Source organism: Acinonyx jubatus, chromosome B3 (genome assembly GCF_027475565.1).
Source record: "Acinonyx jubatus isolate Ajub_Pintada_27869175 chromosome B3, VMU_Ajub_asm_v1.0, whole genome shotgun sequence".
Taxonomy (NCBI): domain Eukaryota; kingdom Metazoa; phylum Chordata; class Mammalia; order Carnivora; family Felidae; genus Acinonyx; species Acinonyx jubatus.
In genome coordinates this window covers 69,807,237-69,879,325 of record NC_069386.1, presented here as the reverse complement: position 1 = coordinate 69,879,325, position 72,089 = coordinate 69,807,237, and the positions used below count along the sequence as shown (strand labels likewise).

The 72,089-nt window shown below is 37.5% G+C and overlaps 6 protein-coding genes across 6 annotated transcripts; 1 reads left to right on the top strand and 5 right to left on the bottom strand.

The window, feature by feature from the left end:
* Positions 1 to 11,759: 11,759 nt before the first annotated feature.
* LOC106967518 (olfactory receptor 11H4) lies at positions 11,760 to 12,740 on the bottom strand. Its single transcript, XM_015063733.2, has one exon. It carries the CDS (start codon positions 12,738 to 12,740, stop codon positions 11,760 to 11,762), a length of 981 nt encoding a protein of 326 aa, XP_014919219.2.
* A 9,361-nt stretch (positions 12,741 to 22,101) lies between these two features.
* On the top strand, positions 22,102 to 24,165 carry LOC106967519 (olfactory receptor 11H6-like). Its single transcript, XM_015063734.3, has one exon. The coding sequence runs from the start codon at positions 22,861 to 22,863 to the stop codon at positions 23,803 to 23,805; it is 945 nt and encodes a 314-aa protein (XP_014919220.3). The 5' UTR covers positions 22,102 to 22,860; the 3' UTR covers positions 23,806 to 24,165.
* An 18,591-nt stretch (positions 24,166 to 42,756) lies between these two features.
* LOC106967514 (olfactory receptor 11H7) lies at positions 42,757 to 43,713 on the bottom strand. Its single transcript, XM_015063728.2, has one exon. The coding sequence runs from the start codon at positions 43,699 to 43,701 to the stop codon at positions 42,757 to 42,759; it is 945 nt and encodes a 314-aa protein (XP_014919214.2). The 5' UTR covers positions 43,702 to 43,713.
* A 3,905-nt stretch (positions 43,714 to 47,618) lies between these two features.
* LOC106967512 (olfactory receptor 11H6) lies at positions 47,619 to 48,611 on the bottom strand. Its single transcript, XM_027066836.1, has one exon. It carries the CDS (start codon positions 48,609 to 48,611, stop codon positions 47,619 to 47,621), a length of 993 nt encoding a protein of 330 aa, XP_026922637.1.
* Positions 48,612 to 54,543: 5,932 nt separating this feature from the next.
* Positions 54,544 to 56,562, bottom strand: LOC106967511 (olfactory receptor 11H4-like). Its single transcript, XM_027066406.2, has 2 exons — positions 55,614 to 56,562; positions 54,544 to 54,632 (listed from the first exon to the last, which is right to left on the bottom strand). The coding sequence occupies exons 1-2, from the start codon at positions 56,560 to 56,562 to the stop codon at positions 54,544 to 54,546; spliced, it is 1,038 nt and encodes a 345-aa protein (XP_026922207.2).
* A 13,233-nt stretch (positions 56,563 to 69,795) lies between these two features.
* On the bottom strand, positions 69,796 to 70,746 carry LOC106967517 (olfactory receptor 11G2). The gene has a single exon (XM_015063732.3). It carries the CDS (start codon positions 70,729 to 70,731, stop codon positions 69,796 to 69,798), a length of 936 nt encoding a protein of 311 aa, XP_014919218.3. The 5' UTR covers positions 70,732 to 70,746.
* Positions 70,747 to 72,089: the final 1,343 nt, after the last annotated feature.

Genomic DNA, 72,089 nt, shown 5'->3' with positions numbered 1-72,089 from the left:
TTAAATAAATTTTTTTACGGTATATATTGATATCTTATTTTCCTAAGCTCTTGTGGCATTTAATGTTCAGTTCAAGGAAGGAAAATTAACACAATATTAATCTCACCACTCATATTGGTAAACAAATGAGAAAGAGTGATAAGATCCAGTGCTGGGGAGGCTATGGGAAAATGAGCATGTTCATGCAAGTTTTTTAGTGAGATGTACTTCTCATTGCATAAAATTCACCTTTTTAAAGTGTAGGTAGTTTTTAGTATATTCACAAAGTTGTACAACCATCTCCGTCAGCTGATTGTAGAATATCTTCATCACTCCCTCCAAAACTGGGTATCCATTACCAGTCATTCCCCATTTTCCCCGCTGCCTAGTCCTTTATAACTACTAATTTACTTTCTGTCTGTATGGATTTGCCTACTCTGGACATTTTTATGTAAATGACATCATACAATGTGTTACCTTTGCGTCTGGAATGTTTTATTTTACATAATGTTTCAAAGTTCATTCACGTTGTAGTAAGTATCATACTTAGCCCCATTTTATGATGGAATAATATTCCATTCTATGTATATACCACATTTCGTCCATTCATGAGATGATGGACTTTTAGGTTGTTTTATTGTTCGGCTATTATTAATAATGCTGCCCTGAGAACTTGTATACACATTTTGTGCACACATATGTTTTTCTCTTGGGTTTATACCTATGCATGAAAATTGTTGGATCATGTAACTCTATATTTATTTGAGAAATTGCTGAATTGTTTTCTAAAGGAGCTATACCATTTCATACTTCAGCCAACAATATGTGCGTGTTCTAGTTTTTCCACATCCTTGTCAATACTTGTATTGTCTGTCTTTTTGAAGCTAGCTGTGCTACATGGGTATGAAATGGTATCTCATTGTGGTTTTGATTTACCTTTCCCTAATGACTAATGATGTTGAGCATCTTTTTATGTGCTCACTGGCCATTTGCATATCTAATTTGGAGAAATTTCTGTTCATATCTTTGTGCATTTAAAAAGTTGAGTTATTTGGTTTAAATATAATTTATTGTCAAGTTAGCTAACATACAGTGTATACAGTGTGCTCTTGGCTTCGGGAGTATATTGCCATGATTCATCAATTACATACAACGCCCAGTGCTCATCCCAACAACTGCCCTCCTCAATGCCCAGCACCCATTTTCCCCTCCCCCTGAACCCCCCATTAACCCTCAGTTTGTTCTCTATATTTGAGTCTCTTATGGTTTGCGTCTTTCTCTGTTTGAAACTATTTTTTTTTCACCCCTTCCTTTCCCCTATGGTCTTCTGTTAAGTTTCTCAAATTCCACATATGAGTGAAAACATCTGATATCTGTCTTTCTCTGAATGACTTATTTCACTTACCATAATACCCTCCAGTTCCATCCATGTCATTGAAAAGACCAACATTTCATTCTTTCTCATTGTCAGGTAGTATTCCATTGTGTGTGTGTGTGTGTGTGTGTGTGTGTGTGTGTGTGTGTATATGTATGTATATATATATATATATATATATATATATATATATACATACACATATACACACACACACATCTTCTTTATCCATTCACCAGTTGATGGACATTTGGGCTCTTTCCATAACTTGGCTATTGTTGATAGTGTGTTAGCACTGCTATAAACATTGGGGGTACATGTGTCCCTATGAATCAGCACTGCTGTATCCTTTGGATAAATTCCTAGTAGTGCTATTGTTGGGTCATAGGGTAATACTATTTTTAATTTTTTTGAGGAACCTCCACACTGTTTTCCAGAGCGGCTGCACAAGTTTGCATTCCCAACAGTGCAAGAAGTTTCCCGTCTCTCCACATCCTCACCAACATCTGTTGTTTCCTGAGTTGTTCATTTTAGCCACTCTGACTGGTGTGAGGTGGTATCTCATTGCGGTTTTGGTTTGTATTTCCCTGATGATGAGCAATGTTGAGCATCTTTTCATGTGTCTGTTGGCCATCTGGATGTCTTCTTTGGAAAAGTGTCTATTTATGTCTTCTGCCCGTTTCTTCACTAGATTATTTGGTTTTTGGGTGTTGAGTTCTTTATAGATTTTGGATATTAACCCTTTATCTGATATGTCATTTGCAAATATCTTCTTCCATTCCATCAGTTGCCTTTTACTTTTGTTGATTGTTTCCTTTGCAGTGAAGAAGCTTTTCATCTTGATAAGATCCCAAAAGTTCATTTTTGCTTTTATTTCCCTTACCTTCAGAGACGTGTTGAGCAAGAAATTGCTGCAGCTGAGGTCAAAGAGGTTGTTGCCTGTTTTCTCCTCTAGGATTTTGATTGTTTCTGTCTCACACTTAGGTCTTTCATCCATTTAGAGTTTATTTTTGTGTAGGGTATAAGAGAGTGGTCTAGTTTCATTCTTCTGCATATTGCTGTCCAGTTTTCCCACCACCATTTGCTGAAGAGACTGCCTTTTTTCCATTGTATATGCTTTCCCGATTTGTCAAAGATTAGTTGGTCATACATTTGTGGGTCGAATTCTGGGTTCTCTATTCTATTCCATTGGTCTTTGTGTCTGTTTTTGTGCCAGTACCATACCATCTTGATGATTACAGCTTTGTAGTACAGGCTAAAGTTCGGGATTGTGATGCCTCCAGCTTTGGTTTTCTTTTTCAACATTACTTTGGCTATCCAGGGTCTTTTGTAGTTCCATACAAATCTTAACAGTTATTTGTTCTATTTCTGAGAAGAATGCTGGTACAATTTTGATTTTGATTGCATTGAATGTGTAGATTGCTTTGGGTAGTAACAACATTTTAGCAATATTTGTTCTTCCAATCCATGAGCATAGAATGCTTTTCCATTTCTTTGTGTCTCCTTAAGTTGTTTCATAAGTTCTGGTTTTTTCCTCAATATATGAAATTTATTGTCAAATTGGTTTCCATACAACACCCAGTGCTCATCCCAAAAGGTGCCCTCCTCAATACCCATCCCCCACCCTCCCCTCCCTCCCACCCCCCATCAACCCTCAGTTTGTTCTCAGTTTTTAAGAGTCTCTTATGCTTTGTTTCATAAGTTTTCTATAGTTTTCAGCATACAGATCTTTTACTTCTTTGGTTAGGTATTTTATGGTTCTTGGTGCAATTCTAAATGGGACCGATTCCTTGATTTCTCTTTCTGTGGCTTCATTATTAATGTACAGAAATGCAACCTATTTCCGTACAATGATTTTATATCCTGCGACTTTGCTGAATTCATGTATCAGTTCTAGCAGTTTTTTGGTGGAATCTTTCAGGTTTTCCATATAAAGTATCATGTCATCTGTGAAAAGTGAAAGTTTGACATCTTCTTTGCCAATTTGGATGCGTTTTATTTCATTTTGTTGTCTGATTGCTGAGGCAAGGACTTCCAACACTATGTTAAACAACTGTGGTGAGAGTAGACATCCCAGTCTCAGGGAAAGCTCTCAGTTTTTCCCCATTGAGGATGATATTAGCTGTGGGCCTTTCATATATGGCTTTTGTGATGTTAAGGTATGTTCCTTCTATCCCGACTTTCTTGAGGGTTTTTATTAAGAAAGGATGCTGCATTTTTTCAAATGTTTTTTCTGCATCTATTGATAGGATCATATGGTTCTTATCCTTTCTTCTATTGATGTGTTGAATCATACTGGTTGATTTGCAAATATTGAAGCAGCCCTGCAGCCCAGGAGTAAATCCCACTTGGTCATGGTGAATATTTTTTTTTATGTACTGTTAAATTCGATTTGCTAGTATCATGTTGAGAATTTTTGCATCAATGTTCATCTGGGATATTGGCCAGTAATTCTTGTTTTTAGTGGGATCTCTGTCTGGTTTGGGAATCAAGGTAATGCTGGCTTCATAGAATGAGTCTGGAAGCTTTCCTTCTGTTTCTATTTTTTGGAACAGCTTGATAAGGATAGGTATTAACTCTACTTTAAACGTCTGGTAGAATTCCCTGGGAAGCCATCTGGCTCAGAACTCTTATTTGTTGGGGAATTTTTGATAATTGATTAAATCTCTCGGTCTGTTCAAATTTTCTATTTCTACCCATTTGAGTTTTGGTAGTGTGTGATGTCTAGGAATTTGTCCATTTCTTCCAGATTGTCCAGTTTGTTGGCATATAATTTTTCATTATATTCTCTAATAATCGTTTGTATTTCTGTGGTGTTGGTTGTGATCTCTCCTCTTCCATTTGTGATTTTATCTATTTGGGTTCTCTCTTTTCTTTTTAAGAAGTCTGGTTAGGGGCTTATAAAATTTATTTATTCTTTAAAAAAAACTCAGCTCTTAGATTCATTGATCTGTTCTGTTTTTTTTTCTCTATATTGTTTATTTTTGCTCTAATCTTTATTATTTCTCATCTTCTGCTGGCCTTGGGGTTTCTTTGCTGTTTTGCTTCTGGTTCCTTTAGGTGTGCTGTTAGATTTTATATTGGGATTTTCCTTGTTTCTCGATATAGCCCTGGATTGTAATGTATTTTCCTCTTAGGACTGCCTTTACTGCATCATAAAATGTTTGGATGTCATATTTTCATTTTCATTTGTTTCATATATTTTTAAATTTCTTCTTTAATTTCCTGGTTGACCTATTCATTGCTTAGTAGGATGTTCTTTAACCTCCATGGATTTGGAGGCTTCCCAAATTGTTTTCTTGTGGTTAATTTCAAGTTTCATAACATTGTGATCCTGAAAATATGCATGGTATGATCTCATTCCTTTTATATTTATTGAGGGCTATTTTGTGACTCTGTATGTGACCTATTTTTGGAGAATGTTCCATATGCACTTGAAAAGAATGTGTATTATGTTACTGTTGGAGGAAAGTTCTGAATATATCTGTCAAGTCCATATGGTCCAGTGTATCATTTAAAGTCATTGTTTCTTTATTGATTTTATGCCTAGATGGTTGTTGTAAGTGGAGTATTAAAGTCACCTGCAATTACCATATTATTATCCTTAAGATTGCTTATATTTGTGATTAATTGATTTATATATTTGGATTCCCTCAAATTGGGGGCATAAACATTTACAACTGTTAGCTCTTCTTGATGGATGGACCCCTTAATTATGACACAATGCCCTCCTCATATCTTGTTACAGTCTTTAGTTTAAAATCTAGTTTGTCTTGGGGCGCCTAGGTGTCTCAGTCAGTTAAGTGTCCGGCTTTGGCTCAGGTCATGATCTCACAGTTTGTGAGTTCGAGCCCTGTGTCGGGCTCTGTGCTGACAGCTCAGAGCCTGGAGCCTGCTTCAGATTCTGTGTCTCCCTCTCTCTCTCTGCCTCTCCCCCGCTTATGCTCTGTCTCTCTCTCTCTCAAAAATAAATAAACATTAAAAAAAAATCTAGTTTGTCTTATATAAATATGGTTACTCAGCTTTCTTTTGACTTCCAATAGCATGATCAATGGTTCTCCATCTCCCAACTTTCAATCTGCAGGTGTCTTTAGGTCTAAATCTGCAGGTCTAAAAGGAATCTCCTAGAGGCAGCATATGATGGATCTTATTTATTTATTTACTTATTTATTTATTTAAATCCATTCTGATACACTATGTCCTTTGATTGGGGCATTTAGCCCATTTGCATTCAGAGTGTTTATTGAATGATATGGATTTAGTGTCATTGTGTTATCTGTAGGTTTCATGATTGTGGTGATGTCTCTAGTCCTTTGTAGCATTTCACTCACTGAGTCCCCATTAGGATCTTCTGCAGGGCTGGTTTAGTGGTCATGAACTCCTTCAGTTTTTGTTTGTCTGGGAAAGCCTTTATCTCTCTTATATTATGAATGACAGCCTTGCTGGATAAAGGATTTTTAGCTGCATATTTTTCCTATTCAGCACATTGAATATTTCCTGCCACTTGCTCTGGCCTGCCACATTTCAGTGGACCGGGCTTCTACTATCCTCATGTGTCTACACCTGGATTAAGGACCATTGTCCCTAACTGCTTTCAGAATTCTCTCTCTATCTTTGTATTTTGCCAGTTTCACTGTGATATGCCATGGTGATGACCTGTTCTTGTTGATTCTGAAGGGAGTTTTCTGTGCCTCTTGGACTTGGATGTATGCTTCCTTCCTCAGATTACGGAAGTTCTCAGCTATAATTTCCTCAAATAAACCTGCCCCTTTCTCTCTTTCTTCTTCTTCTGGACCTCCTATGATATGTATATTATTACATTTCATTGAATCGCTTAAGTCTCTAATTTTCCCCCTATGGTCTAGTATTTTACTATCTCTCTTTTTTTCCCAGCTTCATTATTTTCCATAATTTTATCTTTATTTCATTTACTTTCCCCTTTGCTTCCTCCATCGTTGCTGCCATTGCATATAGCTTATTTTGCATCTCATTTACAGCACTTCTTAATTTGCTTTGACTATTTCTTAGGTCCTTGATCTCTGTGGCAATAGATTCTATGCTGCCTTCTAGGCTTTTTTCAAGCCCAGTTATTAGTCTTGTGACTATTATACTAAATTCTTGTTCAAATATATTGTTTATATCTGTTTTCAGAAATTCTCTGGCTGTCATTTCTTCCTGAAATTTCTTTTGAGAACAATTCTTCTGTGTAATCATTTTGGCTAGTTGTCTGTCTTTTACATGATTTAGTAGCTTGTTATGTGTTGTGCACCTGAGAGTACTACTGTATTAAAAAGGGGTCATACACTCTCCAGGGCCTTGCCTTTAAGGAAGTATTTTTAGAGTGTGTTGCATGCTCTCTGCTGTTGTGACTCTGGTTGCCTTATCTCCCTACTCATAGTGGCAGTTTTGACCTTCCACCAGGTGTGCGTTGATTTGTTCACTGAAGTAACTCTGCAAAAAAATTGATAAAGGGAGGGGGTGGAAGCAACCTTATCCTATGCAAAGAGAAATGACAGGGGCAGGGAAAAAATTACCAGGCAGAGATTCAGAGAAACTATACAGCTTAATCCAGACACAGAGAGAGGAAAATAAAGAAGGCCATACAGAAGAGGTGTAAAAAGAATAGATTAAAAATACCTGCTTAAACAAACCAACAACCAGAATAGAGAAGGGAAAGAAGATAAGAAAAGAAAAAGAAACCCACAACAACTACATATATATGTGTATATATATATACATGTATATATATATATAAATACATATATATGTGTGTGTGTGTATACACACACACACACACACACACACACACACACACACACATATATATATATATGTATTGACCAAGAATCAAATCAGAAAATGAAAATCCCCTGGACCATTGTCTGATGATGCCTTGGAGCTGGTGGCTGTTCTGGTCTGGAGGAGGGGCCTTCTGGTTCAGTCAATGTCAATCTCTCTCCAGTAGACAGGCAGTTGCCAGGCACAGAGGGGCAGAGTTTGGTGTAAGAAGGTCCCATCTCCACTGGGGGTCTGCTGTCCTGTTTCCTGAAGCCCCACCATGTTGGTGACCTGGAGAAAAATGGCATACCCCAGGCTCTCCTCCCTAGACCAGGTGTTACAAACCACACTGTTCAGGCAGTCCTCATACTGCCCCGTGGGCACAAGCAGGCTGGTTTGTCCCACTCCACAGTCTCATGAGCTCCCAGGTGCTTGCTGAGATTCTTAAAGGATTCCATTCCTCCCACCCCAGTTCTGGAGTAGTGCCACTCCACCCAACTGACAAAGGGCCTCTGGCTGGCACCTCAAGGGTCTTTTGTCTTTGGAGTGGCTATCTACCTTCTTCTCACTCAAGGGGAGGGGACTGCTCTCTCCGACTGGGCCTCTGAGTTGACTACTGAGCCAGGGGCTGGCTCCCCCTGCCCCCTAGGGTGGCTGTGGTCCAGGAAAAGTGGAGCCAACCCTGGATCATCACTCCTAAGGCTGTTTGCACGTTAGAGACTGGCTCTCCATTTTTTTCCATACCCCAGTCCATGGTCTGGATAAGTTTTTCTCTTGTCCAAATACAATCCCGCACTTCCACAGCCTTTCTTTCTCTTACTTTTGTCTCTCCACCGAAGAGGTTCCCCTTTAGTCTGTGCCTATGCTGCCTGTTTTAGCTCTTTCAATTTTCAAGCATGCACCTCTGTCCTGCCAAGCTGTCTCCATGGGCCCCTGGAGATGTTTCTGCCACTCTGTAGCCTGGATTCTTGGAATTCCAAGTCTTCTGGCCTCAATACTGCTGTGTTTGAGGGATGAGGGAATTTCAGCCCCCCCCCCCGCCACTTCTCTATCATGTTGACTCCTCCCCCATTTGTGTTTTTATTGTTGAGTTGTAAGAGTTCTTGATATATTCTGGATAATAGACTCTTACCAGATACATGATCTACAAATATTTTTTCCCCATTTTGTGAATTTTTACTTTGATAGCATCGTTAAAAGCACAAAAATCTTAAAATTTTGATGAAGTCTAATTTATTTTTTTCTTTTATTGCTTGTATTTTTGGTATTATGTCTTAAAAATCACATAATCCAAGATCACAAAGATTTAAATGTATGTTTTCTTCCAGGAGTTTCATAGGTTTAGCCCTTACATTTAGGTCTTTGATTCATTTTGAATTAATTTTTTGCATGTGGGTTCAACTTCATTCTTTGCATGTGGATATCTAGTTGTCCCAGCACCATTTGTTGAAGAGCCATGCACTATTTGCAGATATCTTATTTAGAAGCATTTCTCAAAATTAAAAATAAACATTTCCTGTATTCCAGGAATCCTATCTCTAATTTCTGGAATACTGATGTGAATATATAAAGACATATATTCAAGGACATAAGTCACAGCATTGTTTTAATTATAAAATATTGGATGCAATAAAGTGTCTTAAGTGAGTAATTGATAAGCAAATTGTGATATGTTTGGTGGAACACACTGTGTCTTAAATAGAATGAGGTAAAATTATATGCACTGGCTTTAAAATATACTATTATATTTTAGAAGCACCTGGATGGCTCAGTCAGTTAAGGGTCCAACTCGTGATGTCGGCTCAGGTCACGATCTCATGGTTTGTGAATTCAAGCCCTGTGTTGGGTCTGCACTGACAGTCCGGAGCCTGGTTGGGACTCTCTCTCCCTCTTTCACTGCCCCTCCCCCCTTTCAAAATAAATCAATAAACTAAAAAAAATTTTAAAAAGATACTATTACATCTTATTGAGTTAAAAATATTTATTGAGTGATACTGTTTACCAGGCACAATGCAAAGTGCTTAAAAAGTATTGAATTAGTTTTTAAATAAAGTATTGACTCATAATACCCCTTTGAGATAGCTGTTATTACTATCGTATTTTACAAGTGAAGTAGCTGAAGTTGTGGCATTCAAGCAACTTGCCCAAAGTCATAGCTAGCAGACAAGGCAGTATATAAATGTCTGAATCTAGAGTTTGCACTTTAATGCATTAGTTACAAATTAATATGTATATGTATTATTTGGAAACAAAGGTTTTCATGAGCATAGTGACAGTCTGATGGAATAACCAGCAAATTATCCATGGTCAGATTGGAAAGATAGGAAGGAAAGGGGAACAAACATGTACTGAGAATCTATTATGTGTCTTTTGTTATGCTATGGTCCTTACATAAATTGTCTCATTTAATCCTTATGACCTTGTTTTCAAGATATAAGTTACATACCTATTTTACAAAATAAGACCCTAAGAATCTAAGTGTCCAGTTGCATAGCAGAAGGGAAAGTGAGGCTTTCCAGGTTTAAAGAGTAACCTAAGCAACAGTGTGGAGAGGGTAGAGAATGGAGTGGTTGAGTAGCCCGACTAGAGCTGAGGGTTCATTTGGGAAGAGAAGGAAAACAAAGTAGGATTAGTGGAGCCATACTATGAAGTGTGTTGAAGCCCAGACAGAGAACTGAGGAATGTTGACTTTGAAGAGGAGAGTGACAGATTGGTGAGGATGAGAATGCAGGCGGGAAATACATCATCTTTATACACTTCTTCACTGATTGACTTTGTTACAACTGCATATTATTTTCATAAGTAAAATTATTGAGATAAAAGTACTCAACGAGCATTTTGAGTTCTAACTAGGTATCAAAGTGTTGTTGATTCATGGTCATGCAAAGACCATCAAGAACATACTGTAGTCGAAGAAAAATAAGTTTATTAGCTTTTTGCAGCAAGGGAGGAAATATGCCTTGAGGAACATGGGGAATCCAATAGGAAGATGCTAGAAGGGATTTATTATATCATTTGGGTTTGTGTTAATTGACTTTGGGGAGAATGTAAAGAAATAGAGGTTTTCTCTGGATGCTGTCAGAAAGTGGAAGAAAATTCTATGATTAGGTATCTTTGTTTTTAAATTAAATTTTTAAAAGTTTAAATCTTTATTTTTGAGAGAGAGAGAGGGAGGGAGAGAGAGTATGAGTGTGGGAGGGTCAGAGAGAGAGAGGAAGACACAGAATCTGAAGCAGGCTCCAGGCTCTGAACTATCAGCACGGAACCCAATGTGGTGCTCAAACTCATGGACTGCAAGATCATGACATGAGCTGAAGTCAGACGCTTGACTGACTGAGCCAACCAGGTGCCCCTGTGATTAGGTATGTTAATTTTTATCTAGAAGGCAATTGGGCTGAAGCTTTACTGGGTAAAGAGGTGGCAGTCACTCATATTAGCCTAAAGAGGGGGATGTTTGGTCATTTTTTATAGTTGGGACTGTGTTCTTGATTTTGTCCGTGCTCAGACATAATTATGGAGTGGTCTTGTTTTGTCTTCATCTATCATGTTCACATAGTGACCTGGTTTGAGGTGGCATTCTGTGGAGTTGTTTATTTTCAACAGGTTTATACAGGCCAGTTCCCTGGTTCCAGGGGCTGCTTTCCTCTCTGTCACTGTGTGGTTGGGATCCACAAAGGAAAAAGGTAATTCCTGTCCTCAAGGAGCTTTCTTAGGAGTACACGTAAGTAAATAAATTATGCCACAGCATGGTACATGTAATAATAGAACTGTTAAAAGCAACTTCAACAAATTATATTTTAGCTTGTATCTAAGTTTTATTTCAAACATACCACAAAGGAACTATATCTCTAAGAAAATTTGTTGGAAGACTTCCTATTGGTCAAGAGAGTTTTGCCCCTCTCTTTTAATATAGAGAAACTGTGTTTAGATAAGCTTGTTGGACTAGGAATAAAAAATGAGTGTCTGTTGAAAATTATAGAAAGGTCTTGGGGAGCCTGGGTGGCTCATTCAGTTGGGCGTCCAACTTCAACTCAGGTCATGATCTCATGGTTCCTGAGTTAGAGTCCCATGTCAGACTCTGTGCAGACAGCTCAGAGTCTGGAGCCTACTTCGGATTCTGTGTCTTCCTCTCTCTTTGCTCCTCCCCTGACCATGCTGTCTCTCTCTCTCAAAAATAAATAAACATTAAAAAAATTATAGAAAGGTCTCATGGCTAGTTAAAAGCCACTGTACCTTTAATGTACATTAAACATGTGCAGTCTTTTTGTATATCAATTATACCTAAAAAAACTGAAAAAAATCACTGCACCTTTAATAATTTGGTAAAGGTCATTAGACTTGTCCTAAAACTGAAGGTGTATCTTTCAGGGAAGTCTAACTTCTCTCAGAAATTAATCCCATTTTATCACTCCAATTATGATAGGCTTTAGAAAAATTTCACTGCATATTGAATTACAGTGAATTTAGGTTTTAGTAGTCAGCATAGCTTTGTAAGCTGAGCACACTTCCAGTAGAAAAAGAAAGGCTTTTAATTACTGAGGGTAAGAACTAAAAGATTATTAAAAAAAAAACTTTCACATCTCCAACTTATTCTTTACTGGAATTTGGAAGTATGGACATTTTTGGCTTAAGAATTTTGACTAATTCTCATTCTAAACAGGATGTTTCTCAGGGCAACTTTCATGTCCTTATTACGAAGACTATAAATCAGAGGATTAAAGAGAGGAGTCATTATTGAATATGCCACTGTCAGGATCTTCTGCATCAAAGTTGGGATGCCATATGTAGGACTCACATACATTACCATGACTGTCCCATAAAAAAGAGACACCACAACTAAATGAGAACCACAGGTGGCAAAAGCCTTTCTCCGGCCAGCTGCAGAAGGGACCTGAAAAACAGCTCTGAGCAACAAGGTATAGGATCGAAGAATGTACATAATAGTAAAAAAGAGAACAAGGGAGCTCTGAGTATAGAAAACAAATTCAGTAATGGGGGCTGGAGCACAAGACAGAGACATCAGTGGATCCATATCACACAGGAAATGATCAATGATATTGGATCCACAGAAGGGGAGTTGGGAGATGAAGAAAATGGGGATTGGGTAGCCAAGGAATCCAGTAAGCCAGCAGAGAGACACCAGAATTCTACAGAGTTTCCCAGTCATGATGGTGGGGTAGTGCAGTGGGTGGCAGATGGCCAGGTACCGATCATAAGCCATTACTGCCAGGAAGAGACATTCAGTTGTGCCCAGGGAAAAGAAGAAGTAGAACTGGAAGAAGCAGGCAGAAAATGAAATGGTCTTGGTTTTGGAGAGAATGTTGGCTAACATGTTAGGAACTGTGGATGAAGCATACCAGATCTCAAGGAAGGCAAAATTTCCCAGCAGAAAGTACATTGGGGTATGCAGTCGTGGGTCCCATCTTATTGCGCAGATAATGGTTCCATTCCCCAGCAGCGTCAAGACATAAGCCACCAAAAAGAGTGAGAAGAGGAAAATCTGTATCTCCCAGCAACCAGGGAACCCCAGGAGAATAAACTCAGTCACAAGGTGAATGTGTGTTGCTGACCTGTTCATGGGTCTTAAACCTATGAAGAAGAAAAACATGAGGGTAACACAAGTTTCTTTGCTTCCTACATATCTCAAGAACTTAACTGAGAAGGGAACTTAAGCTCTACAGGAAAATATGAGATATTTTGAGACTAGATGGGAATAAATCTCACCTTATTTTGAATTGATTGTGGTTCTAAATCTTAGTTTTCTTTTGCTAGAAAGCAGTGCAGCAAGAATTTTCCACATTAGTGGTACAATGTGAAAATTTTCTTTCTTTTTTGATTTCTTTGATCCCTAAGAAGACCTTTTATGATTTTGGTTTGTTTTTCTAAAGCTGATTATGAATCTTCAATGAACAAACTCATCCATTTTCTCTTACTCAGCTTACCTTGTTAAAAAAAGATTTTGAGGACAGCTGGTGTGATATTGGGTTAAACCTTGGCAAAAGAACAAAATTAGTTGACTTACTCATGGAGATAAAACTTACTCCAGGACATTGGATTTTCAGGATAGTCTAATCAAGTGAATTAATTGTCACAGACATCACCTTAGTCAAGATTCAATTGAAGATTGAATATGCCACTGTCAGGGTCTTCTGCATCAAAGTTGGGATGCCATATGTAGGACTCACATACATTATCATGACTGTCCCATAAAAAAGAGACACCACAACTAAATGAGAACCACAGGTGGCAAAGGCCTTTCTCCGGCTGTTCTTAAATTTTCCTTTAAAGATTTTCTTTTAAATGTTTTTTTAAATTTATTTTTGAATATATATAGAGAGAGTGCAAGCAGGGCAGGGGCAAAGAGAGAGGGGGACAGAGGATCCAAAGTGGGCTGTGCGCTGATAGCAGTGAGCCGCATGTGGGGCTCAAACCCACAAACCATGAGATCATGACCTGAACTGAAGTCAGATGCTCAACTGTCTGAGCCACCCAGGTGCCCATAAAGATTTTCTTTTAAAGTATCACAACAGTTCAGTGAAACACCTAAAAAAAAATACAAAAGACCAACCATATCAAATATCTTTGCTCTAAAGAATAAGTAAGAATATTGTGAATTATTTCTATTTGCAAGTGTTTATTTTCATGTTTTTACACATACTATACAGAATGAACTGTCCTAGTTTTCATATTCACATCCTACCTAGTTAAAATAAAGAAAATTATGTTTTCAGTGCAAAGTTTTAGTTCATTTAATAAATAATTTTGGATGATAAAAACAAAGGGATCTTAGATTGAATGGCATTTTTATCTGCAATTTTATCTGGTATAGTTAATTATGTTTTCTGAAAGGGAGAAGGCAATTTCAAATATTTGGATAGGCATGTACTTTTCAATAGTATTTAAGAATTGAACAAAAAGGTACCAAGTTTTGTGTTTAAACAACAGAGTAATCTTGCAATTAATTAATATTAGAAAGCACTAAGAATCTTAAAAATGGTAGTTTCAATATTGAGTTTTCTTGTTAAACTTGTCAAACCACTTGCCTTGTCTAGTGGAGGTCACTAGATATAACTGTCAGGAATGGAAGATAAAGAAATTTGAAAAGAAAATAAGAACAGAGAAGATCTGGACTTTAGTATCACTAGTCCTCTGTTGGTGGTCTTTAAGGAAGCACAAAAAGGAGGCTTGTGCACCCAAGTTCTAAAGTTGGACAGTTTTCTAATCAATGTTGAACTTGAAATACATTTGTTAACCACCTTCACTGGATAAGGTGCTCAATGGACAATTCCCAGACTGTTATTTATGAAGCATAAATAAATCAATTTCCTGGTACAGGTCAGGAACTAAGTCCAGATTGACAGATTCAAACTAGGAATCAGAATCCTGAGATCTGTGCTTCCTATATTCTTTCTGAAACAATGGGCCATGCCATGCCTTCTTAATGTGAATAACATTTCAGGACACTCTCCATTATAATCAACAACTTCACACTTAATTTCATTTTTTTCTGCAACTGTACCCTGTAAAATTTATTAGCAGAAACACTATTTTTCCTGTAGCCTTTGGTGAAGGTGTTGGTCAGTATAATAGGATAATCAAAGGGTTGGGAATGTAATTGAAAAGCCAGGGTAATCAATTTTTATTTTAACCACTGATGAAATAAACTGCATAAAGTTCTGTATCACTCTACCCTCTAAAGCCTCCAAAAGTACTTGCTGGGAATAGGTAGGGCATTAGAATGGTGTATTTACCATTTTATACCATTAAAAAAATGCCATTTTCACGTTTTTGGCATTTATAAATCATTATATGAGCTACAATCCTAGCTTTTCCATACCTCCTTTCTAACACAAGAAACTAACCAACCAATCAACTCAGCATTCTTGGATGGCCACCTCAAGAATAATAGTTTGATTAAATAGCCTCCTTCCAAATGTCCCTCGCTTGATACACTGTCTTCTCAGTTTGTGTTAGAGAAGAATATAACACCTAATTACTCTTGGAAAGTGAGATTATTTTCAGAAGATGGTCCTTAATAATAAAAAAATAGTAGTGGGGAAAAATGGTCCAGATAATCTACTTTAACGTTTTGTTTTACAGATAAGCTTCACAGAGGGTGCATGAGTTTTTACCCAAGGAATGTAAATGTCACGTATTCATATATGGAATGTTCACACTGTACTACTACTGAGAAAAAATGACTAATCAGATTTACAGAGTAAAAGGCAGCCTGTAGTATATCACAGCAGTGGTTGTAATATGGACAATTAGTCCCTTTTTCTTACATACAGTGATGGATTTCCTGGCTCAGCTTGGAAAAAGGGATGGACACAGAGGAGTTGAACATATAGGCATCTTCTCTTCACTGGCTTTGATGAGGAAAACTCCAGGTGAGGGCATTATATATGGTTCGCTGGACTTCCCTAATTTCTGGAGGCTCTAGAAGCGTATTCTCTACGCGTTTACTGAGATCTTGTAACATGTAAAGCTGTGTTTAATCTCAGGGATTAATCCCTCTCAGGGATTACTCTAAAACTCGAAGACGTCCTCATGTTTCCCCTGGAGTGCATCCTCTTTCCAGTCTTTAAGGCTCATCCAGGTTTTGGTAGATTAGCTCCTAGTAGATTAGCTCTGTTGTGAAACAGAATCCAGGGGGAAATACTGAGTAAATTTCAGGATGCTTTCTATTGAAGAGATTGCATTCCACTAAAGAATCACCCTCAGGGGAGATAAGTGCAATAAATAAATGGAAAATTTGTCCATGATTTGAATTCTGAAACTGAGACATGTTTGTGAATAACTTTAAAGTTAAATTCACTATATTTTTCTGTAATGTAATGACCTGGCAGTCGGTACCAGATAGGAACTGCCTTGTGTGACTGAAATTCAAGATGGCAGAAGTCATGTAATTGACTAATCTAATCAAATTGTCAGTTTTCATTTTGATTTCATTTTCTAGTGGGCAATTTGAAATCAGTGCAAACACGAGAAGAAATTTTTTTATCGTTAGTCTTTTGTTTTTCTTCTGAAAAAATAAAGGTTTCTTCTGAGGGCTCTTTTTTTAAAATTAATTTTTATTTTTTTTAAGATTTACATCCAAATTAGTTAGCATATAGTGAAACAATAATTTCAGGAGTAGATTTCTTAATGCCCCTTACCCATTTAGCCCATCCCCCCCTCCCACTACCCCTCCAACAACTCTCAGCTTGTTTTCCATATTTATGAGTCTCTTCTGTTTTGTCCCCCTCCCTGTTTTTATATTATTTTTGTTTTCCTTCCCTTATGTTCATCTGTTTTGTCTCTTCAAGTCCTCAAATGAGTGAAGTCATATGATTTTTGTCTTTCTCTGACTGACTAATTTCACTTAGCATAATACCCTCCAGTTGCATCCACATAGTTGCAAACGGCAAGATTTCATTCTTTTTGATTGCCAAGTAATACTCCATTGTGTGTATGTATACATATATGGTGTATATATATATCATATATATAATCATATATATAATATATATAATATATATAATCATATATATAATCATATATATGTATGATATATATATACATGCCACATCTTCTTTATCCATTCATCCATCGATGGACATTTGGGCTCTTTGCATACTTTGGCTATTGTTGATAGTGCTGCTATGTACATGGGAATGCATGTGTCCCTTCGAAACAGCACACCTGTATCCCTTGGATAAATACCTAGTAGTGCAATTGCTGGGTCATAGTGTAGTTCTATTTTTAGTTTTTTGAGGAACCTCCATACTGTTTTCCAGAGTGGCTGCACCAGCTTGCATTGCTACAACGATGCAAAAGAGATCCTCTTTCTCCACATCCTTGCCAACATCTGTTGTTGCCTGAGTTGTTAATGTTAGCTATCCTGACAGGTGTAAGGTGGTATCACTGAGGGCTCTTTTTAACCACTTCTTTAAAATATGATTCCTAGGAAAAGGTGACAGTGATGACAATGAGAAAATCTTGGGGTAGCTTTTAAGTGAACTTGATGTTCAGTGATACTCTACACCATTTCCCCACTGAGTATTCTTGGTTCCTTTGTTAAATATTAGCTGACCGTATTTGTAAGGGTTTATTTCTTGGCTCTTATTCTGTTCTGTATGCTTCTGTGTCTATTTTTGTACCAATACCCTTACTGTTTTGATTATTACAACAGCTTTGCAGTATAGCTTGAAATCAGGAAGTGTGATGCCTCCAGCTTTGTTCTTCCTTGGGATTGCTTTGCATATTCAGGATCTTTTGTGGTTCCATTCAAATTTTAGGGTTTTTTTTCCTCTTTCTGTTAAAAAATGCCATTGGAATTTTGATAAGGATTGCATTGTCTTTTTTCAGTTTCTTTCATCAAAGTCTTATAGTGTTCAGTGTACAGATCTTTCACTTATTTGGTTAAATTCATTCTTAAGTATTTTATTGTTTTCGATGCTATTGTAAGTGGGATTGTTTTCTTTATTTCTTTTTCAGATATTTCATAGTGCATATAAACACAACTGATTTCCATATGTTGATTTTTTATCCTGCAATTTTATTCAATTTTTTGATAGTTCTAATAATTTTTTGGTGGAGTCTGTAGGATTTCCTATATATGTGATCATGTAATCTGCAGAAACAATTTTTTTCAATATATGAAATTTATTGTCAAATTGGTTTCCATACAACACCCAGTGCTCATCCCAAAAGGTGCCCTCCTCAATACCCATCCCCCACCCTCCCCTCCCTCCCACCCCCCATCAACCCTCAGTTTATTCTCAGTTTTTAACAGTCTCTTATGCTTACTGCAGAAACAATTTACCTTCTTTTCTGGTTTGGATATCTTTTATTTCTTTTTCTTGACTGATTGCTCTGACTAGGACTTCCAGGACTACCACTGAATAGGAATGGTAAGTGTAGACACCTTTGTTTGTTTCTAATCTTAGCAGAAAAGCTTTTGACCTTTGACCATTAAGTATGATGCTTGCTATGGGCTTGTCATATATGGCTTTTACGATGTTGAGGTATATTTCTTCTGTACCCACATTTTTAAGAGTTTTTTTAAGAAAAGGTATTGTATTTTTTCAAATGCTTTTTCTACATCTATTGAGATGATCATAAGATTTTTATCCCTCATTATGTTAATGTGGTGTATCACGTATATTGATTTGCTTATGTCAAACCATCCTTGTGTCCCAAGGATAAGTCCCACTTGATCATGGTTTTATGATCCTTTTAGTGTATTGCTGAATTTTGTTTCCTAATATTTTGTTGAAAATTCTTTGCATGTATATTAATTGGGGATATTGGCAGTAGTTTTCTTGTAGTGTCTTTTTTTGGCTTTGGTATCAAGGTAATGGTGGCCTTGTATCATCCTTAGTAACAATACTTTGGCAGCCATACATGAGACAAAGTGGGAGCTTTGAGATCTGTACAAGAGATTGTGAAACCCCAGTGCAGCCCATGATCAAAGAGGACCATTTTGAGTAGGCAGATCCATGCCCAGGTGGCAGACTCACTAACCTGGCTCCTAAGTATAGATTCAGAAACAGCCCCATCTCTCTGTGGACTTGGCTAAACTATATTTGGCCTTAGTTTCACCACCAACACCATCCATCCACCAATGGACATGGTAGGGGTCACACTTGCCTGTGCCTGCCAACCTCAGTCTGGCTATGGCCCCTGAACTGCCCTGTGACCCAGCTCTAGCCTTAGTAATGCCAAGGGACTGGGTTGTAGACACATGTTCATGTCCCTGAAGCAGGCCCTATGAACTTGGTCCAACTGTAGATCCTTAAATGGCTGTTTAACTCAGCCATAGACCAGGGACACTCCTGCTGCCAAGCATCAAAAAGTAAAAATACCTAGAGATAAATTTAATTAAGGAGGTGAAAGATCTATACACGGAAAACTTTAGGACATTGATGAAAGAAGTTGAAGAAAGACACAAACAGATGGAAAGATATCCTGTTCATGGATTAGAAGAATTAATATTATTAAAATTCCCATCCTACCAAAAGTCGTCTATAGACTCAATGCAATTAAGTAGGAAAAGTGAGAAATGTATTAAGTTACTTGAGGTGGTAATCATTTCACAATGTATACATATATTAAATCATCATGTTGTATATCTTAAAAAACTTGCTGTGCAACTTAAAATATAAAAATTTTATTTGTCAATCATACTTCAATAAAGCAGGAAAAAATGAAGGAGAAATATATATACTTTCTTATAAAAACAAAACTGAGAAAATTTACTGCCAAGTAGACTTGCACTATGAATATTGTTTAATTTTTCAGTCAGAAGGAATGTGATACCAGATGGACACGTGCATCCACCAAAGAAATGAAAAGCATTGGGAATGGAATAAAAGAAACATTTATGGTAGCAACATTTTGTGTTTATGGCATAAGTAAAAGTAAAATTTATAACATAAAAATACCCCAAAGGATGAGAGTGAGGAATTGGGGATATACTGGTGTAAGTCTCTTTCACAACATGTGAAGTAGTATGATATTATTTGAATTTAGACTCCGACTAAATATTTTAAACCCTAGAAAAACAATTTTAAATATTTTAAACAGATAAAAATAATAGGGAAGTGATGGAGTTAAAGTAGATTCATAAAAAATAACACAAAGAAGGCAGGAAAGAAAAAGGGAAAGAACTGAACAGATAGAATAAAGAGAATGTAATTAGCAAAATGGTCATTTTAATCCAATCACATTGGAAATTAGATTAAATATAAATGATCAAAAGAAACTAAGAGACTGAGAGTATAAACTAGAAAAAAAGGGACGATGCAACAAAATACTGTCTATAAAAGGTCCTCTTTAAATAAAAATAATTAAAAGTAAAATACTGGAAAAACATGCACGATTCAAACATTGAACAAAAAAAAGTTGGAATAGCCACTTTAATATTAGACAAAGTAGACTTCAGAATGAAGAACATTACCAGAAAGAAGGACACTATATGACTCAAAAGGGGTCATTTCTCCAGGAAAAAAAGGTAGGAGATACTTAACAACACAGCTTCAGGATACATAAGCAAAATCTGATCGAAGTGAAGTTAACTCACGCAGTGAATTTTACTTATTGGTGTCTTATTAGCATAACAGAGCTGACCTGGGAGAGAAAGCCTGCTCCCAAAGAAAGGGAATAACCCTTTTCAAGCCACTCACTGAGTCAACAGGAATGAGGATGAGAGATCTGATGTCATAACTCTGAAACTGATAGATAAGAGAGTCCAAATCTCAAAAAAATGAATAAAATTGAATATAAAGGAACATAAAGATAACCAAAAAACTTGTATTACAGCTAAACAGGTGTTGCTGTAGTGATTGCATCATCATAAGAGTAATTTGTCTATTGAACAAAATAGACATTGGCTCTAAGAATAGCATGAGAGTTTCTGATCACCAGTGGGAAACTGAGTCCCAAAGGCCAATCAGTGGGCTCCTGAGGGAAGAGAACATTGGGGATATAACTGATAATCTTCTGTCATGAATTCTCACTTTTGGTCCCAGGAGACTATATCCCTTAGGAGGAATCAGATACAGATTTCAGAGAAACATAAATAAGTCTCTGTTGTGTAGCATATATGCCAATTTTTCTCCAAATGAATGTCCTGTGCCCAGCAATGTAAACACCTTCTCTGGGCTGCTGGATGCCAAGGATGCCACATCCTCCATCGTGCCTGCCTCTTGCTGCAGTACAAACAGAAGATTTCAGGTCAGACCTGCCAGTTCTATGAGGAGGTAGGTTTGGAAGAGATATAAGTTTAGGAGAGTTCTTAGGTGTGTCTTCTAGCTCTGCCTTCTTTTATGTGGTTGTGGAAACAATAGCACCTCAAGTTACATGAAGAAAGTAAGGACATTCATCTTTGCAACTAAGAGGGCTGGGAATCAAGGAAGTGAGAGAGATGAGGATGAGGAAGTATGGAAAGTCCATCCTTAGTAACCAGGAGGTATATCCAGTCAGAACCAGCTCTTTGGGGGAAACAGCATGTTAGGGAAGTGACATCTGGAAACGACTGGCAAAGTGGCGATGAGGAGCAGGGCAGAAAAAACTTCAGCTCTCTCTTATTTTAGCAGTGTTCTGCTCTGCCACAGAGCAGATGATGAGCCATTTCGAGGAGGGAAAACATGACTGAACATGCCCACTTGGTGGGTTCATTCCCACATGGCTTACAAAGTCATTGCAATCCTCATAGACATTAATCACCAAATATTGCCTCCTTTTACACCTCTTTCCTCATGGATTCTTTGACTTCTGGGTTACACTGAATTCCTGCTACAGAGGAATTACTCAATGCTTGATATTGCCAAACATGATCCAGTCACAAACCAAAGAGGAGCCTTACAGTGAAGTGTGATGTGGAAAATTCTGAACTTCCCTGATCCCTTGTGTCACCAATTGAAATCATTAAGATCACCCTTAAAGCTATGACATTATACAATCTGGAAAGTCATGCATTTTATAACTGATACATTAATAAATATTCTTAGCTAGAATAATTAAAATAATCTGGGTCTGTATTCTGCACTTATATTTTTCTTGAATAAATGTCATCACTCAATCGTGTCACTTGGGTCATTTAGGTCCAAATGATGACTGTCCTTCACTAGTGAAGGGGATCCTAAAATAAATTAATAAATTAAGACAAAACTACTAACAATGGAATTGTAGACAATTTCATAGGCTTTGTTTTCCTTTCACACATGGAAATCACACATCTACGACTAAAGCAGAGAAGGAAATTTTCACAAAAATTCTCCTTCAACTTCCCAAAACAATGCAACCTTCCACATCTAAAGTAGGATGTGGGCAACAGAGGGAGTGAGGAAGTAGGAGGGGAATCCTTGTCTAGAGGGACAGTTTATGGCTCCCACCACTGTTCCTGGTTCCCAGAGGCCTCTGCTTGGGATTATCTGACATTTGTGAGCCTCTGTCTCTATCCATAACCCAAAATAGAGGCTTTACTAAGTATCATGACACTTTAGGCAAAACCCTCAAAAATCCTCAAATAATATACCAGATACATGCTCAGTTTTTCTACCTGTAAGTAGGGATTTAACCTAGACCAAAATTTTATAGAAGTATTTTAATTCATCATGTAAAAGAACCAATATGAAAGCCATTATGTAGATGTCTGGGAGTTCAAATTTTTATTTACTTAACCATGATGAACACTGAATAATAGATGGTACGTTTGATGTTTTTGTCTCCATTATTGGGTGATCTTAGGATGCCAAAACTTATAATTCCAACACTGATCCAGAATAACACTGAAATGTATAAATATTTCTGCACCTTGTTACCTTTCTCCCTCTTCTGATGCCTAACTTTTTTATCTCTGATTCCAAAGATTTAAGTAATTGAAATTCTGTGTCAAATTTTAAGGGTCTATATATCTTAATCTATAGATAAAAGTACATGATTTTCTTACTTACCTACTTTTGTTAGTACTGTCATTAACATTCTTCAAGCTGCTTATCACATAAGATCTTTTCTTTTACCATGAGAAGATTCTGAAAGAGAAATGGGAGAATACAGAGATTCAAAATCTGATCATACCAGCACTCTGAAAGGTTGATAGTCTTTAGTAGTATAGTTATATTATTTATTTAATGGAATTACAAAATCTGAAGGAGTTTGGGATATCTACAAAGGAAATATTCCTGAGGATTAAGGTCATCTTTGTCATTGACACTTCTTCCTCTCTACCCCTTTAGGAAGCCATGAATATGTCAGGAGTCAGCACAGTGACCGAATTCATACTACTGAGTTTTCTGTGCTCCAGAGAGATTCAGGTCCTCCTTTTCGTGTTATTCTTTGTGTCCTACATCCTGACACTGATGGGGAACGGGGCCATTGTCTGTGCAGTGAAGCTGGATCACAGGCTTCACACCCCCACGTACATTCTGCTGGCCAACTTCTCATTCCTGGAGATCTGTTACATCAACACCACTGTTCCCAATATGTTAAAGAACTTCCTATCTGAGACCAAAACCATCTCTTTCACTGCTTGCTTCTTCCAGTTCTACTTCTTCTTCTCCATGGGCATTACTGAGACTTTCTTACTGCCCCTCATGGCTTTTGATCGGTACTTGGCCATCTGTCGGCCTCTCCATTATCCTAACATCATGAGTAGCCACTTCTGCATGAACCTGGTGGCCCTCTGCTGGGTCACAGCCTTCCTCTGCTATCCAGTCCCTATCTATTTTATCACACATCTCCCCTTTTGTGGTCCCAATACCATTGACCACTTTGTCTGTGACCCTGGTCCTCTTCTGGCTCTGTCCTGCATCCCTGCCCCTGGAATTGAGCTTTCCTGTTCTATATTGAGCTCTCTTATTATCTTCATCAGCTTCTTCTTCATCCTTGCGTCCTATACCCTGGTTCTCAGAGCAGTGTTGCGTGTCCCTTCAGCAGCTGGCCGACGTAAGGCCTTCTCCACCTGTGGTTCCCACCTGGCTGTGGTGTCTCTCTTCTATGGATCCATCATGGTCATGTACATCAGCCCAACCTCTGGAAATGCAGCTGGGATACAGAAGATTGTAACCTTGTTCTACTCATCAGTGACCCCACTTATAAACCCACTGGTCTATAGTCTCCGGAACAATGACGTGAAGGCTGCCTTGAGAAAAATTCATATGTGCACAAAAATTAGTCAAAGCAAATGAGTACTCATTCTAGTGTACCTAGACCAGCCCCAATCCACAGACTCATCTTATGGAGCCACTATTTTAGATAAATATGTGACATATATTTGGGAAAAGTGAAGGAGGCTACAGTGATTACTAAAGGTGACTCAAACACTAATGACGGTAGCAGAAGTTTCTTTTCCTGAGTCAATTTTGAAATCCTCCATTTATAAAGTAAGGACCAGATTACATTCTTCTTATCTTTTATTTATGCAAGATAATTAAGATACCTGGAAACAGGATCACATTTTTAAAATGGTTAGCACTTAGGGGCATCACAATTTGGGTTAGTTTCATGTGAAGGGAGGTTGAGTTGAATGCACAGCCCAAAAGAGGAAAAGCCAGTGATTCTAAGAGATTGAGATGAAGACAGATGCAGATGAATTTGATGACTGCTCCCTGGTTATTTGACCTAACAGTTCAGTCAAAAAATAAATTAGTCAGTTGGCTTCTGGGGTTGGTACACTTAATTCACCCATTCATTTACCTCTCTGATATCCCTCCCTTTGTGAAACTTACATTATCATGAGAAAGACAGTTAAGCAGATAACTCAAAGATCTATAATACCAGAGGTACTATAAGAGGAAAAACAGAGAATCAATACAAAAATTGTAGTGGTAGGTTAGGGCATAACTTAGATCAGAGTATCAGAGAGTATTTTTGTGAGGAGGTGATATTTTAATGTAAGGGAATAAGCCATGCAGAAATCTAGGGGAATTAAATTCCACATAAGTGCAGGTGTAATTAAGGGGTTTTCAAAGATAATAAAGGTTAATTTTGGCCATCCTGAGGAAAATGGTATATGAAACTGGAGAGATAGGAATCTGATTACTAGAAACTTCAGGGTCACAATAGAATATTTTATCTGAACTTTGGGGAAGCCTGCTCAATACTATATACTAAGGGTAAGACTTAATAAAAATTGTAATTTAATAAAAATCTCACCTTGGGTGGCTCAGTTGGTTAAGCATCTGACTTCATTGTAGGTCATGATCCTACCATGCATGAGTTCGAGCCCTGTGTTGGGCTCTGTGCTGACAACTTAGAGCCTGGAGCCTGCTTCAGATTCTGTGTCTCCCTCTCTCTCTGTTCCTCCACCACTCACGCTCTGTCTCTCTCTGTCTCTCAAAGATGAATAAATGTTAAATAAAAAAAAGAAAGAGAAATATTAATTTAAAAAGAAAAGGAGTGAAATGAAGATTTGTGACTCATAAAATCTTATATTGGTAAAAAGTCAAGTTCCCAGTTACAAATTTTCTTTAAAGCAAATTCCCCATTTAAATTGTATTAGATAATGTAGTTAAATGAGCAAGTTGGTACATAAAAATCTAAGTAATATGTAATATATCTGCACACATGAAACTATATTCTAGTTAACACCCATCCTGAGAAAAGTTCTTAGCAAACTGGGGATAGAAACTTCTTTGATCTGTAATAGGCATTTTCAAAACCCTGAGTCTAACATCATACTTGTGAAAATGAATGCTTTTCCTCTAAAATCAGGAACAAGACAAGAATGTTTGCTCTCACCACTTCTTTTTTTTTTTTTTACGTTACTTATTTTTGACAGAGACAGAGAGAGAGAGAGACAGAGAGAGAGAGAGAGAGAGAGAGAGAGAGCGAGCCAGAGCATGAGCAGGGGAGGGGCAGAGAGAGAGGGAGACACAGAATCCAAAGCAGGCTCCAGGCTCTGAGCTGTCAGTACAGAACCCCACACGGGGCTCGAACTCACAGACCACAAGATCATGACCTGAGCTGAAGTTGGACGCTCGACCAACTGAGCCACCCAGGAGCCCCAGTTCTCATCATTTCTATTCAACGTTATACTGAAAGTGCAATCAGACAAAGGAAAAACAAAAGTCATCTAGATAGAAGATTGTCTTTCATTAGATATGAAATGATTATGTAGAAAATTCAATGAAATCTACAAAAAAGGCTACTAGAAGTATTAAATAAAAATAAGATATTTTAGATGTCAAGATATAAGATCCATACACAAAAATCTCTTTATTTCTATATGCAATTGCTAGGAACAATTAGATGTTGGTATTAAAAAACACCGTTTATAAGTCACAAAAATATTTAATAGAAGTAAATCTGATAGAAGATGTGAAAGACCTATGCAATGAAAACTAAAAAGCGTTTCTGAGAGAAATCAAAGATGTAAATAAATTTAAATATATAACCTGTTATGGGCTAGAAAACTCAATATATATATATGTATATATGTATATGTATATATATATATATATATGTATGTATGTATTTATCTATCTATATATTTATTTATTTGAGCATAGTTGACCCATAATGTTACATTAGTTTTAAGTGTACAACATAGTGATTCAGCAGCTCTATATGTTATGCTGTGCTCACAAGTGTATACCATACCACACTGTCACCATACAACACTATAGCACTTATAACAACACTGACTATACTTCCTATAGTGTACCTTTTATTCATGTGACTTATTCATTCCACAACTGGAAGCCTGAAACTTCTACTCCTCTTCACTTCTCATTTTGCCCATCCCTCTCAATCCCCTCCCCCCTGGCAAAGCTGGGTTTGTTCTCTGTATTTATAGGTCTGATTTTGCTTTTGTTTGTTTATTGATTTGGTTTTTATTTTTTATTAATTTAAAAAAGTATTTCTTTATTTTTGAGAGAGAGAGACAGAGGGAAAACAGGGGAGAGGCAGAGACAGAGGCAGACACAGAATCTAAAGCAGGCTCCAGGCTCTGAGATGTCAGCACAGAGCTTGATGCAGGGCTCAAACCCACGGACCAGAGAGAATCCCATGACTTAAGTGGAGGTCAGACGCTTAACTAAGCCATGCAGGCACCCGTATTCATTTGTTTTTTAAATTCACATATAAGTGAAATCATATGGTATTTGTCTTTCTCTGTCTGACTTACTTCACTTAGCATAATACCTTCTAGGTCCATCCATGTTCTCCCAAATGACAAGATCTCATTCTTTCTTTTATGGCTGCATAATATTTTATTGTATGTATATACCAATTCTTCTTTGTTCATTCGTCTATCAGTGGACATTTGGGTTACTTCCATATCTTGGCTGTCTTAAATAATGATGCAAGAAAACAGAGATGTGCGCATATATGTTTATGAAGTTGTGTTCATTTTCTTTGGGTAAGTGCCCAGCAGTGGAATTTTTTTTTTTTTTGGCCTGACTGTGGAATTATTGAATCATATGGTATTTCTGTTATTAATTTTTTGAGAAAACTCCATATTCTTCTCCACACAGGCTATACCACTTTTCATTGCCACCCCTTTGGCTGTGCAAAAGTCTTATTTTTTTCTTATGATTTTATATTTTTTATATTTTTTACTATTTTTTATTTTATTTTTTATATTTTATCATGATTTCAAATGAGAATTTTTATTATGTAAGCAGTCTCTTTTTTGATGTTTATTTTTGAAAGACAGAGAGAGATAGACTGCCTGTGTGTGTGCTTGTGCATGAGTGGGGGAGGGGCAGAGAGGGAGACAGAGGATCCAAAGCAGGCTCCACAGAGAGCCCAATAGCTCGAACTCATGAACCACAAGATTATGACCCAAGCCAAAGTTGGACCCGTAACTGACTGAGCCACCTGGTGACCAAAAATTTTTTATTTTGACATAGTCCCAATAGTTTAATTTTGCTTTTGTTTCCCTTGCCAGAGGAAACATTTAGAAAAGTGTTGCTAAGGCTGATGTCAAAGAAATTACTGGCTATGTTTTCTTCTAGGCATTTTATGGTTTCACCTCTCACATTTAGGTCTTTAATCCATTTTAAGTTTATTTTTATATGTAGTGTAAGAACATGGTCCAGTTCATTCTTCTGCATGTAGCTGTTTAGATTTGCAAACACCCTTTGTTGAAGAAACTGCCTTTTTCCCATTGTGTATTCTTGCTTCGTTTGTTGTGGATTAATTGACCATAAAAGCATGGTTTTATCTCTGGACTGTCTATTCTGTTCTATTGATCTATGTGTCTATTTTCTGCCAGTACCATTACTATTTTAATTACTATAGCTTTGTAGAATACATTGAAGTCAGGAATTGTGATACCTCCAGCTTTGTTCTTTTCAAATTTCCTTTGGCTATTTGGGGTCTTTTGTGTTTCCTTACACATTCTAGGATTATTTGTTCTAGTTCTATGAAAAATGTTTTTTTTTCTTAATTTTTATTTTAGAGAGAAAGCATGCGAATGGGGGAGAGGGGCAGAGAGAGAGAAAGAGAGAATCCCAAGCAGGCTCCACACTCAGTGTGAAGCCTGACACAGGGCTCAATGAGGGGCTCAGTCCCATTACCTGAAAGCCAAAAGCAGGAGTCAGTCAAGAAACTGAGCCAGGCAGGTGCCCATGTGTTTCTGGTATTTTGATAAGGATTGCATTGAATCTGTAGATTGTTTTGGGTAGTGTGGACATTTTAACAATACTGGTTCTTCTGATACATAAGCATGTATTGCCTTTCATTTGTGGTGTGTGATCATTTATTTCTGTTATCATTGTTTTATAGTTTAGGAGTGCAGGTCTTTCACCTCTTAAGTTTATTCCAGGTATTTTATTCTTTGTGGTACTTAAAAAATGTTTATTTATTTTGAGAGAGAGAGGGAGTGTATGTGTGTGTGAGATAGAGAGAAAGAGAGAGAGAGAGAAAGGGAGTATGAGCCTGAGTGGGCAGAGAGAGAGAGGGAGGCTCCACACTGTCATGAACAATGAGATCATGACCTGAGCTGAAATCAAGAGTCAGATGCTTTGGGGCGCCTGGGTGGCTTAGTTCATTTAGCGTCTGACTTTGGCTGAGGTCGTGATCTCATGGTTCGTGAGTTTGAGTCCTGCATCGGGCTCTGTCTCTCTTTCTCAAAAATACACACTGTCTCTTTTGTAGCAACGTGGATGGAACTGGAGAGTGTGATGCTAAGTGAAATAAGCCATACAGAGAAAGACAGATACCATATGGTTTCACTCTTATGTGGATCCTAAGAAACTTAACAGAAACCCATGGGGGAAGGGAAGGAAAAAAAAAAAAGAGGTTAGAGTGGGAGAGAGCCAAAACATAAGAGACTGTTAAAAACTGAGAACAAACTGAGGGTTGATGGGGGGTGGGAGGGAGGGAAGGGTGGGTGATGGGTATTGAGGAGGGCACCTTTTGGGATGAGCACTGGGTGTTGTATGGAAACCAATTTGACAATAAATTTCATATATTAAAAAAAATAAATAAAAATAAAAAAAATAAATAAAAATCTCTTTCTCAAAAATAAAATGAACATTAAAAAAAAACAGAGACGCTTAACTGACTGAATCACCCAGGTGCCCCTTTTTGGTACATTAAAAAAATATTTTAAAATGTTTGTTTATTTTTGAGAGTGAGACAGAGCACAAGTGGGGAAGGGGCAGAGAGAGAGGGAGACACTGAATCCAAAGCAGGCTTCAGGCTCTGAGTTGTCCACACAGAGCCCAACCTCGGGCTCAAACTCACAAACTGTGAGATCATGACCTGAACCAAAGTCTGACGCTTAACTGACTGGGCCACCCAGGCATTCTGATAAACTTTTATTTTATTTTTTATTTATTTTTATTTGTTTTTTTTAATGTTTGTTTATTTTTGAGAGAGACAGAGACAGAACGTGAGTGGGGGAAGGGCAGAGAGAGAGGGAGACACAGAATCTGAAGCAGGCTCCAGGCTCTGAGCTGTTAGCACAGAGGCTGATGTGGGGCTCGAAATTACTAACTGTGTGATCATGACCTGCGCCGAAGTTGGAAGCCCAACCAACTGAGCCACCCAGGTGCCCCTGGTACACTTTTAAATAGAATTGTTTTAATTGCTCTTTCTGCTACCTCATTATTAGTGTATAGAAATACAACAGATATGTATGTTAATTTTGTGTCCTGTGACTTTACTGAGCCCATTCATCATGATCCAATGTTTTTTTCTTTCTGTTTTTTTTTAAGTTTGTTTTGAGAGAGAGAAGGAAAGTGGGGGGGGGGGCAAGGAGGGAGGGAGAGAGAATTCCAAGTAGGCTCTGCCTGTCAGCTTGGAGCCCAATATGAGGTTTGAACTCATTAACAACTCTGTTTTTATGATGTATCACGTTCTTTGATTTGTAAGTATTGAACCATCCTTACATTCTCAGAATAAAATCTACTTGATTGTGGTGATTTTTAAAAACATGTTATTGGATTCAGTTTGCTAATATTTTATTGAGAATAATTGCATCTATGTTTATCAGAGACATTTGCCTGTAGTTTTCTTTTTTTGTGTGTCTATCTGGTTTTGGTATCAGAGTTATGGTGGCTTTGTAGAATATATTTGGAAGTTTTTCTTTCTCTTCTAGTTTTTGCAATAGTTTGAGAATAATAGGTATTAACTATTTTTTTAAGTTTATTTATTTTGAGATAGAGTGAGCATGAATGGGGGAGGAGCATAGAGAGGGAAAGAGAGAATCTCAAGCAAGCTCCACACTGTAGGCACAGAGCCCGATGTGGGGCTTGAACCCTCAAACTGTGAAATTATGACCTGAGCCAAAATCAAGAGTCAGATGATTAATCGCCTGAGCTACCCAGGTGCTCCTAGGTATTAACTCCTTAAATATTTGGTAGAGTTTACTTGTGAAGCCATCTGGTCCTGGACTTTTGCTTTTTGGGAGTTTTTTTCTTTTTAAGTTTGTTTATTTATTTTGAGAGAGAGAGTATGAGTGGGGTAGGGACAGAGAGAGAAGGAGAGAGAGAATCCCAAACAGGCTCCCACTGTCAGTGCAGAGCCTGACCTGGGGCTTGATCTCATGAACTGTGAGATCATGACCTGAGCTGAGATCAAGTTGGACGTTTAATTGACTGAGCCATCCAGGCACCCTGTTAGTTTTTTGATTACTGATTTAATTTCATTGGTAGTAATAGGTCTGTTCTAATTTTCTATTTCTTCATGACTCAGTTTTGGAAAGTTATATGTTTCTAGGAGTTTATCCATCTCTTCTAGGTTGTCCAATTTTTGGCATATAATTTTTCATAATAATATTTACATAATCTTTTGTATTTCTTTGGTATCAGTTGTTATTTCTCATCCTTCATTTCTGATTTTGTTTGAGTCCTCTCCTTTTTTTGATGGATCTGGATAAAGATTTATAAATATTATTGACCATTTCCAAGAACCTACTTCTGGTTTTATTGATCTGTTCTATTGTTTTTTTTAGTCTCTGCATCACTAATTCTGTTCTAATCTTATTTCCTTCCTTCTACTGGCTTTGAGCTTTGTTCTTCTTTTTCTAACTCCTTTAGATGTAAGGTTAGGTTATTTATTTGACATCTTTCTTGCTATATAGCCTGTACTGCTTACTCTCCCTTCTTAGAACAACCTTTGCTGCATCCAAAGATTTTGAACTGATGTTTTCATTTTCATTTGTCTCCATGTATTTTTTTATTTCCTTTTTGATTTATTGGTTTACTCATTCACTGATTAGAAGCATGTTGTTTAGCCTCCATGTATTTGTGTTATTTCTATAATTTTTTTTTGTGATTGACTTCTAGTTTCATACCATTGTGGTTGGAAAGATGCATGGTGTGATTTCAGTCTTTTTGAATTTATTGAGACTTGTTTTGTGGCCTAACATATTATCTATTCTGGAGAATGTTCCATGTGCACTGGAGAAGAATGTGCTTTCCACTGCTTTAGGATGAAATGTTCTGAATATATCTGTTAAATCCATCCAGTCCAGTGTGTCATCAAAGCCCTTGTTGATTTTCTGTTTAGATGATCTGTCCATTGCTATAAGTGGGGTGTTGAAGTCCCTTACTATTATGGTATTATTATAAATGAGTTTCTTTATGTTTGTGATTAATTGATTTATATATTTGGGTGCTTTCACATGTGGAGCATCAATGTTTACAATTGTTAGATTTTTTTTTGGTGGATAGACCCCTTAATTATGATATAATGCCATTTTTCATCTCTTGTTACAGTCTTTATTTTAACATCTAGATTGTCTGATATAACTATGGCTACTCTGGCTTTCTTCTTATGACCATTAGCATGATAGATGGTTCTCCATCCCCTTACTTTCAATCTGAAGGTGTTTTAGGTCTAAAATGGGTCTCTTGTAAACAGCATATAGATGGATCTTGTTTTCTTATCCATTCTGTTACCCTTTGTCTTTTGATTGGAGCATTGAGTCCATTGACATTTAGAGTGAGTATTGAAAGATATGGATTTATTGCCATTATGTTACCTGTAGAGCTGGAGTTTCTGGTGGTGTTCTCTGGCCCTTTCTAGTGTTTGTTGCTTTTGGGTTTTTTTGTTTTTGTTTTGTTTTTGTTTTGTTTTGTTTTGGCTTTTCTCCTCAGAGAGTCCTCCTTAAAATTTCTTGCAGGGCTGGTTTAGTGGTCATGAACTCGTTTAATTTTTGTTTGTCTGGAAAACTTTTTATCTCTCCTTCTATTTTGAATGACAGCCTTGCTGCATAAAGAATTCTTGGCTGCATATTTTTCCGATTCAGCATGTTGAATATATCCTACCACTCATTTCTGGCCTGCCAAGTTTCTGTGGATAGGTCTGTTGTGAACCTGATATGTTTTCCCATGTAAGTTAAGGACTTTTTTTTCCCTTGCTGCTTTCATGATTCTTTCCTTGCCTGAATATTTTCTGAATTTGACTATGATATGCCTTGTTGATGGTCAGTTTTTGTTGAACTTCTATACCTTTTTCTCTCTCTTCATCTTGTGGGACCCCTATGATTCTGATGTTATTCCTTTTTAATGAGTCACTGAGTTCTCTAATTTATATCATGCTCTTTTGCCTTAGTCTCCCTTTTTTTCCTGCTTCATTGTTCTCCATAAGTTTGTCCTCTATATCTCTGATTTGCTGCTCTGCCTCATCCATCCGTGCCACCAAGGCACCCATTTGAGATTAGAGCTCAGTGACAACATTTTTTAATTTTATCCTGACTAGCTTTTACTCCTTTCATCTCCACAGAAAGGGATTATAATCTGTTTTCAACCCCAGCTGGTATTCTTATTATTGTGATTCTAAATTCTGGTTCATACATCTTGCTTGTATCTGTGTTGATGAATTCCCTGGCTGTCATTTCTTCCTGTTCTTTCTTTTGGGCTGAATTCCTTCATTCATCATTTTGATGGAAGAAAAGGAATTAATAAAGTAAAAAAAATAAACAATTAAAAACAACACAAAAAATAAAATAAAGGATGCTAGATACTAGGTGTGTTTTGGTCTGGTTGTTGAAAGAAACTTGATAGATTAAAGAAAAAAGGGAAAGATAAGAAAAGGAAAAAACAGCAAAAAAATTTTGAAAATTTGAAAAAAATGAATACAGTAAAATAGAATAGAATTAAATGATGAAGTAAAATGGAATATAAAATGTTACAAAGAAGTAAAAAAGTAGAAAAAATTAAAGAAAAATCTTTTTAATAAAAATGGAAAATAAAAATAAATTTATTCTCTTTCTGTATTCAAGAATAAGAAAAGAAAAGAAAAAGAAAAAAATAGATGGACCAGGAAACAGAATCAAGTATGATTGAAATTACATCTGGTTTCCTCTAGAAGTCAAACTATGAAGCACTCTATAGTCTGTAAACTAAGCAGTTGGAGAGACTTGCGGTGTTCCTTAAGTATAAGGTTGGCCCAGTTGGGCAGGGTAACAGCTCTGTTCTCCACTAGGTGGCACTGCTTAGGTTACTGGGGTGTATTGTTGTGGCATGTGTAGGTGTGTATGCACATGCATGGGAGGGATGAAAACAGCATCATCCAACTACGCAGTCTCTAGTATCAGAACTCTGTGTTCTCCCTGACCAGCAATCAAGCATCCCTCCTTTGTCTCCAGCTTCTGTCCACTGCTCACTTTTAAACTGTCCGTGACCAAGCTGTCAGGCTGCCAGGCGGCACCTCTCTCCTGAGTTTTATCTCACATGGGGCTGTGTCTCCCAACGTCTTGCTGCTGAGGGACTGAGGCTTTGACCCATTCTGACTCTCTGGGGGCAGGTCTCCCTGAGCAATGGCCAGGTGCCTGCCCACCCCCAGTAATGTTCATGAGACTGTGCTGCTGCTGCTGATGCCCAGAGACTGTGGCCAGGAGCCAGCCTGCCACAGAAAAAGTTCGTGGAATCATGTAGTAGCAGCATTTCAGGGATTATGGCAAATCACAACACACATCTGGTGCCAGGCTTCACCCTCAACGTCCTTGCTCCAACAGCAGTGAATGTGGCTGTTCTCCGGGATCTGCTGGGGCCTTTGTCTGTGGGGAGGCTGCACTGCCTCTACCAAATGTTCTCCCAGCAGGGGAATCACCTCTTCCTGTGTGGCCCTCAGACCCCTCGGATCTTGCTCTCTGCTCCTGGGTAACCACGCTTCCTACCTGAGCTCTGCCAGGTATTGAGCTCAGACTCTGAGCTTCCCTCCCCATTTACACAGTCTTAATGGAATTTAAACCCTCTCCTTTCTCCTTTCTCCCTTTTTTGTTCAGTCCCTGTGGCTGTTTCCACTGTTCCTTTTTCTCTCCAGCTGCTTTTGGGGGGTCTGGTGCTTTTTCCATACTCTCCCCTGTTCCATCTCCAATCTGTCTCTGCCAGCAAAACCATCTTCCTGCCCTCCATGGCTTCTCTCTCCCCCAGTTCACCTTGTGCTGCGTACCTGCTGAGTTCTATGGTTCAGGTTGTGCAGATTGTTGTGTTAATCCTCAAATCGGTTTTCGAGGCATGCAATGTAGTTTAGTGTTGATCTGGCTGCATGTCAGGGATGAGAGACACAAAAAAACTTCCATGCTGTTCCGCCATCTTGGCACCTCCCCTTCTTTTTAAATTAGATATTTATTGGTATAAATATCCCTTTGAGATTTGCTGTCACTGAATTTTTGTCTTATTAACATAGACTTAAAATTATTATTTTATACATTTGTTCTTTAAATCACACAGAAAAAAAAGAAGAGTTACAAATCAAAAATACAGGATTACTGGCTTTTATATTTATGTATATAGTTGTCTTTGTCAGTGTTTTTTGTGTCTCTCTTTTTTTTGTAGTTTAAAGTTTTATTTAAATTCCCCTTAAGTTTTTTTTTTTTAATTATTTAAATCCAAGTTAGTTAACATGTAGTGTAATAATGGTTTCAGGAGTGAAATTTGATTCATCACTTACATATAACACCCAGTGCTCATTCCAACAAGTGCCCTCCTTAATGCCCATCGCCCATTTAGCCCATCCCCCCATTCAACACCCTCTCAGCAACCCTCAGTTCTCTGTGTTTAAGAGTCTCTTATAGCTTGCCTCCCTCTCAGTTTTTATCTTATTTTTGCTTCCCTTCCCCTATGTTCATCTGTTTTATTTCTTAAATTCCACATATGAATGAAATCATATGATTTTAAATTCTACTTAGTTAACATATAGTGTAATATTCGTTTCAGGAGTAGAATTTAATGATTCATCACTTATGTATAACACCCAGTGCTCATCACAAGTGGTTTTTATATCCATACGGCTTTAAGTTACTGTCTCTTGTCCTCTCATTTCAACCTGAAGGACTCCTTCAGCATTTTTTTGTGGGACAGTTTTGCCAGAAATCTTGGTTATGTTTTTTTCTTTTAACACTCTAAAAATGTCATCCTACTGCCTTCCAGCCTTCCTGGTTTCTGATGAGAAATTGGCTATAAATCTTATTTAGTATCATTTGTTCATAACAAGTCACGTCTCTTTTTTTTTAATTTTTATTATTTTATTATTTTTTAAAATTTATATCCAAGTTAGTTAGCATATAGTGCAACAGTGATTTCAGGTGTAGATTCCTTAATACCCCCTACCCATTTAGCCCACCCCCCCTTCCACAGCCCCTCCAGTAACCCTGTTTGTTCTCCATATTTAAGAATCTCTTATGTTTTGTCCCCCTCCTTGTTTTTATATTATTTTTGCTTCCCTTCCCTTGTGTTCATCTGTGTCTTAAAGTCCTCATATGAGTGAAGTCATATGATATTTGTCTTTCTCTGGCTTATTTTGCTTAGCATAATACCCTCTAGTTCCATCCACGTAGTTGCAAATGACAAGATTTCATTCTTTTTGATAGCCGAGTAATACTCCATTTATATATATATATATATATATATATATATATATATATATATATACATACATACACACACACTCCATTTTGTGTGTGTGTGTATATATATATATATACTCCATTGTGTATATGTGTGTATACACACATATGAAAATGTGGTGTGTGTATATATATATATATATATATATATATATATATATACATTTTCTTTATCCATTCATCCATCGATGGACATTTGGACTCTTTCCATACTTTGGCTATTGTTGATAGTGCTGCTATAAACATTGGGGTGCATGTGCCCCTTCAAAACAACATACCTGTGTCCCTTGGATAAATACCTAATAGTGCAATTGCTGAATCGTAGGGTAGTTCTCTTTTTAACTTTTTGAGGAACCTCTATACTGTTTTCCAGAGTGGCTGCACCAGCTTGCATTCCTACCAGCAGCGCAAAAGAGATCCCCTTTCTCCACATCCTCTCCAACATCTGTTGTTGCCTGAGCTGTTCATGTTAGCCATTCTGACTGATGTGAGATGGTATCTCAATGTGGTTTTGATTTGTACTTTCCTGATGAGTGATGTTGAGCATTTTTTCATGTGTCGGTTGGCCATCTGGATGTCTTCTTTGGAGAAGTGTCTATTCATGTCTTTTGACCATTTCTCCACTGGATTATTTGTGTTTTGGGTGTTGAGTTTGATAAGTTCTTGATAGATTTTGAATATTAACCCTTTATCTGATATGTCGTTTGCAAATATCTTCTCCCATTCTGTCGGTTGCCTTTTAGTTTTGCTGATTGTTTCCTTCGCTGTGTGGAAGCTTTTTATTTTGATGAGGTCCCAGTAGTTCATTTTTGCTTTTGATTCCCTTGCCTCTGGAGACATGTTGAGTAAGAAGTTGCTGCGGCCAAGATCAAAGAGGTTTTTGCCTGCTTTCTCCTTGAGGATTTTGATGGCTTCCTCTGTTACATTGAGGTCTTTCATCCATTTTGAGTTTATTTTTGTGTATGGTGTAAGAAAGTGGTCCAGGTTCATTTTTTTTGCATTTTTTCGCTGTCCAGTTTTCCCAGCACCACTTGCTGAAGAGACTGTCTTTATTCCATTGGATATTGTTTCCTGCTTTGTCAAACATTAGTTGGCCATACGTTTGTGGGTCCATTTCTGGGTTCTTTCTTCTGTTCCATTGATCTGAGTATTTGTTCTTTTGCCAGTACCATACTGTCTTGATGGTTATAGCTTTGTAATACAGCTTGAAGTCCAGGATTGTGATGCCTCCAGCTTCGGTTTTCTTTTTCAAGATCACTTTGGCTATTCGGGGTCTTTTCTGGTTCCATACAAATTTTAGGATTGTTTGTTCTAGCACTGTGAAGAATGCTGGTATTATTTTGATAGGGATTGCATTGAATATGTAGATTGCTTTGGGTAAAAGTCACTTCTCTTTTGCTTTCAACATTTTTTTGCTTACTTTATATTTGACTTTTATTATTATGTGTTTCGGTGTGAATCTCTTTGAGTTCATTGAACTTCTTGGATATGAAATTCTATCTCTAAGTATTGGGCAGTTTTGGGCCATTATTTCTTAAAATATTCTTTATATTCCTTTCTTTCTCCCTTCTTCTGGTCTCTTTACTATGTGTATATTGGTATATTTGATTGTGTCCCATACATCTCTTAGGCTCTGTTTGGCTTACCTATTTCTTTTTCTTTCTTTCCTCAGACTGAATAATCTCAATTGACCTATTTTCAAGTTTAGTGATTTTTATTTCTACTTTTAATCTATTGTTGAACTTCTCTAGGAAATTTTTAATGTTTGCTAATGTACTTTTTAGCTCTAGAATATTTATTTAATTCTTTTGTATAATTCCTTTCCTGTTATTGATATTTTCCGTTTGGGGAGATTTCCAGGAATAAGTAACTAACTCTCCAAAATTCTCCTCCTAGAATTTTCAGTGTGTTTATTGTTTTTCTCAATTGATATCCTTTGCCCTAGGCAGCAATGGCTTGTTCATTTGCCTTTTATTGTTTTTGAGGAATGCTTTCCACATAGATGTTTCTGTGTCTTGAGAGAGTTCCAAGGTAGGTGAAATAAAGACAAGCTCTCTCTTACAGTCTTTCAGGGAGCCCTTAGATATGTCAAAACAGACAAACAACTTCTGAGAACAAGTTCAATTCTGCTTCGCCTGGAACCAGGAACCAGTAACTTCCACCAGGAATATAGACTGCTAACTTTAAGACTGCTACTTCTCTGAGGAGAAGGAGATGTGGCAGAGATAAGTTAAAATTTCATAAAGCTCTCCTACCATGTGTTATTTGCCTTTTTCTTGAAGAAGCATTAACTTAGTTGCTATACATTTTTGACTTTTTTCCAGAATTCCAATTAAGTAGATTCTGACAGTGTTCATCAGTTTTTCAGCATTTCTGTGGAGAAATATTATTTGGGTTCCCTACTCCATAGTTTTTATTTAGAGATAAGTAAGTAGTAAAGCCAAAGAAAAGGGAAAGATTAATACAAAATCCCTACCCCCTCTTGCTGTGTAGGGAGACTAATGTAGTTGAGGATAGACTCACAGAAGGCTTCTAAAGTGCTGACACTGTGCCATGATTTTTACTTGGGTGAAGAAGAACACAGGCATTTCTAAATTTTATATTCTTTAAAGTTGCATATACATTATATAGACTTTGTATGTGTTTGGCTTATTATTTAGTTAGATGATATTTGTGATAGATTTGTTTTCTTTAACAAGATCCTCCCTAGAACTGTAGGTTTTTTTTTTTTTTTTACTTTTAATTTTTTATTTTCCATAGATTGAACCTATGTGAGAATAGAATACTTTAACACAATGTTTGTCTAGCAGTTGGGGAAAAATGAAAAAGTTATGATTTATTTCCACAAGAGGACAATATGAAAGTGAAAAAGAATGAAGCATATCTATTTGTATTGTACCTGTATAGAAAATTACAAAATTTTAGGAGAATAAATAACTGCTATGAAATAGTCTGTGTAATACAATCAGTTTAAAAAAAGAAAAACCATTATATATATATATGTGCATTATATATATATATATGCATTATATATATATATATGTGCATTTGCATGCTACTATATATATATATATAGAAATTTTGACCAGTATTAAACTTGTTATTTGTGGGAAGTGGGATTGTAAGGAGGAAGGTGACAGCTTTTACTCTTAACTTTACCTCTTATGTATTGTTCAAGAATTTTATGACAAGATGATTTTTTTATTATAAAACATACCAAAATATAGTTTTAAAAGTGATAATTTCCTTAAATTAAAAAAATGTAAACAGTTAGTGGTTTTGTGACCAAAGTATATTTAATTCAGTGAGGACTGATTCAGGAACTAGCTCACTCATCCAGTTCTAAAAACTTTTCCTTTCTTTACATGCTTACTATTTTGGACCCTCCACCAGATATGCTTTGATTTGTTCCTTGGAGTAGCCCTGTAAAGGAAAACAGGTAGACAAACAGGAGACAAAAGACACACAAACACACAAATAACACAAACCAACAAGTAAACAAAAAACCCTGAAGACTAAAAACAAAAAACCCCAAAACACCGACTATAAGTAAAGAAGAGGGTGGAGGCAGTGCTGATGGAAGAGCACATACAAAGAGAGAAATGACAGGAAGGGGGGGGCATAAACATTGATTAGGCAAAGAGACTAAAAGGTTTAATCTAGAGAGAGAGAAAGGAAAATAAAGAAGGAGGCTGGGAAAAAGAAACAAAGTTACCCAGACAGAGAAACTATATGGCTTGATTATTCCAGAGAGAGAGAAAGGAGTGTGAAGAAGGTGTAGAACATGTGTCAAGACAATGGATTAAATATGTTTGTTTAGACAGACCAATAACCAGAGTAACCAGCGGAGGGGAGGGAAGGGATAAGGAGGCAAAATGGGGCGGGGGGGGGGGGAGTGGCGAATGTATCTATATATCTAGAATTGACCTAGAGTTAATCTGGGCAATGCTGCAGCGCTTGTAGGTAGCAGCTGTCCGCAGGGTCTGTGCCGTTCTGGTGGATACACAATTACCCAGTGCAAAGGGGTATGGTTTGGCATAATCTGAACCCACCTCCACTATGGGCCCCGGGAGTGATCCCTGAGGCCCCATCTTGGTGGCGGTGGTGGGGGTGGGGGTGGGGGGGGGATGGTGATCCCCCAGTCTCTTCTCCACGGAGCCGGACCGGTGGACTCAGTTTGAGTCGTCTTCACTGTGCAGCGAGCACAGATGGGGTGGTCTTTCTGCGCCAACTCCTCTCACCCTGTGCTGGGCTAGGATTCAAAGTCCCGCTCAGTGCGCTCTAGCCCTGGGGAAGCGCCTCTCCGTGCGGCGAGATGTGGTCCTGGCTGGCTTTGTCTGTGCAGCCGCACTACAGGAGGATTGCCTTCTCCTACTGTGGACTGAGCCCCCCGGGGTGGCGGACACAGGCAGCCTTTGTCTTTTCCCACAGCACTCCAGGGAAACGGTGGCCTTATCCTTCTGCAGACTGAGCCCTCAGCCCAGCCACTGTGCCCAGGGATGGCAGACGCAGGCAGGTCCTGTGCTATTGCGCAGCCCTCCAAGGAGGGAACCACTGTCTCCAGCTGCCGACTGAGCCCCTGACCTGCAACCACACCCCGGCCTGGTTCCCCTCCTCCCCAGGTGTATGAACGGGGAGCCAGCTCCAGTCCGAAGTAAGCCCCGCAGTTAGAGGTCGGATCCCTCTCAGTCTCAGTCCGAAGTCTTTCTCCTGTCCAGATATGGTCCTGCACTTCCCTAGCCGCTCTTTCTCTTTCCTTTGTCACTCTGCAGAAGGGGGTCCCTCCCCTCCGTGCCCACGTGGCCTTTTTTTAATCTCCCCCAAGTCAGCAGTTACCCACCTATCTTAGCAGATTCATTCTCTTTACCTCCCAGGCTCTGGTGTTCAAAGTCCTTTGGCTTTTACACTTCTTTGAGAGAGGGGGGGAGTATGAATTCCCCCTACTTCGCCACCATGTTGGCCCCTGCTCCTGCTTTCTTTACATGCTTACTATAATTCAGTCAGTTATCATGCTACATGCTGGGGAAGAAACGATAAGATACTGTCCTTGTCCTAAAAGGGCTTATACTCTAGAGGAAGAGACAGATACCTAATAGACTCACCTCAAAGAGTTTGTAAGTACAATGATGAAAAATTACCTGGTGTGTTTTACATGCATTATGAAGAGACATATAGTGCAACCTGGGAATGTTGGGAAGACTTTCTGGTGGAAGTGATGTCTCAATTGAATCTTAACAAAAGAATAGGTGTTTGATAGGTATAGCTACATATTCAACATCTAATAAGTTGCAGTAGTAGGATACATGTGAGCTATTTTATACAAAATACTTTCTCTTCCTTCAGCTAATGAATTCAGCTGAATCACTAAAATATTAGTGCTGAATTAAGTCCAAACTGTAGTGGATTGTTCAAATCTGTCACTAGTAGCTTCCCAAGTAGAGTTTCTGATTCTGTTCCCACCTTTTTTAAGTTCCTGTACTCATCTTGAAGTATAGTGCTGTCCAGTTGCCCAAAAATACTTTCAAAAACATACCTTTTGGTCTTCAGGTGAAGGTTTTCTTCCTTCTTTAGGCTACAGCATTTTAAAAACATTTGCACTTTAATTATTTAATTGATTGTTTTGGACTTAGTGGGATATAAACACAAAGAAACTTTATTTTTTTTTCACCATTTCTACTTCACACACTTTCTGATGTTCTATTTGTTTCCATCTCTGGATAATATCTTGGGCCACTGTGATAGCTTTTCTGGTTACTTTTAGTATTAATACAGGGTTCTCTTGTCCAGATATTGGAAATTGTAGTATAGTTTAAAAGCAAAATTTTAATCTTTTATCCAAATTAAAACTTATTTCTCAAGACTGTGTCTGACTCAGACTTGATGTACTACTTTTCCTCTGCCCTTTTACTCCTTTTCTCCCACATGACTACACTGCCTCTGGTTACTCTAGGTTTCAGGTGGGAGAAATATAAAGGTGAAAAGCTTTTCCTTGAGTGGTATTGTTGCCCTATTGTTTAGCAGAAATTTGTATGTTGATTTTTCTCTCATGGAGTGTTTCCTTTTTTGGTGGGGGCAGAGCTCCCTAAACTGTAGTTACCTGATGTATGTAGTGCTTCATTGTTTGGCTACTTATGACTTCTTTCATCCCTGGATTCTGGTGACCCACTCCACATAGACTCACATTTGGGGTGGCCTTATTTTCCAAGTTGTGCTTTGGGGTGAAAACCCTTTCAAGATTGGTCCAAGTTGAAATGACAAAAGGCATTTTATGTGTTATATGCCTGGGTGGCTCAGTTGGTTGAGCATTTGACTCTTGATTTCAGCTCAGGTCATGATCTCATGATCATGGAATCAAGCCCCATGTTCAGTTTTGCACTGAGCATGGAGACTGCTTGGGTTTCTCTTTCTCTCCTTCTCTCTCTGTCCCTCCTCTCCTTGCAAGTTCTCTCTCTCAAAATAAATAAATAAACACTAAAAATTTTTTTTAAAAGTGAAGCATTATACAGCCTTGTAAGCAAATAACCAATTTGATTCATATCTCTTAACCAAGTTGTGTGGACAGAGATTGTACACTGAAAAAATCAAAACCTTCCTGGAGGTAAATATTGAGATTTTTGAGAGTTATTTTTTTCTCTGTGTTGGGTGGCAATCTCTTTCCATGGAAACAGATTCATGAAACTAAAAGCACATCCAAATATGACTAAATACATGAATTTTGTTTTGTACCACAGGACCATTATGGTTATGAATAAAGTCAAATCAGTTTGGATTGGAAGAAAAGAGTTACTGTTCCACTTTCAGAAAAAGAGTCATTGTTTCTCACAAAACCTTTTCATGAGGGTTGGATGATTCTTATTCCACAAATGACCTGATGGAGGGCAAATTTCATTTCCCTGTTGCGTAAGCTATAGATGAGGGGGTTTAAGACTGGTGTCACTACAGAGTATATCAGTGTGATGATCTTATACATAGCAACTGAGTTGCCAGATGTAGGACTCACATACATCACCATTATGGTTCCATAGAATAGAGACACCACAGCTAAGTGGGATCCACAGGTAGAGAAGGCCTTTTGCCGCCCAGCTGAAGAAGGAACCTGAAGCACAGCTCTGAGCACTAAGGCATAGGACCCAATAATGTACAAAATGGTGAGAATGATGATAAGAGAGCTCACAAAGTGGAATACATACTCTATGATTGGTGTGGGGGCACAGGACAATGCCATCAGTGGGTCCACATCACACAGGAAGTGATCAATAATGTTGGGACCACAAAAGGGTAGTTGGGAAATGAAGAAAATAGTAATTGCATGTCCAAGGAAACCAATGAGCCAACAAAGACACACCAGAATGACACAGAGCTTCCCGGTCATAATGGAGGGATAGTGCAGTGGACGGCAGATGGCCAGGTACCGATCATAGGCCATGACACAGAGGAAGAAGCACTCAGTTGTGCCCAGGGAAAAGAAGAAGTAGAATTGAGTGAAGCAGCCAGAGAATGATACGGTCTTAGTTTTGGAAAGAAAATTGACCAGCATGTTGGGGACTGTGCAGGTCACATACCAGATCTCTAGAAAGGAGAAGTTGGCCAGGAGCACATACATAGGTGTATGGAGTCGATGGTCCCACCTCACTGCACAAATGATGGCCATATTCCCAGTCAGAGTCAAGATGTAGACCAAGAAAACCATTGAGAAAAGGATGATCTGTATTTTCCAGGGACCAGGAAAACCCAACAAGACAAACTGTGTCACAGTAGATATCCCTGACTTATTCATGGCCCCCAGACTGTGGAGAGAAGACAGATAATGATAAGTCACTTTTCTGCTGAGACATTTGAAACTTTTCTTAGGATAGGCAGTTTGATGCAGGAAAGTGTACTGAATATTCTAAAACAAGTTTTGAATAAGTCCTGCTCTATTCTGAGTGAGCTCTTTGGCTCTGATTTTTTGTAAATGTACAATTCTAAGCTACTTGAACTTTCTTTATCAGTGGGCAAAATCAGTTAAATTTAATCTTTTTTAGATATAAAGAAATCTTGTGTTAGAGGCAAAAATGGTTTATGTTTAATTTTTTTTCAGTGAAAACTGTTCATATATAGCAGTTAGTGCTATTTATTTCAAAATGTGAGGACACACATGCTATCATGTAAAAATAGGTTTGTATCTGACACATTGTATAGATTTGAATGGTTTGAGCTTTGACATTATTACAGATTCTCACCCTCTCTGTCTCCCCTACCTTTTTTCTTGAGCCATTTCCATTAGGAGATTTACTTTCTATCATTTTTTTCATGATAGTGGGAGAAAATCAACAAAGATATTCAGATAACAAATTCTTACAGCTACTTCCTATTTAAAGATGTTTACATTGCATTAAAGCTCATTTACAATTTGGTATTTATTCCTTTGTTTTTGTCAATAAAAAGTCACTATAATTCACTCCATAATGATTAATTTCATGTGATAAGTTATGCTTCATATGCATTTAAATCTATGTTATTAAAGATGAATATAACAGATACAATGTATTGGAGAAGAAAATTAAAATCACCAGGAGATTTTCTTGTAAAGCTCTTCTCACTGCTGCTACAATCTTCCTAAAGTTTATTATTTGGAAGATTTTAAAATAGATTTAGTCTATTTAAAAAACACTCTCAATTTTCAAAATAATAGAAAAGAATCAAAGATGTATCAAAAATAATTATTTCCCATATTCCAAAATTTGATCTTATTCTCTTTACAATACCATCACCAAAGATACCTTTTTAAGAATCAAATAATTCAGAGAAAAGAACACAATGATAGCTTTAACATATTAAAATCTCCAGAATTTTTTTAATAAGATACTTCTTTGATAAGAGGAAAATTCTGCTTAAAAATAATTTTGATAGAAGTGGTGTGTATAAAATATTTATAGTACTCACTGAGCATAATCAAATGGGAAAAATCCTTCTATTCAGTGCGATTATGTTAAGTGATATAAATATATTTATAATGAAACAGCTGTTGCAAGTTCACTAAATGAATAATGCATAAAGTGAACTATGAACCTATTCATCTAGAAGCAAACACAACCTTCCTATTGGACTGGTTAAGTCAAAGCAGGTTGTAGTCTTGTGGACAAGAAACCAAGAAGAGAAGGAAATCGAAAGATGGAGTTAAATTCTTTTTAATTTTTTAAATTAAGATGATTATGAAGAACTAAACTTACCTGCATTGATCATAATTTTTGTTAAGTGTTCCATAGAATGGATGATTTTGGTAAGATAATTTGGTATAAAAAATGGTTTCCCACTGTGGGAACTTTGTGCTTTCCAAACAAGAGCTCTCTTTTCTCGACAAGACAAGAAAGGAGTAATGCAGAGAGCAGCCACTTACCCCTGGGAAAACAGCAACAATGACTTGAATCAGATTCACAGACTTTGACTCAAAATAAAAATGCATGTGTTTGAGCTAGAGGCTACTCTTTTTTACATTAAAAAAAGACTTCACAGAAAAACTATTAGCTCTAGGGAAAGCATGGTAAATGAATTTCACAAATGGTTTCCAACATAATTATAAGAAGCATTTCCTAATATATTCACCATTAAACCCTATGTGAATCTTAGTGGTTATACACAGATATGATTTTACCCTTAAAATTTTTTTTTAATGCCACCTCTCCTGATGGTGGACATAAGTAATGGAATGAACAAAGAGGAGAGAACTGAGAGAGGAGACCAAAACAAAACAAAACAAAACAAATCCCTGTATTCTCTTGGTTTCAGTCCCAGTGGATGGAGCTAGTTCCACACTGTTTTGTTCAAAATACCAGTGAAAGTCATACCATTCCTGGTGCTCCAGACACTTCCTGAGATGGGGAAGATCTGTGGATTACTTTGACACAATTTAGTGTACTTATTTGGGGGAGTATAAGTTCCAGGGTGATCTAAACACTCTGAGAGTTTTGTTTTTGTTTTTGAGCTGTAAGTAACCAATATTCCTTGATACTCAATCTCTTGAGTATATTGAATGAACAAATATATAGGTGAATAGGCCCACCTGTGGTGTATAATAGCAGCAATGCCCATCAGAGATGATGATTCCTATATACTGAGAAGCTTTCCTAGGTCATCTTGGGGAGAGTTCATAGGGAGGTCACGAAGATTCTCTCCTTCACTGCCTTTAATGTGGAAGCCCTCTGTGAGAGCTTCATGCATGACTTGTTTCACTTCCTTTGCACTGTGAGATTCTAGTGGTCTGTTTCCTACAGAGTGTGCTGAAACTATGTGCTGGTCTTAGTTTATGTGCCATTTTGGCCATTGTTGAGAATTCTCAGGTATCTCTTCATGTGATCTTGTAACTTTCTCTAGGGACCTTCTTCCTTCTTGCCTGGGGGTTTCATTAATATTTCTGGTAGGTTGGCCCATAGTTATTATTAGATAATGTGCTACATTGACTCTCTGGGGACCCCACTGTCTCCTTAAGTTTGTATTTCTCAAACAGGGTATGTGATTGTATGCCATGGGATACACAGAGCCCCTAATTAAATATCTTCCTGAAGGGAAGGTTTTACTAAGAGAAGATAATTCTTTATTACACAAAATACGTATGTACTGTGGAACAGAAAGTATAATTTGTGATCATTTTTTAGGTAAAACTTTGAGTTTCAAAGAAATATTGTCCCCAAATGCCCCATGTTTTCTGACCACTGTTGCCAAACATTCTTTGTTTGAATTGAGGAGTGAAAGGTTTGAGAAACACTGTGTGAGAGTATTTAATCAACTAGTACCAGCAGGCCTATCTTCCTGGCACACCAAATTTTATTTCCCAAATGGCCATAACTAAAAGGGGGTACTTTCATTTTAAGTACATTGGCCTTTCAGCTAATGGCTTTCCTGTTTCAGCATGGGGTTTGGGCACAAAGATGGAATTTGTTCTTGGTATAATTTTCTCTTAATGCTTTCCTGACTCAGATGTTGCACTATAGCCTTCTGAGAGGTGTAAAAATATGCTTAGGACATTGTTATTTCATATTACAAGTGGAGTTGTCACAACTGATTTGGGGAGTAAGCACTAAGAGTAAAGATGCCCACTTGGGAGAACATGTAGAATGATCATTATGAAGTGCAGGGCTTAGACAGTGGATCAATAGGAAAGAAGAATGGATTGAGGAGTCTAGTGAATGAGAGCTTTGGCAGGAAGGAGAGTTTGTACTTTAAGTGAAAGAAGTATGAAACATATTCTGTTTTTGGTGTGAAAGACAGCTTTAAATAATGGAAAATGTCTGTTACTGGGTGGGCTTTTTGTTGTTGTTGTTGTCGTTGTTGTTGTTGTTAGTGGTGGCCCCTTGGTCCATTGTCTTTAAGAGTATTTTCTGAATTTAGAAGATTGCACCCTCTATTGAAAGGCTCCAGGTACACATATATGTGATTCTTTCCACCAGCTAAGATTAAACCAATGAGGATACATCACAGGGAAAGAAGATATATATATAATAACACAATATAATTATCCAGTGAGATAATTTAAAATGTTTTATTGAACATTTTTCATTGATGAGCTGAACTTGAACTGCTAAGTTACCGTGAAAAATAAGTATCTCCCTCTACTTAAGTGTGAGCTGGAACACGACTTTCAGAAGCCATTCTCTATTGTTTTTATAAATAATTAAGGTTAGAAGTGACAAATTCTGCTTGTCTCTCAAACATGTCTCAGTTTGGGTTACTTCTTAATCCTAGGAATTTCTTTAGGGCATCTTTCATGTCTTTATTTCGAAGACTATAGATAAGGGGGTTTAAGAGTGGAGTCACTGCTGAGTATATCAAAGTGACGATCTTCTGCATTCCTGCTGGATTTCCTGATGTTGGGCTTACATACATCACCATAAGGGTTCCATAGAATAGAGACACCACCATTAGGTGTGACCCACATGTGGAGAAAGCTTTAGTTTGACCAGCACCAGAAGGAATACGAAGCACAGCTCTGAGTACCAGAGTGTAAGATCCCAAGATAGAAAGGAAGGGCCCAAAGATAATCACTGAGTTGAAGGTATAGCAGATAAGTTCAGTGGAAGGAGCAGGGATGCAGGCCAGTGCGAACAATGGGCCTGGGTCACACACAAAGTGGTCAATGATGTTAGGTCCACAGAAGGGAAGTTGGGAGATGAGGACAATGGGGATTGGATAACAGAGAAATCCACTCACCCAGCAAACGCAGACCAGGATCACACAGAGCTTCCCAGTCATGATGGAAGGGTAATGTAGTGGGCGACAGATGGCAAGGTACCGGTCAAAAGCCATAACTGATAAGAAGAAACACTCTGTTGTACCCAGTGAGAAAAAGAAGTAAAATTGGAGGAAGCATCCAGTGAAGGAGATGGTCTTGGTCTCAGAGAGGATGGTGACCAGCATGTTTGGGACAGTGGAGGAGATGTACCAGATCTCTAGGAAGGCAAAGTTTCCCAAGAGGATGTACATGGGTGTGTGAAGCCGCTTGTCCCATTTCACTACATAGACAATAACCCCATTCCCCAGCAGAGTGAGGAGATAGACCACAAGGATTAATGAGAAGAAAAAGTTCTGCATCTCCCTTTGACCAGGAAAACCCAGGAGGACAAACTCAGTCACAAAATGCATTGTTGCGTTCTGAGATTCCAAAGCTGTTAGAGAAACAGAAGTAACCAAGGAGTGAATAACAATGAACATTTGTGGGTTTTGCTAACAATTCACTTGTAAATGTACAAAGTATTTTTACATAAATTATCTCATTTGATCTTCCAAATGACCCTTTGAGCTGTAGGGAGGTGTGCTTCATCCTTCTCTTTTATAGATAAGGAAACTGAAGTTCAGAGAAATTTAAGGGGTTTACTTAAATGTGCAAAGCCAGTAACTCCTAGATACTCTGGCCATTTGAAGATTGGTTTGGAACGAACCTCACTTCTTTTCAAATATTCCTATAACTCTGAGTCTCAGTAATATTTTATCTTTCATGTTAAAATCATTACCTCTTAGATATTCTACATGTAAGTATAGATTTTGGATATATTCCTTTACTTTGAAACAAAATTGAATATAAATCTGAAGCAATAAATTTTCTTCTTAGAGTTTCATACACAAAAGTCCAATAAAAAGCAGATAAGTGGAACTGTGTGGTGAGAGTGTTGAGACCCTTTGCTTTTGCTGCTCTGAGGGAGGTGATCTAGAAACCTCAGGATTCTGTAAAATGGTGTGAAAATCATCTGAGTAGCCCTCTCTAGGTCACATTCTGCTAGGGGGCATCTGGATTTGTAGAACAATTTAGTTCATTTCCTCTTGAGGATCTCTGGCTCTCTCAAAGTTCTTTGTGTTGAACAAAATATGTCTCCTTTATTACTTCTGTGCATTGATCCTGGGACTCTGCCAAAGCTATATAAAGTAAGTGTCATTCCCTCTTAAAAACTGAGAACAAACTGAGGGTTGATGGGGGGTGGGAGGGAAGGGAGGGTGGGGGATGGGTATTGAGGAGGGCACCTTTTGGGATGAGCACTGGGTGTTGTATGGAAACCAATTTGACAATAAATTTCATATATTGAAAAAAAATTAAAAAAAACCCAAAAAACAAAGTAAGTCTCATTCTTCTTCCATTATGGTGATGGTTGGAGGTTTATATAACAAATGGAAGCTGTTATGTCCCCTATACATTACTTTCTTTTGGATGCCAACATTTATCCTGGCTTGTTTTCCCCTAAGCTGCGCTATTCTACATCATGGCTAGGCTCTTGAGATAACTTACCGCTGGGTATGCCAAATTTTTCTAGTATATAACACCATGTTTCTTCATTTTTTGCTATGAATTAAACCCTAAGCACCATAACTTTCCATTCATCATCTTGCTTTTACCTAAATTAAATAAATAATGAATAGAAATAGAAAGGTTACCTTAGGATATGTCAAGACCAGAAAAATCTTCCTCATATTGGATGAATTAGGAGTTGAGATATTACTATAAACTTGGATATTGGTAGCAACCTTTCTAAAACTATTTGTCCAGGCTTCTTTCTTTCTTTCTTTTTTTTTTTTTTTCAATATGTTCAGGCTTATTTCTATGTCCTAAAGTTTTCTTGTTAAAGTTCAAGATATTTGGCTGGGTAAACCACCACCAGTATTTTAAATTTAGTAATATATTGACAACCAACATAGGATAATTGATCAATTTATTTATTTGTTTATTTAAGTTTATTTATTTTGAGGGAGAGAGAGAGAGGGAGAATCCCAAGCACTATCAGTGCAGAGCCTGATGCAGGGCTCAGACTCAAAAACCATGAGATCATGACCTGAGCTGAAATCAAGATTTGGACACTTAGCTGACAGAGCCACCCAGGCACCCCAACCACATTATTTATTAATGTCACTATTAAGATACTCACAAAATTGCATCCTTATGCCATTTATATAATCTTCCAAGAGCATGAAGCTTGCTTCTCAGTATTTCATCAAACCTGGAACAAACTCAGATGGTAAATGTTTAACTGCCAAGGTAACTTTGGATATTTGTATTGATTAACAACGTTTTAGAATGATGAAAAAAACTGCATAATAAATATTATTTTTATGCAAATTTAAATTTTTCCAAGCAAGTTAGTTCAATGGACTATAATTATGACCATATGTATAAACATTTCCAGGAAATTTGTAATTTCACATATATTTTCCATAACCATACCTATGCTTTTCAGACCGCATGCTGTCATTTTTGGTCAGAAAGTAGTTACTGGGCTTATAAAAAAAAAAAGTTGAATGTCAAATTTAAATTGTAGCATATTACCCATTTACTTATTCATTTGGGCATTTAACAAACATTTATTCACTATTGATTATATTCCTAGCAGCGTACTAAGTTCTGGGGTACAATAGTAAACATGATGAATAAAATTCCTCCCCTTTTGGAACTTATGACTTATAAAAGCAATCAAGACTGCCACCTACCTCTGTAGTGTCTTGAACTGTGTGTTTCATAGCACATATCTAATTATGTGCCGTGGGCCTGAAAAAAATATTTATTCCAGTTCATAATAACTTAGATAAATCTATGTAGTGAGGGTAGTAGCATGATTGCTGACTTTATTTGACATAAATGAGATACTTTTTGCTTCACAAGAAAATAGAGATATAAGACATGAATTGACTTACTCTATTCATAGGCCAGGTAGTTCTTGGCACCAAGAAAAGAAATAGAATTCCAGTTCATGATTTTGAGTTGGAACCCAAACTCAGAAGTCTTAACTCCTTCCTGGTCATCTGACTTCAGAATGTCCAGGACCTTTTAAAATTTGTGCTACATTGAAACTTTAGTTATCTGTGGAATACAGGATCAGAAAATGAGGGATAAATGAATTTCACAAATAATTTGAAACTCACTGCATCCATCCATTTCTGCTTCCTTTACCTTCACAACACATCTGTTAGTAGCTCAAAGGGTGAATTTAAATCCACTTCCTTCAGCTTTCTGTTCACCTTAAGTGATGCAACAAATGAACAGTTAGAAGAGGAACAACAAAGAACATGGACAATCCATTCTATATGAACTGATAAGGAAGCCAGCTCCTCCTCCATAATACCAGTTACTTGCTTGAAATTTAAGCTGCTTGCCCAAAGAAGAGCACTTTAAAAATTATAAGTGCAGGGGTTCTTTTTCCTTTAAATATTTATATTTTTAAGATTAATCCACAAATTTGGTAATTTGATAAATTTGGTAAATCTAAAGGACAAGAGAGTCTGCCTATTACTTTCTCAGTTTCCACTTTCCAATTGTCCCTTGCCAACAACGCTGAAAAAAAACATCCTATTTTAGTTGCCCTTGCCAAAGGATATTTGTCAACCAAAATTTACTGACAAATAGAAACAAAGTGGTAGAAGACTCAGGCTACATTGTAACTGAAGAAGATTTAATTCCTGCCCCCCCCCCCCCGCAAATATCCAAGACATCTGAGCCCCATTTTTCCTAAGTGAGTTGCATAGTGGAACTCTGTGATACCAGTGAATCCTTCATGTGAATCTATTACCCCATGTGTTGGGAGAAGAGAACTGCAGGGCCTAACACGTTCTTACAAAGAACAAAGGAACAAAGAATGAATGGACTTGTAGACGAATCAGCACATTCTTAGTATCTGACAGCCGTGGGTATCTAGGAGCAGTGAAGCATTGATGTAGGCAGACTTTCCTTACATACCTGATGGTGTTTCTGGCTCCAAGAGGAAGACCAAGGGGAAACTCCAGCCACAAGAGTGTCCTCATCTAACAATGTAAAACATTCATGGGTGGAGAGCAGCATTTGTGGTCCCAGAGACTTCCTTCCTTTAGTATTCTGAACCAAATGAAATGTATTTTTCATGCCAGTAATTACTAAGAATTTACATGTCCCTCCTGAACAGAAGTCATAGTTCCCCAGAACGTTCATTGGGAGGCATCTAGTTCTCTGTTTATGTATCTCTGGTCCAATATTTGTTTATATTTCCCCCAGTGGTTTGAAATAGTGAGACACAGAGGTCAGAATAAATATCCAAGAGAGGGAGGGAAAATTGTCCTCTTGGTGGAGATTCCTTCCTCTAAGGAACTGATCTACCTGGGGGATGAAGTGGAGGAGAGCAGCGAGTGGCACAGGTTAATAGGGGAGAAAAGTGTGTGTGTGTGTTGGTGGGGAGAGAGATTTTCCCCAAATATACTTGCTTTATTCTTGGTGCCAAACCTCTAAGCACTTAAATTAAAAAAAATTACTTGTCTATACAGATATTTGTATAGATATAAGATATTTGTAGATCTATAGTTGTATAGATAATTATTTGTCTATACTTAATTTGGGGGTCGATCAGTGTAGGCAGCAAGTGCAAGTATGCCATTCATGGGAGAGGTGAATATAGAATCACCCAGCTTCCTAATTTCTGGCACAGGAACTCTGCGCTCTCACCAACCTGCAATCAAGTACCCCTCCTTTGTCTTAGGCTTCTGCCCCCTTCCTGGTTCTACACTGTCCCTGTCCAAGCCATCAGCCTGACAGGCAGCACCTCCCTCCTAAATTTTAACTCAGATGGGGCTGTGCTTCCAAACCCCTCACTTCTAAGAACCCTGTGGCTTGGACCCGCTCCAACCCTCTGGGGGAGGGTCTTGCTGAGCAATGGCTGGGTGCTGACTTGCCCCAGAGAACGTCCATTGGATTGCACTGTGGCAGAGGTTCAGAGATTGTGGCCAGGTGCTGGCTTGTGCCAGAAGAGGTTCAGAGATTATGGTGAATCACAACACACAGCTGGCACCAGGCTTCACTGCACTCTGGCATCTTTGTTCCAATACTAGCAAATGTGGCTGTTCTCTGGAGTCCCCTGGGGAGTGGAGCCACTGTTTGTTCTCCAAACGGGGAACCTCTTCTCCCCATGTGGCCCACAGACCCCTTGGAACTCTTTGCCTGCTTCTGGGAATTCTACCTTCATCCCCACCAGAGCAATGCCAGGTATTGAGCTCTAGAATTTCTGACTCTGTGATCCCCTGTTTATAGAGTCCTAATGGTATTGAAACCCTCTCTTTTCTACCTGTCAGTGGTTTGGGGAACAGATTTTTTGTTCAGTCCCTTGTGTTTCCACTCTTTCTCTTTCTCTCCAGCTACCTTCAGGGGGAGTGCTTTTCTTCTATTCACTTGATGTGCCACACACACCCCCCTCCCTTCCTCTATCCTGTCTCTGCAAAAACAGCTGCCTACCCTGTGGGGCTTCTCTCTCCCCCAGTTCACCTCTTCACACCGCCCACCTGCCAGCTCCCTTATTTTCCAAGGAGTCCCCCAACATGCTCCTAAATCAGTATGGACATATTTTTCTCCCATTTTCCACTTCCCCCTGACCCTCATTGTGTAAACTGCCATTTTTTATGTTGTCTTTCTGTGCAGGCTGCTGTCTCATTAAGCGTGGCACATCACCTAGTGCTGAGTCAGCTGAGTTTTAAAGCTCCAGGCTTCAAGTTCCACTGGTTTTACAAACTCACAGAATTCAGCCCTTCTGGTTTTCAAAGCTAAACATTACTGGGATTAATCTCTGTGTGAGCTACCTGAGATGAGGGCCCATTTCTCTGCCCTCTCCATTTGTGCAGATACCTCCCTCCTACAAGGATCCTTCCTCTGCCTTTCTGACTTTCATAATCTTTCAGGTGCAGCTCCTCCATATTTAGCTGTGGAGTTTGTTCTGCCGGTCTTTGGATTGCTCTCTGGTTTATTGACTTGGATATTTATGATATTTACTTGTAAGTGTGGGATGAGATGAAGTCAGGGGCTTCTTATTCTGCCATCTCCCCAAGCTCTCCCCTACATTATCTCTTAAGATTGTCACAAAAACATCATTTCCGAATTAGAATGTCCTTTTTTAGAATCTAGGAGAACTTTCCATTCATTTTGAGCACATGAGCTCCCTGGCTTTTCCCCATCTCCAACTATGTATCCTTAAGGAGAGATTACAGATACAAATTCCTTTGAAAAGAAACAAACTTTTTTTTTTTAATTTAACTGGAAATAAGAGCTTTAAAAATGGCCATGCCTCTCTCTAGTCTATTGTCAACAGAATTTCCATAATATAAATGGGGTAATGTTGCTCCTCTGTTCAAAAATCTCCAAAGGCTTCCCATCTCACATGGAATTAAAAGTTCTTACTATGGTGTACAAGGTCCTGCACAATTTGGCCCTCTGATCATTCTCTTTGACTTTATCTCCAAAAATTTCCCCCTTAATTTCTCGACTTCAGCCAAACCAACCTCCTTGCTGTTACTTGAACATAATTCTGCCTTGGGATCTTATAGAGAACTTGTTTCCCTCTGCCTCAGCTGTCTGTCTGGCTCATTTCTTCATCTACTCAAGCTTTTGCTTAAATACTGCCTTCTTCATGTGGCCTTCTCTGATGATCATCCTAGTTAAAATTTCAGCTCCTTCTTCCACACTTCCTGTCCTCATTCCACTTTTTCCAAAGTGCTTATCATGCTTTGACATCCTATATATTTTACTTATTTTTTAAATTGTCTGTCCCCACTAGAAAGTAAACTATGTGGATACGGGTCTTTGAACATTTTGGTCATGGTGTATCTCTGGTACTTAAAAGAGTGCCAAGAACATAATAAATACTAACAAACTCTTTCTTGAAAGAATTATTACAATTTTATCTGATGTTAGGACACGTATTTCTTATATAAGCATGAAACTTTCAGTCTATCCTTAACCTGGAAGATTCTCAACCATGCAGACCCAAGGGATAAGGAAGGCATTGTTATTAAATCCCTTAAGTATGTATCCATTAGGCATTTAAATTAGATTCTTTATTCACTTTAAAAAATATTGGTCTGTCTTAATGCTTTGCATACAGCAATGATGTGCACCTGGGATAACTGCCCTTGTTCTACCTTCCACCACCATCTCCAAATAACCCAAACTACACAGTATACAATAGCACAGTATGATGCCCTCATATCACTATCTACTGGAGTTATCCATGTTGGAAATATTGTTACATTTGCGATATAAATGAATCAGTTATGGTTTAACTCTACCAGGTTGGTTGAAGAATAAAGCATTCTCACTGAGAAATATGTTTTTTGAAGTGTGCATTGGAGAATTGGCAACAGTAAATCAAGTTCATAATTAATTTTTTGTCTGGACATTGGTTTGCTTGGTCTCATGTAGACTAGTTTACGTTCATTCTATCCTCAGGATTTTCTTCAGTGCAGCCTTCATGTCCTTGTTTCGTAAACTGTAAATCAGAGGGTTTAAGAAGGGAGTCACCACGGAGTAGAACAAAGTCAAAATCTTCTGAATTTCAGCTGGGTTATCAGCTGTGGGACTCACATACATTGCCAAAAGGGCTCCGAAGAATAAGCATACCACTGTCAGATGTGATCCGCAGGTGGAAAAGGCCTTCCGCAGGCCAGCAGCTGAAGGCACTTTTAACACAGCTATCAGTAAAAGAGTATAGGAGCCAAGAATATACAGAAGTGTGAGGATGATGATGAGGGAGTTCAGGACATAGAAGATGATCTCCATGACTGGAGCTGTAGCACAGGACAGAGCCATCAGTGGGTCCATGTCACACATAAAGTGGTCAATGGTGTTGGGTCCACAGAAAGGCAATTGAGAGAGCTGTTTAGTGGAGGCAGAGTAACTAAGGAACCCCAACACCCAGCAAAGAGACATCAAGATATAGCAGAGTTGTTGGGTCATGGTGGTTGAATAGTGCAGTGGGTGGCAGATAGTGAGGTACCGATCATATGCCATGATGCAGAGGAAATATGCCTCAGTTGTACCAAGGGAAGTAAAAAAATATAACTGGAGGAAACAGCCAACGAAAGAGATGGTTTTTGTTTCTGAGAGGAAATTGACTAGCATCCTGGGCACAGTGGAGGTAATGTACAAGATTTCAAGGAAAGCAAAATTGCCTAGGAGAATATACATTGGGGTATGGAGCCGTTGGTCCAACCTCACAGCACAGACAATAATCCCGTTTCCCATTATGGTAAATATATAGATCCCCAAGAACAGTGAGAAAAGGAAACTTTGCAACTCCTGACAACCAGGGAAGCCTAGGAGGACAAACTCAGTCACAGTGCTTGTCTCTGAACTGTTCATAAATTCCAGGGCTGCAGAGGAGACAGAAAACACCATTATACAAGATATTTTGTTTCCTGGAAAACTGGTAGGAAACCTATGTAAGGTGTGTGTGTTGGCTATTTGGCAATTAGTTTGTAATAACTCATCCACTAACTCGTCAGATCTTATTTAAAAGTAACCAATCAATAATTCTGACTATCCCAAATTTCAATAAACTTAGGTTCATAACAATGAAATGATTTACATTATTTAAATTTTCATTATCAGTGGGGTTAGGTTTGAAAGGAAAATACTATCTTACCTTTGAGATTTTGGAAACTCGGAGTATTACCCACTGTTAAATGCAGTAAAGTATTTGTATTTTTTCCCCACCCATAGTTAAAAAAGCTGATAGAACAGCTTTAGTCTGTGCTAATTTTTTAGCCAAGAATTAGGACTGCGATAACTTTTTTTTTTCTTTTTGACATCTCTCACTAAGTAGAAAGTACTTGGCATCTCAGATATCCTAGGGCTGTGAATGTCCATTATGCTTTCTGAGCTTTTCACATCAGAATAATTTTCTTTTATAACATATTAATGAATTATAACTTTTAGCATAAAAACCAGGAGGAGGGGTCATAGTAATATTTTTCTGAAGACTTCAGCTCAGGTCATGGTCTCCCTGTCCATGGGTTTGAGCCCTGCGACGAGCTGTATGTTGCCAGCTCAGAGCCTGGAGCCTGCTTCAGATTCTCTCTTGCTGTCTCTGCCCTGCCCCTCCCTCCACCCCACACTCTGTCTCTCTCTCTGTCTCTTGAAATAAATAATTTTAAAAAAGCATAAAAAACCTCCCCTAATTAGTCAATTGAATCTTCACTATTTTAAACAAGTACAGTGTTTTGAATAATTTACCATAAATCTCTCATTAAAGTAATGTATTTGTTAAAGTAAAGTAAGTATTTATTTCAAAATATATGGTTCAGCTACTTGGAAGGATTCATTCTTATGCTGTCTACATTTCATAGATGATGAGTTTTAACATTACTGATTGCAATCTCCCCTGCTCACATGCAGGAAACTCAGAATCTTCATAAACTGGGAAAGGTTAATTATCAAAAGTCAAATAGACAAACAAGCAAACGTAACGTAGCTCTAAATGTTGCAAAAGATTAATTCTTCTTGCTGAACACAAATGATATTTTATGCCATTTTGGTTATACACAAACCTTATGTAAAAATATTAAATAAGATTTCTCCAAATGCAAGGATATTTTTAAACATTAAGTTATTCAATACATTTCAAACAATTTAAAATGCTTATGTATTGTCATTTCAGTTTACTAATGCTACAGATGCTATAAATACTACATTTATCTTACCCAAATAAAATTTACTTTCAAAATGAAAAAATCTTATTTTTTAATAATTAAGAGCATGAAAAATATAGAAACAAACCAAAAAACCCCCAAAACAATCCCACTTCTTAGAATAAACAAATTTTAACTCTTTGAAGAATTGCATACTTCTTTTCTTTAAAAATTAAAATGGGATTTTTCAAAATAGGCTGTTTATAGCATGTTTTTAAGACTTAATATACTTTAGTATTTTTTCCATTTTAAAAATAAAGCTCTACTCCATATGATCCAGTAATTCCACTTCTGGGCATTTACCTTAAGACAATGGAAACATTAATTTGAAAAGACATATGCATGCCTATATTTATTGCATCATTATTTATAACAGCCAATATATGAAGGCAACCTAAGTGTCCATCAGTAGATGAATGGATAAAAAAGATGTGGTTTATATACACAGTGGAATATTACTCAGCCATAAAAAAATTAAAATCTTGCCATTTGAGACAACATGTATGAACCTAGAGGGTATTATGCTAAGTGAAGTAAGTCATACAGAGTAAGAAAAACACCATATGATTTCACTTGTATGTGGAATCTAAAACCAAAATGAACATCAAAAATATAGAAATAGACTCATAAATATAGACAACAAACTGATGATTGCCAGTGTGGAGGGGCTTGGGGGAGTAGGGGAAATAAGAGAATTAAGAGGCACAAATTTCCAGTTATAAAACGACTTTTCACAGGGTGAAAAGTACATCATAGGGAATGTAGTCAATAATATTGTAATAACATTGTATGGTGCCAGACAGTAACTATTTTTATGGTGATGGGCATTAAAAAAATTTTTTTTAATGTTTATTTATTTTTGAGAGAGAGAGAGAGAGAGACAGACAGAGTGTGAGTGGGGGAGGGGCAGAGAGCGAGAGGGAGACACAGAATATGAGGCAGGCTCTAGGCTCTGAGCTGTCAGCACAGAGCCTGATGGAGGGCTTGAACCCATGAACTGTGAGATCATGACCTGAGCCAAAGTCAGACACTTAACCAACTGAGACACCCAGGGGCCCCATAGAGTGGTAAGCATTTTGTAATGTAGGTAATTGTCAAATCACGTTGTTGTACACCTGAAACTAATATATACTCCAACTACAATTGAAATTTAAAAATATATATTATAGCTCTATATCATCAGTTCCATGGCTGCAGTGTCTTCCATAGATTTAATCAACTCCCTTGTGATAGATTTAGATGATCAATGTTTTATATTATAATAAGCACTTTATTAATATTCTTAAACACATATCTTAAGATACTTGACCTATAAAGTGAGCTTGTAATGATTAAAAAATTAATAGGCTAATCAATTTTTTACATCCTAGTTTTTGATGATGAAGATTTCTAGATATCTTTTTGATATTTACTAAAGTCATCAAGTCAGAACTTATTTATTTATTTATTTATTTATTTATTTATTTATTATTTAAGTTTATTTATTTTGAGAGAAAGCATGAGCAGGGGAGGGGCAGAGAGGGAGAAGGAGAAAATGCAAGCAGGCTCCCCACTGTTAGTGCACAGCCCAACGCAGTGTTCAAACTCATGAACCGTAAGATCATGACCTGAGCCAAGATCAAGAGTCAGACGCTCAACCTACTGAGCCACACAGGCACCCCAAAACTATTTAAAAACAAAAATAATTTTTTCTTTGAGTGTAACAATGTTACCTTAATTTCAGGTGTATAGTACAGTGATTCACCAACTTTATGTGTTAAGCTATTCTCACCACAAGTGTAGCTATCATGTGTCACTGTAGAATGCTGTTGCAATACCATTGACTATATTGCCTGTGCTGTAACTTTTATTCCCATGACTTATTCCTTAACTGGAATACTGTATCTTCCATTCCCCTTCACTTATTTGCCCTATCTCTCCACCTCCCTCCCCTCTAATAGCCATGAATTTGTTCTCTGCATTTATAGGTCTGATTCTGCTTTTTGTTTGTTTATTCATTCTGTGTTTTAGATTCTGCATAGAAGTGAGATCATATGATATTTGAGTTTCTCTGTCTTTACCTCTAAGATAAATTGCTGCTTAATATTTCTATAGCATGTTATGGATGTCTCTACTAGAGCATGTGCATAATGACTAACTCATGTATTTATGTTTCCCTCCCTCTAGCTTGACAACTTTTATAATTAAGTAATGATGTTACTTTATCTTTATATTCTCAGTTGATTGAGTTTCTGGTGCATAGTAGGCATTTATTGAGTGAATTAGTGGTTGGGTAAATTTTGGTCTTGCCAATCCTATCACAATAAAGCTCATCTACTGAATTTATGGGCTATCACTGAGCATCCAATCTGAACATCATTGGACAGAGTCTTATGTGACTTGTAGCAAGGTCATGTTTAAACCCATGGCCCATTAATCCCTTCTTGCCTCATATCTCTGTCATGTTTGAGTGTTCATTCTAAATATAAGCCTGCTTAGTTATTTACCCTTTTTTATATTTTCAAATCTATAATCACCATTCTGCTTAATACCTCTTGTTTCATCTGTTTCTTTCTAAGAGTTTCCTGTCCCTTTTGTACATTTCTTGGTGAATGGCTCCACTCTTGGCATTTGCTAAAGCGAAAAACCTGAGAATCATTCCAGGCACTTTCTAATTCTGTCGCTTCTCATAGGCTGTCAATCACCATACCCTGTTGATTTTCCCTACCAAATGTTTTTCAAATCTGTCTTGGGCGCATAGATCAATGTAAACGCTTTCTTTGTTTGGATGGTCCAGTAGTGGAGTGGAGCTGCTGTACATATAACCTAGAAAGAAAAAATGGGCCTCTCTGATGGACTAGGAATGTATTTTTAGGAGGAAAGCAGCTGCTTTGGTGAGGACGAGATCACCCACTCTGACAATAGCTATGTGGTGACATACCATAGCTGGATCAGGTTCACAACTGATTGGCTCAGTCCAGTAATATATAACTCAGTGGTCCTCTTATATAACTGTAGTTAGAGGAAAATAAATGATAACATCTAGATTGATTTGGGATCAAAAACCGTATGATGTACTGTATGCTCTTAAGTGAGGCAGCACCTATTTTTCAGAGCTTTTGTGAAAATACTGTTGAACATGTATGCCTAGTACAGTTCCTGGAATATACTAGTATAATAATATTACCAACAACTATGATTACCAAGTAACTAGGATAATTTTTTTAACATAGCCATTTAAAAACCCAAATGAAAACCAATATTAAATAAACCTAAAAAACTGGTTAAAAAGTCAGTAGGTTCCAGTGCATCACATAGCAGAGCTATGGGTAGCTCTCTTTGGTTGCTCAGGTTTTTTATTTTACCAACTTTCTTATATATTCTGGTACTTAAAGACATAGAGCTTTGTCTGATATAAAAGAAGAAGACATTAAAAGATAGTAGTGTTAACAATTCAAGATGTAGAAAAATGGTTAAAGGAAGGGCATTATATTACCTGTGATGTGCATAAGACTAACTGGGAATAAGTTATATTTAATTGAGGGCATTGTAGAAAATGAGTTATTGAGTACAACGTTGAAAAGTTTCTAAAACAAAATTATGTAACTTATCAAATTTCTGAATAATGAGGCATTCTTTTATGAATCACTAGGCAAGAAAATTTCAGGGATTGTTAAGCTGAGGGAGATCTGAGTAGCTGGGCAGTGGAGTCAACAGTTCATGTAACATAACTTATTATGTTATGGGAGATATTGTGGATGAAATCACATATCCAGAGGCATGAAACCCACCCAAGTTTGCCAAAATGTATTAATTTTAAAATGGGATTTTACTGGAGCTAGAATTCCATTTATGGATGTCTTAGAAAAAGTGCAATGATGCCTAGACAGAAAAGTTACTTACCCTTCATGATAGGTCTAAGTGTGGAGAAAGCTGGGAGTGAACTCTGAGTTGATATCTTCTTATTGATTCCTCTCTTTCCTTTATGTGAAATCAAAATGGGGGAGCCTGACCTTGAGAATCATGGGATAGACAAAATTAACTTCTGACACTCCCTTTCTTCCCTTCCTGAAGTGCTCCAAAGAAACAGTTATAGTATTAGGCTACTTCTTTTGGGCAATAGGATAGCCAGTGGAAAGAAGTACAGCCCTACAATCTATCCTTGAGGTGCGGACCTCCATTGACATATCAATATTTTCATCAAGAGCTGTATGAGAGACCTCAATCACCCCCAAGCACCTGGATCTTTCATTTGTCTCACTCAGCAGAGGAAATTCAATAGGTGAATTTTATATATTAGTTGCTTTTGTTTTAAAATAGCTGAACAAAGTAAGATATAAACTTCATGAGGAGATTTTGAGAAGGGGTACAGATAAATAAATGCATAGGATGTATTATTGAGACTATCAAGGGTACAATTAAAGTTTCATCATAGAGATTATTATGAAGTTTTCAGTCTCCCCTTGGGATGGTTTATGACTCCCACAAGACCCCTTGGTGTAGCATCCTTTCTTTATCCATAGTCTTCATACAGTTTGGGCTAAATTGGCTCCTAGAGTGAAGGTAGGAATAATGTCTAAAAGGCAATGATGAGGTGTCTATATGTGGATTTCTAGAGAATTTCTTTTTGTTTTCAGAAGTCTTTTTCACTGTGAAATATAGAAAATGTTCACAACATACATTATTTATACTCTGGGAGAGTATTTTCTTTACGTACTTGACATCTGCAAATTTTTGCTTCCAGTCCTTAGTTACTGATAGACTATTTTATTTTATTTATTTTATTTTAATTTTCATTTTAGAGAAAATGTGAGCAGGGGAGAGCGGCAGAGGGAGAGAGAGAGAGAGGGAGAGAGGGAGAGAGGGAGAGAGGGAGAGAAGGAGAAAATCCTAAGCAGTCTCCATGCTCAATATGGAGCTTGATTCTGGGGCTCAATCCCATGACTCTGGGATCATGACTTGAGCCCAAATCAAGTCAAACACTCAACTGACCAAGACATCCAGGTGTCCCAAGACTGTTTTCTATCTGTCTTATCTGTTCTTTGTTTCTTCTTTCTTGCCTTCTTTCATATTATTCATGTATTTTTATGTCATTTTCCTCTATTACCTCTTTTTGATGGTTTTATAATATTTTTTATTGTGGTAAAATATATATAACATAAAAGTAACCATATTAACCATTTTAAAGTGTATGGTCTTGAGGGATTACACACATTACCATTGTAATGCAACCACCACCAACATCCATCTCCAGAACTTTTTCATTATCCCAAACTGAAGCTCTATGCCCACTAAACAATAACTTCCCATTCCACTCTCCCACAGCTGCTGGCAATATGTTGGGGAAATTGGAGAAAATCGTATGTGAAGTCCAAATCCAAGCAACAGCTGAACCATGGCCATAAACTTCCGGGGATGGCTGATTTTTGATTTTCCTTTTGAATGGTGTCAGGTTTAGTTCTGGTCCGTAATTACTTGAGGATGAAGACCACTACGGGTTCCAGCTTCATGTGAGCCCTGGGTTCCCATCTCCATCTCTGCAGCCAGGCACTGCCATGAAGCATAATGATTTTATTTATAGGCAAGTGCATTCTGAACATGACCAGTGCTTACCATTCAGACTTCCAAAAATTTTTTTGACTTAGGAGTTTCCTATTGACTCTTCATATTGTCAGTATTTTCAAGTTTTATTTTTTTAATGCAGTATTTTTGAGGGGCACCTGGCTGGCTCAGTCAGTAGAGCATGTGATTCTTGATCTCATGGTCATGTGTTCAAGCCCACGTTGGGCATAGACATTACTTAAAAAAAATCAGTATTTTTCTTTATTCTTATCAGGATGGTAGATTGAAGTAACCACCTTTCTATTATGAAAATTTGTGTTTACTAAAATTTTGTAAATAATATTTCAATTTGGGCTTTAATTTACATTGCATTTTACAGCCATTTTGTTTTGGGGAGCTCATTAATCTCTGGGAGTAGTTAGCTATATAGTGGCTTATAGAAGATTTTCTGTAAGTACTTATATTCTTGCTCTAAAAAAATTAAAAATTATTTATTTATTTTTAAATTTGAGTGTAGTTGACACTCAATGTTATATTGGTTTCAGGTACAACACAGTGGTTCAACAACTTTATTTAAAAAAATTTAATTCTGGTATAGTCAACATACAGTGTTATATTGATGTTAGGTATATAATGTGGTGATTTAACAATTCTATACATTGCTCGGTGCTTGTTGATAATATGTTATGATATGCTCACCAAAAGTGTAGCTACCACTTGTCACCATTCAATGATATTACAATACCATTGACTATATTCCCTTTTCTGTGCCTTTTATTCTCATGACTTATTCATTCTGTAACTGGAAGCCTATATCTCCCATTCCCCTTCACAGGTTTTGCCCACCCCTCTACCCCTCTCCCTTCTGTCAACCATCAGTTTGTTCTCTGTATTTATAGGTCTGATTCTGCTTTTTCTTCATTTCTTCATTTGTTTTGTTTTTTAGATCCCACACAGAAGTGAAATCATATCATACTTGCCTTTCTTTGTCTGACTTATTTCACATAGTATAATAATGGACCTTTAGGTCCATCCATTGTCACAAATGGCAATATCTCATTTTTTTATGGGTGAGTAATATTTCATTGTATGTATATACCATGTCTTCTTGATCTATTCATTTATTGATGGATGTTTAGGTTGCTTCCATATCTTGACTATTGTAAACAATGCTTCAATTAACATTAAGCATGCATGTTTCTTTTGAATTAGTATTTTTGTTTTTTGGAGTAAATACCCAGTACTGGAATTATTAGATTATATAGTATTTCTATTATTAATTTTTTGAGGAAACTCCATACTGTTTTCCACAGTCTGTTTTTGTGCCAGAACCATACCGTTTCAATTACTATAGCTTTGTGGTATATTTCAAAATCTAGAATTGTGATACCTCCAGTTTTGTTATTCTTTATTAGGATTGCTTTGGCTATTTGGAGTCTTTTGTGGTTCCATACAAACTTTAATATCATTTGTTCTAGTTCTGTGAAAAATGCTGTTGGTATTTCAATAGGGATTGAATCCATAGATTGCTTTGGGTTGTATGGAAATTTTAGCAGTATTACTTCTTCAAAAACATGAGCATGGAATATCTTTCAATTTGTTTGTCATCTTCAATATCTTTCATGAATGTTTTATAATATTCAGAGTACAGGTCTTTCACCTCCTTAGTGATGTTTATTCCTAGGTATCTTATTCTTTTTGGTGCAGCTGTAATAATTGGGATTGTTTCCTTAATTTTTCTTTCTACACTTATTAATGTATAGAAACACAATTGATTTCTCAGAATTAATTTTGTGTCCTGAAAATTTACTGATTTAATTTATTCTAATAGTTTTTTTGTAGATTCTTTAGGGCTTTCTAAAAATAGTATCATGTCATCTGCAAATAGTGACAGTTTATCTTCTTTACCAGCACAGATGCTTTTTATTAAAGCGCTTTTATTTTGTAGCCTGAGGTGTACTTACAAAAAGACAATGCCCTATGATTAGCTATGCTTAAAACTTCTTTCACATGACACAGATCCATGCTTACACACCTGCTACTTATCACGATCTTTCATAGCATTTGGTTCTCACCTCTCATTGCATGTGTACCATTTAATAAAAAAGAAAACCCTTGCAATATTTTTATGCCTCTGTATCACGAGACTGTGAGCCCTTTGAGGGAAGAAAATGTCTCTTATATACTTCTGGATCAAATTTATTTCCAGGCTCAGTGTCTTGGATTGTAGGTGCTCAACAACAAAAACAAGAATATATAGTTGAACAATGAAAAAGAGGATGTCTAAATATAAATGTTATAAGGTAGTTACAGTTTGTCACAGTATATTTGTAGAAACCCTAACAGGAAAAAGACATGTCTCTTATTTTCTCTGAAGTACCAAAAATTCTGAGTAAAAAAATGTTAAGATGTTCTTTGGACACTACTTCAAATTTTCTATAAGTGAATAGGCTCCTAAGGAATCCTAGAATTGTTGGGGGTGGGTCGGTGGGAATGATTTTTTAGATCTAATTATCAGAAAGCTGCTCTAGGGGTACCTGGGCAGCTCAGTGGGTTAAGCCTCCGACTCTTAATTTCAGCTCAGGTCAAGGTTTGTGAGTTTGACCATGTGGAGTCTGATTGATATTCTCTTTCTCTCTCTCCCTGTCTCTACCCCCCACCCTGCCTCAAGTAAATAAATATAATAAACTTAAAAAAGAAAATTAATCCAGGAAGTTATTCTTTGTCTAAAAACAATTGTATCATTATTTATTTTTAAATAAATAATACAGCCATACAACAAAGAATGTAAAGAGTTCAAAAGGGGGTATGAAGAAAGCCGCTCCTTTGTCTCTTGTTCTTCAGACACCAAAGTCTTGTCATTTAAAGCAACCACTGTTATCAGTCTCTAGATCTCCTTCAGGAGATAGTCTATACATTTACATGAAAGGTAGTTACTCTCAGCTACTCACCTCGCTTTCTTCACTCAACAATATATCTTGGATGCCAACTATACTTCAATAATAATAATAATAAGCCCCAAAATACAACATATCTTGGAGATACTATATAACATTACATATAAGATTTAAGGTAGTATGACTGAACCATAGTTTATTTAACTAGTCTTCTCTTAATGGGAATTGACATTTTTCTCAACATTTTGCAATATAATATACTGTTATAGCAATAATGCAATGGATATTCTTATACTTTCATCATTTCCCACATATGTGAGAATATCTGTAGACTGAGTAACTTAGAAGTTGGGTTTATGGGTTTCAGGGTGTACGTATTCTAAATTTTGATCAAAGTTGTCTAATTGTCCTGTATAGAGTTTGTAAAATTTATACTTTACCAGCAAGTGTCAGAGAAGTTACCATCCTCAACCATACAATGGTTATCAAACTGCTTGGTCTTTGTCACTCTGATGGGTTAAAAATGAAATAGGCTTATTCTGCCTTTATCTTTTTTATGAATGAATTTGTGCTCTTACCATATGTTTAAGGATATTTTCTGTATGTTGTTTATATCCTTTTGCTTATTTTCCTACTGGGATATTGTTCTGTTCTCTTACTGTTCATAGACCTTTATGCACATCAAGGAAACATTGTTTGACAAATAATTGAGACATCCTAAATTATTGATGGGCAAATAATGAAAAGTCTTCAAGATAGAAATATAGGATGAGTTGGTAACAAAAAAGCAACTTGGGTTAATGAAAAGGGTGGTCGATAGGAAATTTTTGTTTTTTACCATTAAAGTTATTATCCTTAGCACATCACTCCTGATTCCTAACCATCATTTTCTTCTTATGCAGATCAGGGTGTTGAATTGGTGAAGACATTTCAATATTAAGATTACCTTTCATTTAGGACCTAGGAGGGAGTTCAAGGGGAACTAGGGCAAGTGACTAATACAATTCCTGAGTAAATACTTTTACTGATGTACAATTCCTGAGCACCTCCTATACAGAAAAAAAAGTTTAAATCTGTTCTCTGTTGTTTTGGTTTTACCTCTTATTTTACTGTAAGCAGGGATCTCCCTCCTTCACCTGCTTCTCTTTGGGAATCTGCAGCTGCTTGCAATGAAAAGAAAAGGAGGTCTGTATCCCAGACTTGTGTTTATTCAGTCCCTATATCCACTCATCTCTGATTTGCCTCTGAGTTTTTGCATGATTTTGTTACAAGATCATTTTTGGAAAGTGAAGGAAGTGAGTCAGTGTAGAATTTAGGTGTAATAGAAGCAATAGAAAAGCATTTCTGGTTATGGTCATGACTAGCATCATGTATTAAACTAACCTTGCCGCCAAAAGTAACCATACAATCTGGGCAGAATACCTAACACAATCATTTGAAGGTACTGAAGAGCAGTCAACACAGGCAAGAATTCAGGGGCTACAGTTCCAAGAAGGGAAAGACAAGGAAATGAGTTCCACATTCACCTTGGGTGCTTTCTCTTGAGTATGTTCGACAATTCACTGGATGGGGGTACTATGGGGAAATGGAGAGATGTGGGAAAGAATGAGGGGAAGGAAGAATAAGTCTCAGCAGAAAGCAGTAGTTTCACTGAACTGAGAAGATAAAGGATTTGGTGTTTGTGGCTGCTAAAGAAACTGGAGTTTGAGAAACAAATCCTGGAGAGAGGAGGACCACAGAGAAGTGAGACTCAACATATGATGCAGTATCCCTTCAAGACATTTTTTTCTTTAATTTCTAAGCCATTAACATGCAAATCGGTTTTCAAGAAATCTAGCAGAAAGCAAAACTGGGAGTCTAAACAGCTGAGCAGAAGTTTCAGGAGCATGGGGTTCAAGGAGTACAGAAATAGGAAACCAGGGCCCGCTAAAGTGGAGGGGTCCAGGCTTGCAGATGAGACTCAGGCTTTGTTCATGGAGTAAGAGTCAATTCCGGGAATAAAGGCAAAACTGGCCTAGGCTATTTTTGTACTTAAATATAGTCCTTAAATGAGATCAAAGTGATCTGCCTCTACTTTCTCTACTGCTACAAGAAAACTTAACTTTTGTGGATTTACTGTACCCATTGTCTTCACAGTTTTTGAAGTATAATGTTCAGCATTCAATTAAAAAAACCTGCATGCTAAGAAACAGGATAAATGATTAAGAACCAAGTGAAGCAGTAAGCAACAGACACATGCTTACAAGCGCTTGAGGTTTTTGGTTAATACTAGGATGAACAATTACTGGAATAAACTAGTTTTTTTTTGATCTTAAACATCACTAATCATCAGGGAAATGTAAATCAAAACCATAATGATATATATCACCTCACACCTGTCAGAATGGCTAAAATAAAAAACACAAGAAACAAGTATTGGCTGAGGAAATGGAGAAAAAAGAACCCTTGTGCACTGTTGGTGGGAATGTAAATTTGTGCAGCGACTGTGGAAAACAATATGGAGGTTCCTCAAAAAATTAAAAATAGAAGTACCATATGATCCAGTAATTCCACTACTGGATATTTAACCAGGGAAAACAAAAACACTAACTTGATATACACATCCCTGTTTATTGCACCATTATTTACAACAACTAAGACATGGGAGTAACCTAAGTGTAAATCAATAGATGAATGGATAAGGAAAATATTCACAATGGAATATTACACAACCACAAAAAAGGATGAGATCTTGTCATTTGATTCAACATGGATGGACCTGGAGGTTTCTTTGCTAACTGAAATAAGTCAGAGAAAGACAAATACCATATAATTCCACTCAAAAATGGTATTTTAAAAATGAACAAGCAAACATAAAGCAGAATTAGACTTATAAATACAGAGAACAAACTGATGGTTGCAGGGGTGGAGGGGGATGGGGGTTGGGAAAGATGGGTGAAGAAGAGAGAAAGATACAGACTTCCAGTAATGGAATGAGTAAATCACAGGAATAAAAAGCAGAGCATAAGGAATACAATCAATGATATAGTAACGTGATTTAATGAGACAGATGGTAGCTATACTTGTGAACATAGCATAGTGTATAAACTTGTCAATCTGCTAAGTTATATGCCTGAAATTAATGTAATATTGTGTCAAATACACTCAAATTTTTAAAAAAAATTTTTTTTAACGTTTATTTATTTTTGAGACAGAGAGAGACAGAGCATGAGCGAAGGAGGGGCAGAGAGAGAGGGAGACACAGAATCAGAAGCAGGCTCCAGGCTCTGAGCCATCAGCCCAGAGCCTCATGCGGGGCTCGAACTCACGGACTGTGAGATCGTGACCGAGCCGAAGTCGGACGCTTGACCGGCTGAGCCACCCAGGCGCCCCTCAAATTTTTTTTAAAAACTAGTTTTTTTTTACCTGAAAATAAGTTAAATACAATTTTTGTAAATGTTTGTAAGTAAGTTAAATATAATATTGGGCTGTAATTTCCCAAGAGCCTTTTTGATGAACACTTTTTACATTTCCAGAAATTTCTGCAGGGCATTTTTCATATCTTTGTTCCTAAGACTGTATATCACTGGATTAAGGAATGGGGTCACAACAGAATAAAACAGAGTCACAATCTTTTGTGTTCCAGCTTCATGCTCAGATGTTGGGCTCCCATACATGACCAGTACTGAGCCATAGAACAGTGAAACCACAGCCAGATGAGACCCACAGGTGGAGAAAGCCTTTCTTTTCCCAGATGCTGAAGGGACTTTCAACACTGCTCTTAGGACCAGAGCATAGGATCCCATGATGAAGAGAAACGGAATAACGAGAGGCAGAGGACTTAAAGTGGAGAAGATAATCTCTACCACAGGAGCTTTTTTGCAGGTGAGTGTTAGAAGAGGACCTGGATCACAGAGGAAGTGGTCAATTATCCTGGATCCACAGAAGGACATTTGCGAGATGATGATGATGGGAATCAAGAACCAGAGGAAACCAAATACCCAGCAGCTTACCACAAGATTGGTGCAGAGACGTCTAGTCATAATGGTTGGATAGTGTAGAGGCCGGCAGATGGCAAGGTACCGATCAAATGCCATAATGGCCAAGAAGAAGCATTCTGTAGAACCCAAGGAGAAGAAAAAGTAGAACTGGAGAAAGCACCCAGAGAAGGAGATGACCTTGGTGTCAGAGAGGAAGTTGGCTAACATGTTGGGGACAGTGGAGGTGACATACCAGATCTCTAGGAAGGAGAAGTTGGCGAGCAAGATGTACATGGGGGTGTGGAGTCTCTGATCCCAGCGCACAGCACAGATGATGGACCCATTGCCCATGAGGGTCAGGAGGTAGACAACAGAGAAGAGCACAAAGAGGAGGATCTGCCCCTCCCTGGAGCAAGGGAAGCCCAGGAGGATGAAGCCAGTGATGGTGCTGGAGGTGTTGGGGGTGTTGGAGATATTCATGTACCTGGGAGCTGTAAAAAAAACCCATCAAATTATTGAATGACTGTAAAGACACATGAGGCCCCAGATTATATTTAAACAATTTTGGGAAAGAAAATAAAGACATGTATGTTAATAGTTACCTTTTCTCTTTGAAATTGAAATAATTGACCTGGGTTGCTTTTTATTCTCATTCACATTTTCACTGTAGAATCAAGAAAACTTTGGTTAGGATTGATAAGGTCTTGAAGGAGAGTGTTTTAGAGGTGTTTTAAGGTTATATTAGACCTTATGCTTAATAGAGTTTCTATCTACCTACTTACCTACCTACATATCCTTTCAAAAATGGAATTTTTCCATTTTTAAAAGAGGTGACATCATTGCAGTTGTGGCAGAAATTGAGTCAAACTCGTTAGTTATGTTACACAAACTCAGAACTTTTTGAATGACTTCTTTTACATGACTTGAAACTGGCCTTATTTAAAACTAAATGATTAACTTATTAATTTAATAATATACGCCAATTTCATGTGTAAGACAGTCAAGCCAACTGGAGGGAATTAATCTTAGTTTCTGTTGTGTTAAAACAACAATTGTAGTCATCCAGTTGACCAAGGTGAAAGAATTGTTAATGGCCCATGTTGAAACAAGTCTGTGCTTATCTGAAAAAGAGATACGAATTTGCCTACTCTATAGTTATAGATAGAATTCTATTCCAGCAGTGCAAGTTATGGATGTTATTGATAATATGGAATTCTAAATAGCAGTGGATTTGTAGGGGATGCAGAGCTAAAATTTTACTCCATCTCCTAGAAACTACTGGGGAGCATCTCAAGACAGAGTGGCTTTTAAAGGATGAATATACACATAATGCCTTTCTTTTATTCTAAATGAGTAAGAGTACTTTTGTTGAACAATCATGCCTCAGGACTTAGAATCACTTCGAATCCTCTGTAAATAAGTATATAAATGAGCAACATAAAGAAAGTTGTGTCCCTCACTGCTTCTTTTTTAGTGTTAAATCCATATTTTGCTTTTTGAAATTTGGCAAGAGACCCAGGGAGCCTAATAATTTCTTACTAGGAGTAGTCAAGTTCTGGGAAATCTGTAGGGTCAAGAGCAAAAGGTGGCACAGCCAGCTGACACCCCATCTCAAGAATTAGGTGTGGACACTTAAAGTGTTGTGTTGGAAGAAGAATGCAATTGTGTTGGGTGGTGATGAGACTGGGGAGTTATAACACAATAAATATTCTTTTAAAACACTTCTGCATCATTTTAAACTCAGGACCCCTTGATTCCAATGCCATGGGGGATTCTTGGAGCCGATAAGATCTCTACAGATCTGCTTCTATTTAATGTATATAAACTAGTATAGGGCT

Coding starts and splice junctions, on each gene's coding strand:
- LOC106967519 (XM_015063734.3), top strand. CDS start 22,861: ATGAATATGTCAGGAGTCAGCACAGTGACCGAATTCATACTACTGAGT.
- LOC106967512 (XM_027066836.1), bottom strand. CDS start 48,611: ATGTTCATTGTTATTCACTCCTTGGTTACTTCTGTTTCTCTAACAGCT.
- LOC106967517 (XM_015063732.3), bottom strand. CDS start 70,731: ATGAATATCTCCAACACCCCCAACACCTCCAGCACCATCACTGGCTTC.
- LOC106967514 (XM_015063728.2), bottom strand. CDS start 43,701: ATGAATAAGTCAGGGATATCTACTGTGACACAGTTTGTCTTGTTGGGT.
- LOC106967518 (XM_015063733.2), bottom strand. CDS start 12,740: ATGTTTTTCTTCTTCATAGGTTTAAGACCCATGAACAGGTCAGCAACA.
- LOC106967511 (XM_027066406.2), bottom strand. CDS start 56,562: ATGGTGTTTTCTGTCTCCTCTGCAGCCCTGGAATTTATGAACAGTTCA. Junction 54,633..55,613: donor GGCTGCACTGAAGAAAATCC/TGAGGATAGAAT, acceptor TTAAGGGGGAAA/TTTTTGGAGATAAAGTCAAA.